Here is a 72,089-nt window from a genome sequence, read left to right as displayed (position 1 = left end):
ACCTCAGCATTGTTCAAGGAAGAGTTGATAATGACTGGATAAGTAGAGTTAGAGCCCAAGAATGCGTACCTTAGTCCTGCAGGGAGTTGTTTGAACTCAATCTTGGGCGCTTTCTCCTCACTCCAGTCGGATAGCTGCTTCACCTTCGCAGGAGTCTCAAGCTGTTCAATCTGCGATGCTAGCTGCATCACATGCTCGCTGGAGTCCAACATCTTTGAGTAAGATGCTGAAATTTCGTCCAAGTGTTCAGCTTCAGATGCAGACGTGGTCAGAGCTCTCTCAAGTGGGTCTGTAGGCAGCATCTCATGGAAAATCTCCTCAGCGAACTCTGTGAGAGTGTCGACATAGAAGGTCTGACCATCGATGGTGGGTTTCTTCATCAGCTTGTCCATGTCAAAGTTCATCACCAGATCTCCAACATTCAGAGCGATCCTTCCTTTCCTGACATCGATGATAGCACCTGCTGTAGCTAGAAAAGGTCTCCCAAAGATAAGAGGATCCTTAGGCTCCTCTCCATACTCCAGAACCACAAAGTCAGTCGGTATCATGCAGTCTCCAACCTTGATTGGAACATCCTCTAGCACCCCTTCAGGTATTCTTGTCGAACGATCAGCTAGGATGAGGGAGATCCTTGTTGGCTTGAAATCAGTCATGCCGAGATTGACAGCTACCGAATAAGGCATGGGGTTAACACTTAAACCCAGATCACACAGCGATCTCTTGAATCTCTCTGTGAAGATAGAGCAATCCAAGACAAAGCTTCCTGGATCAGACAGCTTCTCTGGAATTCGGTTCTGAATCACTGCACTGACTTGCTCAGAAATCATCATCACCCCTTGTTCATGGCTGAGATTATTGGTTACCATTCGCTTCACATAACGTCTGATAACAGGAGTGATTTTTACAGCATCAACCAAAGGTATCTCAATCACAAGCTTTTCCATCAAAGCTTTGCATCGTGCATCATCAAGCTCTTGCTTGGACTTCCTAGGGCTCCTTGGGTAAGGAACTTTAGGTTTGTAGGCCTTCTCCTCTGCAGATTTCGGATTCGGAGCATCAACAGCTTCGCTCTGCAATTGGTGACGCGTGACACTAGTGGTGGTGTCGCTCGTCACCGGCTCTGCAATCTCAGGAATTGCTTCAGAATCTTCTAAATCCACGACTTCAGGTGCAGGAGGCATCTTCTTGGGCTCAGAACTCAGATTTTTACCACTCCTCAACGTGATAGCACTGCAGTGATGCCTTGGATTGGTGTCAGTCTTCCCAGGAAGAAAACCTTCTTGCCTTTTTACAGAACCTGCAATTTGAGCAACCTGGGTATCGAGCTGCTTGACATGGGTGTTCAGAGCTTCGATTTTTCCATTCAGATCAAGGTAGAGAGCATCCATCTTCCCATTAAAGTCCACGGTGAGCTTCTGCTGACCTTCCAGAATTTATTCCAGCATAGACTTCATCTCATTGTCAAGATTTTGAGGTTGAGATGAAGGAGTGCTGTAATTTCTGGAGAAACTGTTGTTGGAAAAGGGCTTCTGGTACTGAGGCTTAGGCGTATAACCAGAGAAGTTCTGATTACTGTTGAAGGTACTCCTCTGATTGTTTCCACTGTAATTTCCACTGTAGCTTCTGTTACCTTGCTGATTACCAAACCTCTGACCCTGAAATCCTGATCCACTGATAAAGTTGACATCCTCTTCCTCAGCTGCATCCTCAGGTTCGAAACTCTCCCCCTCCTGTGCGAATCTGACAGACTTATTACCCACTAAAAGGCTGTGCACAGAGTCAAGTTTAGCTTTCACCTCAGCGATCTGCGATCTATCCATGTTCCCAGCTTGCTTCTTTCGCTCAAGATCTGCATTCTTGGTGCTATTGCTGGAGGCCAAATTTTCGATGAGTTCAACAGCTTCTTCTGGGTATCTGGTGTTGAAGTTGCCATTGCTTGCTGCATCAAGTGCCATCTGATACCTCCAGTCGATACCTCTGAAGAAGATACCCAGCAACTGCACATCGCTGAAGCCATGATGAGGGCAGTCTCGTTGGTACGATTTGAATCGTACCCAAGAAGCTTTGAACGCTTCAGTTGGTTCCTGAGAGAAAGTCAAAATTTTCGTCCTCAACTCCTCAGATCTAGCATCATCGAAGAAGTTGTGCAGGAAAGCATTCCTGGTCTCTTCCCAAGTAGTGAGCGATCCTGGATCCAACTGCTTCAACCAGTTAGCTGCTTCTCCAGCAAGGGAGTAAGGAAACAGCTTACAGAGGAGGAAGTCGTTGGACACTCCATTGTATTTGATGCTGGTGACCAAGTCCTCAAACCTCTCGATGTGATCCATAGGGTGCTCATGAGAGTGGCCATGGAAAGGATGCTGACCCACAAGAGTGTAGTACACAGGTTTCAGCTCAAAATCGTTTCTTTGAAACGCAGGGGCGCGAATCGCAGAACGATTTGCATAGAACTGCTCAGGCCTGTTGTAGTCTCCAAGTGTTCGTCCACGACCAGCTGCAGGTGCAGGTTCCCTCATATTCCGATCCTCTGGAGCGTTCCTCTGATTTAGAACGATCACAGCATTCCCACGCGGTGCAGGTGGTGGATTCTGGTCAACAACATCCACTGGTAAAGGCGCTGGTGGGATGATGTAACCATCTCCATCAAGCCTTTGGCCTCTCGCATTGCAAACATGACCCTCTCGGTCTCTCCAGATTCCATCATCATCACGAACAAGTCCGTTGGCGTTTTCCATCATTGCCGGATCCTTTGCTTTCCTGTTCGTTCGCTTTTACTCAGCTAGCTCCTCGTTGCTCAAATTCACTAGCGGGATGTCCTTGTTGCTTCTGGTTCCACGAGTATGCATAAACCTGAAACACCAAAAACAAAGAGAGAAAACGAAATAAGTAAATTAGGTTATAAAAAAAATGTGTCGCGCGACACCACAAGTGGTGTCGCTCGACACTAAGAAGAAAAACTTAGTCGAAACTCAAAAACTAGGTTTAATGGCGAAATCAAGTCCCCGGAAACGGCGCCAAAACTTGATCTGCTCAAAGTTTAATCCCTAAGCTACTCTGCAAGAGCACAGATGTGCAGCTGTAGTATCTAGGCGTCGAATCACAGAGACTAGAGATCACTCAATAAACCTTGTGTAGTTGTAGTCACGCTAAGTAGAAGTATGCGAAACAATTAGTAATGCGACAGAAGTAAATAGAACAGAATGAAAACAGTTGTAAATTCGATGTGATGAAGGATAGGTCTAGGGTGATTTTCAGAAGATCAATGAATGCGGATCAACTTAACAAGTCAGGGTTCAGATATTAAGCACGGTTCTTGAACTCGAAACACAGAACTATAATTAACCAACTTCCGTTGTGAGAATTATCTAAGTTAAAATCCTAGAATTCCAAATTCCTTTGCAAATCCTACAGATTTAAACCAGCCTTAATGCACAAGTTCGATATGTCCACAAAGCATCTAAACCAAATTCCTTTGCGAATAGTTACTTTGCTCAACTCAGGTTCTTTCCAGTTATTCAATTACACTTCCGTGTCAATTAAGCAACCTAAGGTCTAAGTTCTAGGTGATCAATCCAGAATTAGCTTTAAGAACAACCTAAGATGAAGAACTAACAGATATGAACCCTAGCTAGCAAGTTAATCAAACATTCAAAGAAAACCCTAATTAACCCTAAACCTAACAGGTGATCTACTCAGACATGATTATTGAAACAACAAACATGATGAATAGAAAGCAATGGATTAAATCGAAATAGATAAAGGGGTTCAAAATCTTCTCTCTAAACGAACAGAGTACAGACTTGTCTCCCCAAGCTCAGAAATCGCGAAAGCCGAAAAACTCAGAGTATCTCTCTCTCAAAAATCTAAGGTAATCGTAAAAAGGGAATAAAAATCCTATATATATATATCTCTAAGACACGTCTTGGGCTTCCTTGAAAACGTTTGGGCCCAACTCCTTCTTCAAATAGGAAACAAAAATCGCCAAAAATCGCCTTTTCCTTATTTCTCTGACAAGTGTCGAGCGTCATTCTCCATGGTGTCGAGCGACACTAAGGCACAAAATCCATTCTTGACGAATTTGATCCTGATTAAGCTCCAAAGTGCTCCAAAGTCTCCAGTTAAGCTCCAAACGTACCTATGACCTGAAAAGACTCCAAAAGACTCGAAAGACACTAAAAAGACTCTATAAATAAGACCTATACCATGGTTAAAAACCATAAAAACCATGATATATCAGCTCCAGAATCACAAAGCACGTTTTTAAACATTTCTCCTCTAATAGAACAAGAGATAAGGAACTGACCTACACCTTCGATTTTGTGAAGTGATCGAACAGGTTTACCTCTTCTGGCGTGATTGAACAAGTCTTCTATCTCAGGGATTGATTCCTTGCTCTCACAGAAGTAATGGCCTATCATGAAGTCCTTGCAAGCTCTGGCAAAGGTGATTCCTTCAGGCAAATTTCGGACTACATCATTGAATTCATTGAGCTTTTCCTTGCTGATTTTGTTGGTGTAGTGGCTGCAGTCTTCAGGTCTTTGAAGGTGTATTGAATAGATTGCAGCATCAGGTGATGTTCTGGGAAAAGTCAGGCGTCTGGCCCTCCCAAAATAGGTTTGGATATCCTCTTTTGTCTCCTTGCTGTACCTAAAGAAAACTTGCAAAAAACCAAGATGCCATATATCATCGAAACCTGTGTAAAGAGGGATCAATTTCACAAAATTGTTGAATTCAATGAGTCTTTCCCTGGAGATTGGTGCTCCTAGTTCCACCATTTTGTCTGGATTGCCTCCTTCTATGAACAGGTGATAGTCTTCGTCCTCGAGATCTTGCCCTTCATATTCATCTTCATATGCTAAGACTATGTTACAGGGAAGTACCTCATCTTCTTCTTGAGATATTTTGGAGCTGATGGCGTACACCGTTTGCTCAAGAAAAGGAGTTTTGACCGTCTCAGCAGATGTATCAAATGAACATTGACCTGTAAGATTAGAACAGGGCCAAAACGAATCTGACCAACTATTTGCCGCGGGTGGAGGCTGCACGACCGCGGGTGGAGAGTGGGTTGCTGCGGGTAGGAGGCTCACGACCGCGGCTGGAGGGTTGTTGGCCGCGGTCGCGTGAGTCGTAACCGCGGGAGAGGGACTTCGAGATGGTTCAGCTGTTTCATCTTCTCTTATGCCATCTAAACTGGTTTTTGGGTCCTCCAACTCTGTCTCCTCTTCTTCTAGGTCAAGATCTTTGATGGGAAGCGTCGAGCCGTTCGTTTCACATCCTTTCATAAGCTTTTCGACCTTCTCTTCAACTTCATCTAGGGCACACACTACTTTGTCCACGGTTGAGCCGATTTCTTCGGCTTTGTCTTGAACCTTGTGTACTCCATCCCAAATTTCTTCCACGTAAGAGTAGGTTTGGTTGTTATGGTCGTTAATAGTTTCTTCTGCTTCATCGAGCTTGACCTCTAAGGTGCGGATGTTCCCACTGGCTTTTCGAATGCAAACTTTGTTTTCTCCAACTCGTCCTTTGACTGCTTCTATCCTCTCCTTGATAGTCTCAGCATCCTTGTTGGCTTGAGTCTCGATGGTTTTAACTTGAGCAGAAAGATCTTCAAGCTTTTTGTTAAAGTGAGTTGACATGTTGTCAATTTTCTCGTGAAGGGCGGCTCTTGATGTGGCTTGAGCGGCGATTAAGTGCATGACCACCGTTTCTAGTCGACTCAATTGGTGACTGAGCTGGACGTTTTCATCTTGGTGAGGCAGACGACGAACAGGATGTCTAGGGTTTGCCATTAGAGGTATGTATGGCTCGTTCTGGAACGTTCTGTAGTCTTCGTTTCGAATTTCTTCGTAGATATCGCGTAAGTTCTGCTTCTCTCTGCGTCTGGTGGCTTGAGGAGTGTTGTAAAAACCTTCCTCATAGTGTGGATTTCGATTTATAGGATCCATATCTTCTGAAATGGAAACAAAATAACCGAAAAATGAAAATATGCAGAAAAAGGGTTCTAGAGTCGATTTCCCACCGTTTCTTAGGGTTTTGCGGAAAAGAAAAGTTGGTGTAATGATGATGCAGTGTGTCGTGAGGGTGTCAAGTTTTACCCTAAATGAAATCAATAGCCGCAAGTGCACAGCTGATTGATTGTAGTACTTAGGGATCGAATCCACAGGGAAGGAGGATCTTTCCTGCAAAAGCCTTCAAAAGAAATATAAAGTAAGGAAGTCTAGAACCAAACGAGTTTTGTGAGGGTTTTGGTGGTGTGTTTAAAACGTAAAAACAAATTTTAAAGAGAAACTACGGGAATTAAAATGACCTAATAACTAAACTTAACGAAAAAGGGTAAAAACGAGAAAAATGGCTAGACCTAATTGCTAAGTGAAAATCGATTGAAAGAGTAAAGAAACTAGATTAAAGCTTGAATGAAAATTGGTGTAAATCTATAAGAAAAGAGGCGTTGGGGTTCAGGAAAGTTTTCTCAGGGGTATGAACGATTCAAAAAATTGCTAGAGAGTAAATTTGATAAGATCTTAGCTTAAACTTTTAGAACTGGAGTCACAGACGTATGAATACGCCACTGTTGTGATCATAGACAACTATCTCTCTCAACCCTGACCAGTAGGTTTCCACTCTGGCCCTGGAATAGAAGAAGTGCATTATGTTTAAGACTCGTCAGCATTCACAAATCGCCCATAGGTAGGTTTCCACTCCTATGTTTGTTTTGTTCTCCAAACTAGATCTGACACCGGATGAACACTTTCGTGTCACCAAGCATCTGGATCAGATTGTAGTTCATGACGCTACTCTCATGCAGTAAAAACGAATTCAGAAGAAAAAATTCTAAGATTCGCCTCAATAGCCAATGGAATCCTCACCGAACATATATATCCCCATCGAAAATCCCTTAATCCCAACAATAAAACTACTCAGACATGATGAACGAAATCAAAAACATAGTATTAAAAAGTAGAATAGAAACCGAAACTGAAAAAGAAAGAACAAGGGTTCAAGAGACAAATCTCTCTCTCCCTAAAACCTAAAACTTAAAAAGTATTCTAAAACAATAAGAGCATATCAGGTGATACGAATTAGGGTTCCTAAAACATGTATTTATAGTGCTCAAGACATATCTAGGGTCTAGGGTTCCGGAATCAAGGCTGGGAAAATGATATGGGCTTCAGAAATGGGCCTTCGGAGTTGGAGTTAGCTGGCCGCGGTCGGGATGGTTGTGACCGTGGGGAATGGGTGGCTGGCCGCGGTCGCGGTGGTTGTGACCGCGGGGAATAGCCTGTTGGCCGCGGGTGGAAACGCTTGCCGGCTGGTTTACGGGACATCTTGCTCTTGCGTATATTTTGATTGAACCGTTGGATTGCCAAGCTGTAAAGTGTGCTGGAAAGCTGGTACTTCCATCTTCAAGATCTCCAAATTTGAGCTGGATCAGACGGTGAGAAGGCCTTCAATCGGGGGTGCACTTCTGACGGTTTGACTCTGAGCTGAAATCTGGTCTTCTGTCCATTTTGTTAAGTTTTTCCCTAAGTTTCTTGAAAAGAGTCTTGGAACTACAAATACTAGAAAACGTAATAAAAGTACTTAAAAACAATTAAAAACATGAAAAAGTATTTCAAAACGATCCATAAAAGTGGTCAAAATACGGTGTTATCAAATGATAACTTCAATCTATTGTTCATAATCTCTAAAATGTGTATTATATCCTTATAAAAACAAGAATTTGTTTTAAAAAACAAATTATTGGCCAACAATAAAATATATAATATATACTTATTAATTATTTTGATACTTGATTTGTTGCCAGTAATTTAGGTGTTATTAATTTTTAAAATTTAAATATTTGAACAAAAAAATTAATAATCAAATAATTAAGTTTACTCGCATACAGTGTTTTCAATATTATTTAAATACTCATTGTATTGTTTTCTAATTTTTCAGTCTAAAATAACTAAGCATTAAATGAACAGAAATTATGTGCATGTAATTTTTATTATTTGCATTTATTTTAAAATATTTTCAAATTTGATTATCTATGATAACTACCTAAAAAGAAGGTATACAAAATTGCTTAGAAAAATTATCTACTCACCAAAAATAAATTATATCTTATTAAGTTAGTTTCCACGTTTTATGTTGTAAGTTGATTGTTTCTCTCCAATTTTTGGTGGATATTTTTAATATAAAGTACTTGCAGAATACATGGAATACATATAGAACTACATGCAGAATACATGGAACACATATATAGAAATACATTCAAAATAGTAGATATTTATTCTATAAGGTTCTCAATCGATCTTTAAAGCGGATAGGTGGTTGGTCTATATAGTTACATCTATCTATACTATAGCACGTTTATCTATATAGTTACATCTATCTATACTATGTACAGGTGGATATATATATATATATACAACTATATAGATATATATATATATATATATATATGCATATCCGCATGTATATAGCAGGATGTAACTATACATAATTATATAGATGTGAGTAAAGTTAAGGTGGATCCCATGTGATTTAGTGTAGATAGATGTAACTATATAGACCCAGTATATGGATATTTACATATGTATCCGTATAGTTGTGTACATATAGACACAACTATATAGATATATATTATGCATATCCACATGTATATAACATAGATAGATGTAACTATATAGATACATATATATTTATATATGTATCCATATGATTGGGTATGTATATACATAATTATGTAGATGTGAGTGTAGTTAAGGTGGGTTCCGTGCAATTTAGTGTGTGAAAGCAGATGAGTGAAGTCAAGCAGATCCCCTGCGTTTTAATATATATTTTTTTTTTGAAATGAAATAAAGTAAATGATAATGAATGGTATAATTGGTAAAAAAGTATAACAAAATAAGATAAATACACCAAAACACCTAAGTACCTATAATGGTAATAGGAAAAGTGTATTTAATGGTAATATTCTCCTAATTTAATATGATGATGATTTTTTCACATTTGTTTTTGAAGTATTTACATTGTATAACAATTGAAGAACTGAGTTAGACAAAGAACATGATCAATTTTGGCATAGTTAGTTAAATTGTACTGAATTACCAAACTAATATGCCTTAGCCAAAAAGAATAAGGAAGAAGATAAAACCATTTAGGGGTATTATAGACGACTCCAAAAAAAATTGTAAATGTTAATTTCCTAAATTTAACATTTTCAGTCCTATTTAGCTGATTGTGTTTTTTTGTATAAATGCTAAATTTATTCAATTGGTATAAAGCTATTATTTATCATCTATTGGCTTCAAATCGAACAACCAGAGCCAAATGATAAAATTGATGTCAAGCTATTATTTCATCATTTAGTGTTCTTACAATATTATTAAACTATTATTTTATAAAGGAAAATTCTCTGAAATGACCCTAAAAACTAAAAGTTCACAAAAACAGCCCTCTTTTTTAGGGCAGACAAATATGGTAGACAAATCTTCATAAAAAAAAACGCTATTAACTCAGCCCTAGTTCTCAAAATATTTCCTTCTCCTAGAAAAATCTCAAATCTCTCTCAAAAACCTTCATCGATCATCGGAAATCTTCATATGAAACCTTCTTCGATCATCGAAATTTTGTTTGTTAATTGAAGAAATTGTCGTCAGAGTGAGCAAAATCTAGAAATCAAGGTAATTTGTTACCTCTCTTTGTCTTCTACAAACAATTCTCCGGAAATCTAAATAGAAATCACAAAATTTGGAGATTTCGAAACATTTCTCCGAAAATCTAAATGAAAATCACAAAATTTTGGAGTTTTGAAATCAAGATGGCCGGATTTGTAACTTGTCTGATGATTGTTTAGTTTCTCACCACAGATATTTCTCGAAATTATGCATTTTCTAGTCATATTTCTGGGTTATTTAGGTAAAGCTTCTTTTAGGCGTGATTTTTGCTATAGGTAACAACTTTAAGGTTTAGGTTTTGGAAAATAATTGGGAACTTTGAAAACTTTTGTGTTCAAGCTATAAGTTTTCGGCGAAATTCTGTTATTTTTTCATCATAAATCATTTTGGAACTATTTCTAAACTACAGGTTGTCAAAAATTTGAAACTGAGATCTGAATTTTCAATTCGGAAAGACCTCCCTAATATTTAGGAATGGTTCATAATAGTTTAGGAATGCTTTCCTAAATCTGATAGAGCTTCTGCAGTTTGTCATTTTGTGGTTTCAAGTTATACACCACCCACTGTTATTTTTAGGGTGAGAACCAATCAAGACAAATCTTCACCACTTGATTGCCAAAAATTGATGATTTATGTTGCTTGGTTAAGGAGGAAGACGTGATGAAGCTCAGAGAAACAAGGCTTGCTATCTAACAAAGCTTTAAACTCTTCCCAAGCATCTTTCCTAGGCCAAAAGTAGTATATATGGGCTAAGCGTGATTGTTCCAAATCCAGGAATCTTTTGGTCAAATGCAACTCCTTCTGCATCCACACAAACATTAGTACCACCATTGGCTTCTCCAGCGGCTTCACTAGCACAAGTAGTCTCTTCTGCAATTAAGACAATAACCTTCAGTCTGAACGCACATTTAAAAAGAAATCTGGGCCTTTCCTTTATATTAATACATTTCAACTTTCTTTCACAATTATTTTCAGATTCAAGCAACATAAGGGAGGTTTTACTAGCACACTGCACACACAGCTTCTTCTGCAACAGGCAAATGAGAGATCAAATGGAGAAACAAGATGGTGTTCCTAATTTGAGGTGGAAAAATGATCTTAAGACTGGTGTCCTAGAAGGTTATTCAGATGCAAGTTGGATCACCAACATAGACGATTATTCTTCTACAAGTGGTTGAGTGTTCTTGCTTGGGAGAGGTGTCATTTCATGGGCCTCTAAGAAGCAAACTTGTATTACAAATTCTTCTATGGAGTCAGAATTTGTAACATTAGCAGCCGCTGGTAGAGAGGCGGAATGGTTAAAAAACTTAGTCTACGAGATTCCGTTGTGGCCAAAACCGATATTACCTATTTCTATCCATTGTGTTAGTCAGGCTACTTTGGCTAAGGCTTATAGCCAAGTTTATAATGGTAAGTCGCGACACCTGGGCGCTAGACATAGCGCGGTATGTGGGATAATTACCATTGAATTTGTTCGGTCTCAACAAAATCTAGCGGATCACTTGACAAAAAGATTACCTAGGGACTAGGTGACCAAGTCAGCTAAAGGGATGGGATTAAATTCCATTTGAAATCTTTAATGTTGGGATACCCAATTCCCCTCTAATACAACGTTAGAGGCTGAATTCAATGTGGAAAGCCTACATTTAAAGATTGAAGCACTAGTTTATATCATCCTAAAGTAAGTGCTTGGACCTGCAAGAAAGGGTTAGGATGAAGGTTTTTTCTTAATAGATCTTTTGAATATTGAATGTGCAGGTGCAAGATTAAAAGTATATATCTATATGAGTGTGAAGTGTTGCCGCTTCAAGAAGTTAGGACTTTGCTTTGTATACGTTCATGAAGGATAGAGACACATGGCTAATAATAATGTCAAGTATAAACACTTAGAGTATTGTGGACATTCATGTGTGTATTATCTTCATGTGTTCAAAATGAGTTAAAAGGATTCAATCCATAGGACATCCTGATTCTCAGGCATTTGGAATATGTAATATCACTAAGATGAAAATTCAATCGTCACAATATTTTCATTTATGCATGAATTTGGTATATATGTTGTTTATATAGTGAATCTATGACTATATTTAAATGGGAGAGGAATGTTGGAGATTTAAGTGTTAATAGTTACTTAAGTGAACCATTGCAACTCTTGAGAATATTGTTATTATACCAAACATTTCAACTCTTGAGTTTATGGTTATTCTTTAAGCATTGCAATTGTTGGGATTACGGTTATTCTAAACCATTGCAACTATTCCTTGTATCCCAAAAAGCTTTATAAAAGATGGAAGAAATCTTTGGAAAGAGGAAGAGAAAGTTTTTGCAAATTACAACTAGAAAACAACATAATAACAAATCATAGAAAAACTATTTGTGTATCTCTTGTAGTTTAGTCTAGAACAAGAGAGAAACTTTGATGGTCTTATCCTACAAGGGATTTTTTGTAACCCAAGACTTTAATAATAGTCGAAATACTCTTTAAAGTGCTTCGTACACGATTTAATCATCATCCAAATTCACAATTTATCAAGTTCAGGGTTCAACCACAACACATTATTTCTCCTTTATAACTTGAGATAATTACACTAAAAGACACTTTTTCAAACTCATATTACACTATAAGGCACTTCTAGCTATTAGGTGACTTTTTTATTTTTCATTTCGAAATTGTCCCTCGTGCTCACGATATGAACTTGTAGATACCGAATTAAACCCAGATTTTAAAAATAGTAATTATTTTCTCCCTTTTGTTTTGTTTTGTATTTTTCTGTATTGTGAAATATTTAAAACAATTTTTTTTTGTTAGAATGATTTCTAATTTTATTTTGTCATTGTTTTAAGATCCATTATGCTATACTTTATTTATCAAACAAGAAACTTTTCAAATAATCTTTATAAAAAATTCAAAAAAAAAATCAGAATCTACTTAGATATCCATTCACAAAATATGATGTGGATGATGCATGATGGACATATAACATGGACACAATTACGTGGATAGGTTTTCATTCATTTATTCGACGTGGATATACATTTTATATTGTCCATAATTTGGACATGATCATGTGGACAGGTTATGGATAATATGATATGTATATCCATATCGAATCTATCAATGAAAACATATCCACACAATCATGTCCATATTGTGGACAATATAAAATATATATACACGTCGAATATATGAATGAAAACATATCCATGCAATCGTGTCCTTGTTATATGTCCATCATGCATCATCCACATCGTATTTTGTGAATGGATATCTAAGTAGAGTTATGTTGTTTTAAATTTTTTTATAAAGGTTATTTAAAAAATTCTTGTTTGATAAAGAAAGTATACCATAATGGGTCTTAAAACAATGACAAAATAAAATTATAATTCATTCTAAAAAAAAAATTGTTTTATATCTTTCACAATACAGAAAAATACAGCACAAAACAGAGGAGGAAAAATAATTATTGTTTTTAAAATCAGGGGTTTAATTCAGTATCCACTAGTTGCATCCACCGTTCTTGTGAACATAGGGGCAATTTCGGATTATTTTGGTGTAAACAGTGTTTAAAATAGAGAAAAAATCCTCTAATAACTGAAAGTACCTTTTTTATAAGAAAAAATTGTAAAAGAGCCTTTTAATGTAAATCACTCTTATTACTTCAGTCTATATTCATTATTATCAATATAATTAATATTTACTTATTTAAAGGAAATTTTTTTGTGTTACAAAAAACTAAGTAAATGATATTAAACTAATCATTACCAACAAGAATAAGATAGGCTGCGTCGCTGCGAAATAAAGTTCAAGCAAGCATCCACCCCATTTTTTTCTTATGGTAAACCGTAAAATCGTTCATCTATTTAGCAGCAACATGAACAATCTACCAAGCTAATTATTTTGTTATTCCATGCTACTTATAACAGCCAAAGCGATTAAACCTATAAAAGGACCACAAAGTCCAAAAACGGCAACACATAGAAACCACAGTGGTAGCGGCGGTGGTGGCGGTGATGGCAGCTGTGGCGGCAATGGTGGACGGCCATGACCATGAGGGCAGCTTCCAGCGTTGGCTCCACATCGATAACAAAACTTATGTCCACATCTAGCATGAAATGCAATGATGTATTTTCTTAATAAAATTATAATATATGTAAAAAAATTTCAAAAGGAGATAAATGTGATTAGAGATGATACCTGCAAATTACGCTGACACATCCTTTTGAAAGTTCAATCATGTGTTGGCATTTTCCGCATTGACGCCACAATTTCTGATTTGCTAGAGCTTTTAGCTAGCTTTCCAATCTTACCAAACACTTTCGTAGTTCTTGGAGAATTCAGACCCAGAAACGCATTGAACGATAAATTTGTCAGTTCTCCCTCTGGTGTTTCTTCATCTTCTAATAGTTCAAACTGGTTCTCGTCCAATACTTCTACTTCAAATCCGTTTAATACTGTTCTGACTTGTAAATCCCTCTTTGGACATTCCTTGTCATGACCTCTGAACCACTTAGCATCACACTTGAAACAAAGTCCCAAACTTCGTTTCATGTCTAACTCTGCATCTGAAAATTTCTGTCTCAGTCTTGTAAAACTTTTATCTCCTCCTTGCTGTCCTTTGTTATCTCCTGTTTCGATAGTCTGTTGTCTTTGTTTGTATGGGACCATCGCCTGTGATTTTGGTAAGTTGGTGTTGTATATGCTCCTTGTAGAACCCCATTTCTGTTGACTGTTCTCCTTCTTTGCAATCTCACTTACCACTTTGCAGAAATTACTGCTTTCCATCTTCAAAACTGCAGCGATGTGATTTGCCAGTCCTTTTGGTTCTTTCAGTTTGATGACCTCTTTCATTTCCGGTGAAAGACCATTGTAGAAAATGTCTTCCAAACCTTTGTCATCAACGCCTGTTACCTGAGCTGAAAGATCCTCAAACTCCGAAAAATAGTCACTTATACTGCCTGTTTGCTTGATCGAGTATAATCTTTTACCCGGTTCATCTTCCAACGATTCTGCAAATCTGATTAGCAATTTCTCTTTGAAGTCTCTCCAGTTGCGGAAACCTTGTCTCTTTCTTGCCCAAACAAACCATTTCTTAACTTTCCCCACCAATGTCAACGCAACCAAATCAAGCTTCGCATCATCCTCATATTTTCCAATTTCGAAAAAAATTTCCACATCGGCGATCCAAACATACGGTGCAGAGCCATCGAACATTGGCATCTCTATCTTTTTCAACATACTTTCCCGATTCGCTAAATCGGAGTAACCTGGTCGATAACCTAGTGGAATTTCACTCCGGTTTGTTCCAAGATTAGAGTTATGAACCTGATTTCTGTTCCGTGATGTCTCTGGTATTTCGATCGGTCTAGATCCACCATTTGAGCTTGGAGGTAAGCTCGCTTGTTGTTGAATCGCCGTTAAAATCGAACTGAGGTTTCCGTCGATTTCCGCCATTCGCGCTTTCTTTTTAGCGTTCGCTTCGCACAGTCATGTGTATCCGTATTAGTGTTCATCATCGAGAGAGAAGTTGTTTATAAAATTCAGATATTCTCATTAATGAATCAAGAGTTTGTTACATGACTTTATATACATACTCACTAAACTAACCGAATCTATACCGAAGTTAAATAGATATAAACCGGACAATTCCAGAGCCCTTACCGATCCTAATATTCACACGTATATGACTAAGTATGAGTTATATACAAACTACACTCTAATAGCCCCCTTCAAGATGGAGGTGTAAAGATATTAACAACTCCCATCTTGCGTATAAGATCATGAAATGTAGCAGGGTGTAAAGCTTTGGTAAGAGTATCAGCCAATTGGTTTCCGGTCTTCACATACATGGTTTTCAGAAACCCTTCATCAATGGCTTCGCGAGTCTTGTAACAATCCAGTTCCACATGCTTAGTACGCTCGTGAAACACAGAATTATTAGCAATATGAAGTGCAGCTGTGTTATCACCATAGAGATAAGCAGGTGGGGTAAACGGAACTTTCAAATCAACTAGCAGGCGAGACAACCAAATGAGCTCTTTGGTGGCCAAAGCCATGGCACGAAATTCAGCCTCTGCAGTGCTACAGGAGATAGTGTTCTGTTTCTTTGACTTCCAAGACACCAATGAATCACCTATGAACATGCAGTAGCCTGTGACAGAACGTCGAGTATCAATGCAGGATGCCCAATCAGAGTCGGAGAATCCCCTGAGATCAAAGTTTTGGTCTGCAGCATAAAAGAGCCCTTGACCAACTGTGCCTTTCAAATAACGGAGAACTTTGTGAGCCGCCGTGAGATGAAGATCGCGTGGATCATGAGAGAATTGACACAATGTATTGACCGCATAAGAAATGTCAGGTCGTGTAATCTGGAGATACATAAGCTTCCCCATCAGTTTCCTAAAGGAAATAGGGTCATCGAGAGGTATACCTTTGTCTTTAGACAATTTGATGCTAGGATCCATCGGAATGGTGGATGGTTTACAGGCTAAGAGTCCAGTCTTTTCCAACAGCTCCAAAGTGTATTTCCTTTGACATATGGAAATGCCCTGTTTCGATCTTGCAATTTCCAGACCCAGAAAATACTTTGCCGTGCCAAGATCTCTGAGCTTAAAATGAGAAGCCAACTCTTCCTTAAAAGCATGCACCAAATCGTCATTATTCCCAACAATAAGAATATCATCTACGTATACCAATACTCCGAGGAAGACACCATTCTTGCTCTTGATGAAAAGAGTATGATCACCAACAGACTTTTCAAATCCCATGCCACAAAGAGTAGATGAAAGCTTCAAAAACCATTGTCTAGAAGCCTGTTTGAGACCATATATTGATTTATGAAGTCGACAAACAGCTTTAGGAGGTAATTGCTCATCCTGTAAATCGGCATATCCTGGAGGAATTTTCATATATATCTCCTCATCTAAGTCACCGTTGAGGAATGCATTAGAGATGTCGAGTTGATTGACTGACCAGTTCATCTTTGCAGCAAGAATGAATAGCATCCGAACAGTAGTATGTTTAGCAACAGGAGAGAAGGTTTCTTCATAGTCTAGACCTTCTTGTTGCGTATAACCTTTAGCGACTAACCTCGCTTTATACCTCTCAACACTTCCATCCGCATGATGTTTGATTGTAAAGACCCATTTACAACCTATAGCAACTTTGTTCAGTGGTAAAGTGCAAACACTCCATGTATGAGTCCTTTTCATAGCCCCAATCTCAGCTTTCATCGCATCACAATAGACCTGTATATCCTTGGCTTCTGAATACTTTTGTGGTACAATGTGGTTGGTGATAGTATTAATAAAGGCTCGAAAAGGCTCAGATAGATATGAGTAAGAGATATAATTGGATATGGGATATAGAATAGTACTAGTAAGGTTATAGCAGTGAAAGTCCTGCAAGTGTTTAGGGATTTTCTTTTGTCTGCGAGACTTAGACTCGGAAGGAGTAAAAGCCTCAGAAGATAACACATCATTAGTTGTATGTGTATCAGAAGATGATTGCGCTAGAGGCAAATGTTCATCATGGGAAGCAGGAAACTGTAAATGAGGAAAGAATGCTTTTGTATCATCCTTGATGTTGGAAGATACAAAAGGGTAAATATCATCATGGAAAATGACATGCCTCGAAATGGAAACAGCGTATGTCTCTATATCTAATAGCTTGTAGCCCTTATAACCAGTTGGATATCCTAGAAACACACAGGCTCTAGCTCTAGGTTCAAACTTATGTCTACCTTTTGGGGATGTTGAACTGTAACACAAACAACCGAAGTTCTTAAGAAACTTATAATCAGGAGATTTGCCAGTTAACTTTTCATAAGGAGACTTGTTTTCAAGTACAGGGCTCGGTAATCTATTGATTAAAAACACCGCAGTTAAGACACAATCCCCCCAAAACTCTAAGGGAACATTCGATTGGAATAATAAGGCTCTTGCTACATTCAATATATGCTGATGCTTTCTCTCAACTACAGAGTTTTGTTCAGGAGTTTCAGGACATGAATGATATGCAACTATGCCTTTTGAATTAAACAAATCAGTGAACTTCAATTCATGAGCATTATCAGATCGAACAGACCTAACTTGAGTTCCATATTGAGTTTCTACCATTGCAATGAAACTAGGAAAGATATGCAATACATCCGATTTAGATTTCATTAGGTAAATCCAGGTTGCTCTGCTATAGTCATCAACTATTGTCAAAAAATATTTGAAACCATCAACAGTAGCAACAGAAAAAGGACCCCATGTGTCTATGTGAACAAGTTCAAATGATGCTTTACAAATGTTATGTCTAGAAGGAAATGGCAAACGTTTTTGCTTGGACAAATGACAAATATGGCAAACATGATCCTTTTTATTCATTCGTTTTGAAACATTCAAATGTAAAACATCAGAAAGCAAATCGATTTTGTTTTGAGACGGATGACCCAATCTCGAATGCCAAGTATGAACATCAACCAAGACACTAGAACAAACAGGTGGAGATGAACAGATGGTCGAAGTACCTTTTAAAGAAACAACATGACTAGACTCATTGATATCCAGAATGTATAAATTTCCAACTTGACTACCGTGACCAATCGTCAATGCCTGTGTAAGTTCCTGAATAAACCATTCATCAGATGTGAAACTGACTTTAGTACGCAAGGTTTTAGTCAAAACACTGACACTGATGAGATTGAATTTAAACTCAGGTATGTAAAGCACATTATGCAGAGAGATAGCATCAGTTAATTGAATGAATCCTATGCCTTCTATCTTGACAGTATAGCCATTAGGAAGAGTAACAAAGGTTCTATCTAGCGGTCTATATCCTGTGTAAAGGCTCCTATTGTGAGTAACATGATGAGTAGCCCCGGAATCTATGACCCAAGCTCTAAGAGACACAGCTGGTTCCGTAGAGATAGATGAAACAAGCATGTCATAATAATAGTTAGAGTATAGATCCAGAAATGTACCTGATATCTGGGAGACAACAGGCACAGAGTTTGAAGTCGAAGCACAATTCTTTTCAGGTATAGATTCCGCAGATGAATTCTGAAGCTTAGAACTTAGATAAGAAATCATGGTTTGGATCTGATCCTTTGACATGTCTTCATAAGAAGACTCAGATCGATCACATTTCTGCTCTGTTTGGTTCACGTATGGTGTGGCTGCAAGGTTCGTGGCACCAACTGTCTGAGACTTCTTCCACTTTGGTCCAGAGCCCGGAGGGTACCCATGCAATTTGTAACACTTATCAGCCGTGTGTCCCATCTTGTGACAATGAGAGCATTTTGGCTTTTGAAAGCCCCCTTGAGCTAGAAGGATCTGAGACTGATCACTGATTGGAGTAGCTTGAGTCTGAAAAGCAGCCGGATTAGAAAAGGAAGGTTGAGTTGATCCTCCAACAAATCTTTGGCTCTCGTCTTGATCAAGCATGTTATATATGTCAGTCAATCCAGGTCGAGGTTTCATATTCAAGATCTGACCACGGATATTAGCAAAGTTTTCATTTAGTCCCATAAGAAACTGTATGATCTTGCTTGTTTCAGCGTCCTCCAGGAGTTCCTTGACATGGTCACAATTACATCTCTTAACGATGGTAGTTTTGGTGTTTGCTAACTGCTCCCACAGAGTCTTCTTCTTCGTGTAGTATGCAGATAGATCTAGATTTCCTTGTTTAAGAGATGTAATAGCCTGTTCCAATTGATACTTCCTGGGAAGATTACTGACTTTGAATCTCGAGAAAAGATCAGTCCACATCTCAGTCGCATCATCATAATAGAGAATGCTATCGTAAATTTCCTGATTCACTACATTCAGTATCCATGCCTTAACCATACTATTGCATCTACTCCAGATCTTAAACAGATCATCATCAACGTTAGGTCGCGGTAGAGATCCATCAACAAAGCTAAGTTTATTCTTCGCATCAAGACTCATACGCATAGCTATTGACCAATTGTTGTAATTAGATCCATCGAGAGTGTGAGTAACGATAGAAAGACCTGGATGATCGGCGGAGTGTAGGAAGAAAGGACTATGAACACTGTCATATGATTCCTGCTTGGAACCAGATCTGGTGCGTCGATTTGCGAAATCCATAGGTGGAGTCATCGTGATGTCTTCGTTCGGGAGAAAAGCATCAACGGTTGATTCGTCTTGGACCTCAGCTCGACCACGAGTTTTCTTGCCTTGTTTCGCCATCGCAAACGATTTAAGCTTCAATGTGTCGAAGAATCGAAGAAATTTGAGCTCCCGAAGGTGATTCAAGTGCTTCAAACGTCAATCGCAACACAGATTCCGACTCGTATCGAAGTTTAAACGGTGAAAACAACAAAAAAATGAAAAATCTGAGCGAAAACGAAGATGAATCACAGAGATTTGAGCGAAAAGAGCTCTGATACCATATTAGTGTTCATCATCGAGAGAGAAGTTGTTTATAAAACTCAGATATTCTCATTAATGAATCAAGAGTTTGTTACATGACTTTATATACATACTCGCTAAACTAACCGAATCTATACCGAAGTTAAATAGATATAAACCGGACAATTCCAGAGCCCTTACCGATCCTAATATTCACACGTATATGACTAAGTATGAGTTATATACAAACTACACTCTAATAATCCGCCTTGAAGAAATTCCAGATCTGACTTCATCGCCGATGCTCCTCCATATTCGTCTTCGCTTAACATCTCCGATTCGAAATTTTGTGGATTTGTTGGTTCGATCTCGTCACGACGCACCATTTGTTAAGAACCGAATACTAGATCTCTCTGTAAATTTCCTTGTATTGAATGAATGAATGAGAATTACAATTGAAGAAAGTGCATCCTTATCTCTTCTTTACATTCTCATGGCGAAAGTAATAGAAAAGATAAACAAGCTCATGACGCTTGATTAACACACATTCAACATAATCTTCCTAATCACGACTAATCCTATTTATACCAAGAGATTAGTCTAACTTCCACCCACATGTGAACCGCCTGAGCCTAACAACCTTTCTCACGTGCGACTGGCCTGAGTTTCTGTCGAAGTGACATTTGATGAATTCCTGATCCTTTGCCTTGTATAGACTTTCAATGGAGGTGCTCTCCTATCAGAAACGCCGTCGGAGAAAACAGTCTCCTCGAATTCGTCTTCGACAGATACACCGAGGAAAAGTCGAGAAAGAAATGCTTCAACCAAAAAAAATAACCGATCATTTCTCTCCAATATTTCTCGACCAATCGCACATTCCCACCTGTCATTAGAGACGTCTCCACTCGTCCCCAATTAAGAAACGTCTTCAGCATTTTTGGGTTTGGATCCAATTATTTTACTGCAAAATAATGGTTTAGAGACGGACCCGTTTCTGGGATAGAGATGGTCTAAGATGCTGGCTCGAGAATCTCAGTCTCAGTCAAGCGTAAGCATTAGAAAGTGCATCAACGCCAACATTACATATTTGATTCAGCTAGCATTTGAACCTTACTTCAATGTATATTCAGTATGAATTTATTAACAATGTAATAATTGTATGTATTTAAACGAAAATTGTTCTGTGTTACAACTATTAAATCTCTATCAAACAAGCTTCAAGATCAACGAGAAAAGATCGAGAGAGAGAGAGCTCAGATGCAAAGAATAAAATTTGTTATTCATTCAAGTGTTAGTCTATACAATTAGTTACACTTAGTTTATATACACTGTGTGTAACTCAATAATAAACCAGCTTACAATTAAACCAATCTAACTGGGTACTCTATCCAATATACCCCCCTCAAGTCTTTAGCTTCTGATCATCTGGAAGAAGATAAAGACTTGACACATTCATATGATCCAATAAAGAATGAAACAGACCAGGATGAAGCGGCATGGTTAGAATGTCAGCAAGTTGATTCCAGTAGACACATGAATAGTCTTGAGATTACCAGACTTTAGTTGATCTCTCACAGTGTGGCAATCAATCTCTATATGCTAGGTACGTTCATGGAAGACTAGATTAGAAGCAATGTGAATAGCTGACTTATTATCACAAAACAACTTGGCTGGACAAGTGACTGTGACATGAAGATCTCGTAGAAGCTGCTGCAACCAAATCAACTCACAAGTTGCTAAAGCTAAGCTCCTATATTCGGCTTTGGTACTACTCCTACTCACAACAGATTGTTTCTTCGACTTCCAAGAGATGAGAGAAGTACCCAAGTAAACACAAAACCCTGTAACCAAACATCTAGAATCCTTGCAAGTAGTCCAATCTGCATCAGCAAAAGCATTCAAACACAATTCAGTATCAGCAGAATACATCAATCCTTGGCTTGGATTGTTCTTTATATATCTGAGTACCTTATGTGCAGCTTGCAGATGTATATCCGTTGGAGCTGATAGAAACTGACTTAGCTGATGCACGGAAAAAGTAATATCCGGTCGGGTAATTGTAAGATAGAGCAAGCAGCCAACCAAAGCTCTATATGTCATAGGCTTATCTAGTGGTGTGCCGAGATCCTTAGTAAGATGAAGTGTTGGATCCATCGGGACAGAACTAGGTTTACAGCCTAATAAACCAGTATCTGCTAATAAGTCTAGAGCATACTTCCTCTGACAAATTGATATACCAGCAGATGATCGAGCTATCTCAAGTCCTAGAAAGAATCTCGCTGGACCAAGGTCTTTGATCTGAAAAGCTGACTTGAGAAGCAGTTTTAAACTCTCAACGGCTGCATCATTGTTGCTTGCTATCATTATATCGTCCACATATACTAACACAGCAACAAAGGATGAAGAAGTTTGTCTCACAAACAGAGTGTTATCAGCCGTAGATTGAATGTAATTAGCACCCATCAAGACAGAAGAAAACCGTTTATATCATTGTCTAGACGCTTGTTTCAATCCATATAGGGATTTACGAAGGCGAAAAACAGGATTTGGAGGTAAAACAGTACCTTCTGTATAGGTGTATAGCCCGGTGGAAGTCTCATATATATCTCCTCTTCAAGATCTCCATGAAGAAAGGCGTTGGAAACATCCATTTGTGTGAGACTCCATCCATTCGCAGAAGCAAGTCCAAGCAGAAGCTTCACACTAGTCAGCTTAGCAACAGGAGAAAATGTATCGATATAATCCACTCCTTCTTGCTGTGTAAAGCCCTGAGCAACTAATCTTGCGTTATAACGCTCAACCGAACTATCTGAGTTATACTTGATGGTAAAAACCCATTTACATCCAACCACGTTTTTATCCAACGGTAAAGACTCCACATCCCAATTATGTTGTGATTCAACGGCTTGAAGCTCCACATTCACAGCTTTATTCCATTTCTCAGAGGTTATGGCTTGTTTAAATGTCTTCGGTTCAGTCTCAACATCATAAGCAAAGATATATGATTGAAATGGGGTGGTGAGTTGGTCATAAGACACAACCGATGATATAGGATATGGTGTAGTATGGGTGGAAGAGGTGGATGGTAGTATGTAAGATGAAAAAGGAACAAGATTACAGTGATATTCAGAAAGATAGCCTGGAGCCCTAGTAGTTTGTTTAAGCCTAGCATTGGGTACAGAACTAGTATCTAAATCCTGTGTTCCTGAGGTAGATGATGTTGTGGTACTAAGATGTGCAGGTATATGAGATGCAGGAACTGATGAAACAGATGTACTAGATGCAGGTGGATGCAATGAAACAGATGCAGGTGGATCAGATAATGGCATGGTTTCTACAAAATACAAAGAAGCAGGAAGAGGCAAAATCGTATTGGGAAACATGTCAACAGCCTCAGATACGTATTCTCTGGTTTTAAAAGGAAATGTTGTTTCATGAAAAACTACATATCTAGAAACAGACACAGAACGAGACTCAAGATCCAACACCTTATAACATTTGTATCCAGAAGAATAACCAAGAAAAACACATGGTTTTGCTCTAGGAGAGAATTTGTTACGATCTTTAACCAGTGTTGAAGCATAGCACAAAGAACCAAAAGACTTTAACAAGGTGTAATCAGGAGTTTTACCTAAAAGAAGTTCAAATGGTGACTTGTTATTAAGCAAAGGACAAGGTAGTCTACTTATCAAGAAAACTGCAGTTTGCACACAATCACTCCAATATGGCAAAGGTATGTTCGATTGAAATAATAAGGATCTAGCCACGTTTAGTAAATGTTGATGCTTACGCTCTACAACAGAGTTCTGTTGAGGCGTATAAGCACAAGAAAAATAGTGGAAGATTCCCTGTTCTTTGAGCAAAGATGTAAAAGCTAATTCAGGTCATTATCTGATCGGATTGCCTTAAGTTTGCTATTGTATTGAGTCAAAATCATAGTAAGAAAAGCAGGAAAAATAGTTGAAACATCTCCTTTATTTCTCAACATGTATAACCAAGTGACTCGAGTACAATCATCGACTAAGGTCAAGAAATATTTATACCCTTCTACAGACTCAATGCTAAAAGGACCCCATATATCTAAATGAACTAAGTCAAATGGCTTAGAAGCCAAATTATTATGAGAAACAAAAGCCCATCTTTTCTGTTAAGCTAATGGACAAATAGAACAATGAGAAAAATCAGCTGAAACACTTTTAAAACCGGGTAACAAATCTTTGAGTTTGTGTAAAGTTGCTGATGAGGGATGCCCAAGGCGATGATGCCACAGATTCCCATCAGCTAAAACCGAGCCACAAAATAAAGCAGGAGGTGATGTTGAGAGGGTCGCATTCTCAAGAATGTAGAAGTTGTGGTAAAGTTTACCCCTCCCAATCATCAAGCCCCGAGAAAATTCCTGAATCAAACAGCAAGTGGAATATAAATGAGCAGAACAGAAAAATGTGGTGACAAGAACACTAACACTAATCAGGTTAAAATGAAAATCAGGAACATGCAACACGTTATGCAAAATCAATGATTCCGAAATGTATATTGTACCAGTATGAGTGATGGGAACTTTAGTACCATTAGGAAGTGTAACAGTGACACTAGATACAGGTACGAGTTCTCTAAACAAATCTAGATCAGAACAAACATGACAAGAGGTTTCACTATCTATGATCCAAGCATCACGAGGAAAAAGTTGTTGTAATGAGGATAGACAATGATTTTGAAAGGTAAGGCGTTTATCATCATATCTAAGACTAGTAGATGGAAAAGAGACATTACCAGAAGTTGTGATTTGAGCCATGACACCCCGGTCACTAATAGTAGCTGTATTTGGAGTAGTAGCAACAGGCTCCTGAACTTGTACTTGAGATTTAAATTTTGAAATCAATCCTTGGATTTGTTGTGGAGTGAAATCCTGAAGATTCAGATTCGCACCACCACTCGTTAGATGAGGTATACCCTGAGGAGCTTCATACGGATAGTATCTGCTAGTATCTGAATAGACATTGGCAACCGCATTTGCATTCTGAAAGATTGTGAAGGCATTTGCATTTGTGGCATCCGTGGCTGAGTTTGTGTCTGTTGCATCCGAGGTTGAAATGGAGGTCGAAACCCATTTCCATTACTCTTATAGCCAGGTGGAAATCCATGTAGCTTAAAACACTTGTTTACCATATGTCCCACTTTCCCGCAGTGTGTATAAACAGGCTTCTGAACCGGAAGTGCCATATTATAAGCCGCAATATAAGCATTCTCCTCAGCTGTATAACCTTGAATCAATTGCCCATCTTGCTGTACAGGTGTATTGGCATTGAAAGCCACAATGTCTAGTTTAGTAGCAGGTTGAAGAGATTTCTGTCTCTCATCTTGACAAACAATGTTGAAAGCTTCTTCAATAGTCGGAATTGGCTTCAACATAAGAATATGACGTCTAGTCTGTTCATAAGACTCATTATGTCCCATCAAAAATTTAGTCACACGACTTCTATGCTGCAATTTTTCCCACAAAGCAGCTGCATCACACTCACATTTTCCACAAGTACAGACCGGCAATTCCACAAAATTCTTATGTTCTTCCCATAAGGTAATCAATTCCGTATAGTAAGCTGATACATCCATCGATCCTTGTTTAATCTTACTCAATCTCTGTTCTATATCATATACCCTAGGAGCATCATCTTGTTTGAACCTAGACATCAAATTATTCCATATTCCTTCAGCCGTAGATATGAACAAGAGACTCTGGCCTATTTTCTTTGAAACCGAGTTCATCAACCATTACAACGAGACCAAGCACCATACAATCTATCAGAAGTTGAAGGTCGAGAAATAGTACCATCAATGAAACCAATCTTGTTTCTGACATTCAAAGCCATACGCACAGTTCTCCTCCAAGAATGAAAATCCGAAGCAGTCGTGAGACGATCCGAGACAAGAACAAGACCAGCATGGTCATTCGTATGAAGATAATACGGATTTTCGTAGTGATCTGACGTAGTCGAATTTGACGAAGACGAATTTGTCGAAGATTGAACAGGATTCACCAAAGTTGGATTGAGATTCGGATTTTTATTTTCCATGATTCAGTATGAAATTGGAAACAGAAACAAAAGAAGATGTGTCGATGAAAGCTAATGTCAATCAAAGAAAAGAACAAAAGCAGAACGGAGAAGCAACAACTCCGATAACAAGCTCCGCAACAATGGCAAAAAACAACTCAAGAATATGAAACGAAACTGGAATCGCACAGCTCATTCTCAGTAGATCTCGAAGAACACGGAAGATTTTGGAATCTCTTATACCATATTAAATCTCTATCAAACAAGCTTCAAGATCAATGAGAAAAAATCGAGAGAGAGAGCTCAGATGCAAAGAAGAAAGTTTGTTATTCATTCAAGTGTTAGTCTATACAATTAGTTACACTTAGTTTATATACACAGTGTGTAACTCAATAATAAACCAACTTACAAATAAACCAATCTAACCGGGTATTTTATCCAATAACAACAATAAGTAAATAATATAAACTAATCATAACCAACTATAGAACCAACCACCAAGAGATAGGATGTGAAAATACAAAACCAAGGATCCACCCTTTCTTTTCTTTTGTTATGGTAAAATCGCTTATCTATCAGCAACATGAAACAATCTAAAAAACTGATTATTTTGTAAATTGACAATCAAAAACCATTAATATCTGAGATCAAAGCAAGATTACAACACCAAACTCTGCTACTAACTCTGTAATTTCCTCGCTTACAAAGCCTTTGAATTCAAAACATGTACACGTAGCCAGAGGGTTTTAGGTCGTGTCTTACTTCTCTATATATCTTTAGCGTTTTCAGCCTTTAAAACTCCATAAGACAATTTATCGAACAGGTTGTGTGCACTGGTTCAGTTCTGAGTTCTTGAATGAAAAAAAAAATTACGTAACTTTAAGTTGGAGAACATAAAAAAACAAAACTTTAATCTTGCCCTCGTTCGTCTTCAAAATTCTGTCCATGTTTCTGTCTTTTGCCTTTTGGAATAAGTGAAAAGACATTATTCTCCTCGGTGTATATTATATAAAGCAGAGATGTTCTGATTAGGAGATGCACACTCCGTAATTGGCGATTACTAGCTTCAAAAACCAAAGGTACTTTTAATAACTTTTTGAATTGGTTTTCGCATAACATGCTTTGCGAATAGCCGCTAAGAGTTTCTCTGTTTTAACGTTGAAATTTTTATTGAATTGGAAAATTGTAACAAACGGAAGTTGTTCGATGAAATGTCTGAGAGATTTGTTGTCTTGTATAATTCTCTACAGGACCGGCCCAAAGTGATTTGACGCCTAAAGCGTACTGTAAAAATGATGTCTTTAATCAAAAATTTTTTTTTTCTTAAAATCGATTTTCTCTACCTTAAAATCAATTTTTTGAAGCCCATAATTGATTTTTTAAAGCCAAAATTATTTTTTTAAACTTTAGATCGATTTTTTTTAAGCTCAGAATCGATTTTTCGAAGCCCATAATCAATTTTTTAAAGCCAAAAAGATTTTTAAAAACCAAAATCGATTTTTTTAAGCCCAAAATTGATTTTTATAAGCCAAAACCGATTTTTTGAAGCCCATAATCAATTATTATAAGCTAGAATCGATTTTTAAAAAAAAATATTTGATGGGATAATGACTCTTATTTATAGGCAATTTTTCCTTCCCATTTTTTCTGTTTGGTCGATGTGGAACAACCTTCTTTACACACATTTATAAAAAAAAATTGGGTTTTTTTTGCTGCCCCAAAAATAATATTTATTGGGCTGCCCTGAAGTCATTGCTTCACGGACCTTAGTTTTGGTCTGTGTTGAGCATGCACAAATCTAACTTTTTGGTCACCTTGAGGTATAAAATTAAGTTTTTTTGTTACTAGCGATTTATGATGTCACTCTTATGTGTTCTTGATCTAAACAGAAGTCGAGGAAAAAAAACAGTAACAAATCGCGCGAGAATATCTCAAATTACTTGAAAATATGGTGCATTGTTCATGCATTAGATTCATCTAACTTGAGGCTTTGAAAGTTAAAAAGAGTGACATAAGACTAGTTTCTCATAAAACTAAGCAAAAGTAGAAACCTTTTATGTTTTGTTCCGGAAATTTTTATGAAAGGAGGATCCTTTATTCTGTGTGCAGAGTCTGCAGACCCATCTTCATGGCGCCAAGGTGGAAATGGAAAGGCGCTTTTGGAACCAATTTCAAAAACAGTCTCAGAGCTCCAATCTTCTTTGACCCGAGCCAAGGCTTCAGGTGTCCTCACAAGTTGCAATGTCCTACTAACCGTTGAGGCAGAGCAAGCTAAGCTTTTGGACCGTGGTTGTTTCGGTAGACCCGTAGTTTGTGCCGAGAATGACAAGAGATGGATCCAGTTAACTTTCGAAGAAGCTTTCTTTCTGTTCTACAATCTAAAATGCATCAAGATTTCCTTTCAAGGTTGTTGCTTGGAGAACAAGGTAGAGTTATGGCGATTCATAAGATTGTTTAAGCCAAACTTTGCTACATCTTACAAGGCTTATTCCCATTTAAGATCAAAGAATTGGATTGTGAGATCAGGGTTACAATATGAAGTTGATTTCGTGGTGTATAGACATCATCCGTCTCTTGTCCACTCTGAATACGCAGTTGTGGTTCGGTCTATTGAAGTGAATGACCGGTTAAGAGTGTGGTCGGATATCCATTGTTGTGTCCGGCTAACCGGAAGCGTCGCGAAAACATTGTTGGTTCTTTAGGTTAATGGAGAAGTGAACAGAGAGGATATGAATCTGCCTGTGTGTTTAGAGGATTACACAGTGGAAGAGCATACAGTACGTAGATGGAGTCCAGAACTTAGCCGTGAAGATGAAAACAGAACATGATTTACATTTCCAGTGAGATTTCTCAGTCCATTTTTACCAATATTTCGATTTAAACTTTTTTTTTGATAGAATTTCGATTTAAACTTGTGTTGTAATGCTTATTTAAAGAGAGATAAAATCATATTTTTAACTATCAAAGTATAAATCACTATCATTTTAAACCATCAAACCAATGAAACTAACAATTGTAATGATCAAACTAGTTTCCGAGTTTGCGTCGTCAAAAAATTAAAAATGCTAGCGGTTGTGTACGTCGAGAATTAAAAATGCGATTTTCCCTCTAAAGAACAAGTAATAAATGAACTTAGGGGGTTGACAAAAAAAAAAAGAACTTAGGGGTCTGATTTCCAACATAAGAAATATACACAGAAAAAAAAATTGTGTTACATACCAAAACAAACACAAAAGTAATAACAAAATCCAAACTTTCTTGTCATAAGCAAGTAAAAACATAGTTCAAAGCATTCATCTTTTTGTTTTTCAACAAGATTTATAATTAACATGTAATGATGATGAACTGTACCAATTACCAAACTCTTTGATCAAAGGTGGAAATGACTAGGGTGTGATTTTGTCATCCTAGCTTCACCGGCCGGTTCATCGTTATCAATCCTCTTGACATTCCGATAAGCCGCATAAGCGATCACGTAGAAGATAACAAGAATGATAAGCACAACGATGTTGATCACAGATACTTTTCTCCAGCTCTTCTTTAGGCTCCCAAGAACACCGGCTTTACAAGAGCTGCACTGGTAACATAGCATGCTCTGGTCATTGTTCCACAACATACAGTCCGGGTTATTTGGTCCTATCATGCCTCCTCCTTGCATCCAAAACGTCTCGTTACCATATGAAAACCCACAGTCTGTTGGCGGCTTGCAACAGCCGGACTGCAATTTTAACAACAATTATAGATTATGATCTTTAGTATTAATCAAATAACTCATCATAAACAATAAGCAGGTGAAGCAGAGACACTAGTAACTCTGCATCATGACCATCATTGAAGCATTTTATAGATATCTAAACTTAACAAAGCTCAAGCTATATGCATATATAAGTTATATATATTCGAGTAGCATTCAAATAGCATAAAGTTTAAGAGTTTACATAACAAAAGAGAAAAAAGTAATAGAGAAATTAATTTATCTTCATTTCCATATGCTATCTTTTTTATGTTCTTATCTCACAATTTAAAATAGAAAATTATCACACAATATGAATTTCAATCATATGTAAAAGAGTTAAACCAAAAACAATTCTAAAATTAATTTTAAAAATGAATAAATATTATTAAAAATAAATAAATATTTAACAAACAGATAACGGATATCCGGTTTCAAAATTTTCTATTATCCAGATCCGTATCTAAAATAAACGAATACTTAATTTCACTATCCGGATCCGAATCCGAACTACACGGATATTCAGTCTTTACGGATCGGATAGAACCGGATACCGGATCGAATACCGGATACCGGATCGGATACCGGATACCGGATACCGGATACCGGATAATAATTCCAGCCCTATATATAACTACCACCAATATATCATTTATGATCATGAATCAAAGCTTATATAGCTCGATAGGTTACTACATCTAATAATATTACTATACACCAAAAAGTAAGAATCTTTTATGAGGAAATAAAAAAGAAAGAACAGAGCAGTTTAGATTCATGATATATTATGACAAAACAAAGACTTGAACAACTACCCTTTCGAAGTTTCCATGCATCTTGATCATTGTTTTGGTTACTCACGTGTAAAGCTTGGGTTTGAGCATATATATAAATATCGAAAGTTAATAGTAAAATTCTAAAAAGACAACAAACGAATAATTTTCTTTATTTTCAAAAAGTTAGGTTTAACGTATATGAACAAAAACTGCAATGGCCAGCAAAATTGCAGAGGATCTCCAGGCCAATAAGAATAAATAAACCTGGACAATCATTCAAAAGAATCATAATTTTTTTACCTTCTCAAAATTAAAAATTTGTTCCATTTATATAGCTTCCACACAACAATCAATCAGGTTGAATATATTAAACAACAATTTTCAACCTTTTGAATAAATTCAAAAAATGAAAACTTTTCAGCTTATTATTTTATTAATTTTTGCTGGAGTAAGCTGGAGGCAAAACCTGAATCAGATCTAGACTCCATACTTTATTAGTCAACCAAGTTAATTATAAAAACAGTAAACCAAAGTTCCTTCAGTTTGAACAAAGTTTATATTTATATAAAAAAAAGTGTATATTAGTATCTTTCAATAATTGAGTCTCCCTCGTCATATGGGTCATTAAGACATGGACGACCGAAATTTATTATTTCAAGAAATAAATTTAAAGCTTTGTTCCCCAAAAGAAAAACTAAAAATCTAGAAACTTTTCAAAAAATTTCTGAATCTGAATATCCAAGAATCCACCATCAAATTTTAGTTTTTGAATCAGGATTTTGATTCCAAATCAACATCGAAGATAAGAAAATAAAATTTTATTTCAAAAATGAAAAAGAAAAAAAAACAGAGAGAAAGTTTACCTCTACAGGGCTAAGCCTTCTCATGAAGAACATATCACTATTTTCAGGGACGCCATTAAAACTCCTTCCGATCTTCCTACAAGCACCAGAATCCCTTATACAAGAACTGATTTTTCCCCAATACCCATCATCAGAAACCCGGTCCTTCAACCAACCGGAATAATCTTGAAGATAATAATCCAGATAACCCCGGTTAACCACGGTTCGACCGGATCCTTTATCGGTGACGGCGTAAGCGAAGATGATGAATCCGATTAGTGCGGCGATGATGAGGAGCATGACGACGAGGTAAAGCCACATGAGGAACTTGTTCCGGTAACAAGCTCCGGCGAATCCGGCGAGGGAAACGACCATGATTGAGATTCCGATGACGATGAGTGGCCATTGGAGGAAGCGTAAACAGTCGGTTGAGTTAGCTCTGCTGCTTAACCATATCCCTCCGCCGAGGATTGGGATCGATAGGAGGAAAGTGAGAAAGTTTACGAAACCTATTACATGGTTGCACGATCTCATAACTTTTTTGGTTTTTGATTTCTCAGAGTTTTGAATTTTTGTTTGCTCTGTTTTTTTTTTTTTTTTGTAAATGCTCTAAAGAAGAGAGTGATGTTGACGAAGATGATGGGGTTTTACATAGGTGTGCACATGCTGTGCCACGTGTCGTTTTACATATGGGAATATTCCTCTCCGTTAGTACAGTAGAGACTTATCTTTCTTGCAATTGCCAATTGGGTAGTGTGTTATTGTCATCTTGATTTATACATATACGAAAATTAAAGAAAATTGTTTCTTTATTTTTGTCGTGACTCTTGAGACAGATATTTGAATCTATAATTAATGATCGAACTTGCGTTTTTGCATAGTTATAATTAGGTTTTGAAAGTTATGGGATTATGGGAGATAGGATTAAGTTTTGACCATTTGAGATCCACATATTCATATTAGTGAAATAGTGAACGTTGTCGGTAGGTTAGTGAGATACTGAAATTTTTAAAAGACTTTTTTGTTTTGTACTCCGGAAATAAATCCACATAATTGATATTTTTCAACAATTTACTTATGGTGATGAAGTCATATTATTCATCACTTGGGTTGGTATACTGATATATTCTACGTATGTATCTCTTAAACGTAATTGTCTTTAACGTGCTACTAATTATAATATATTTTATGTTTTTTTTTAAAGAATAACACATATTTTTAACTACACCTTAAGCGATGTTTTGTTTTTTATACAAATATTTCAATTTTTATTCTACGGTATATTTTTACTAGTTCAATTGTTTTTAGTTGTGATGTTTTCATGCATAAAATGAAATTGAAGAAAATATGTAGTTGTTTTAATGTGTGCTCATTCAACCAAAAAGTACTTAAGAGTGAGTGAAATAGATAAAGTATATTTTACACTTAACAATTTTGATCTAGTTTTTGGCAGGGGCGATAACTATTATTATTTAATCCAAATTTGTTAAGCTAGAGCTAGTATATCGGCAAGTAAATAAACCTAACTTTTTATATCTTTTTAGTTTATCACCGATTTTTTTGTTGTTATCTCATGGTCTACAGCTTCTAATTAAGTTCAAGTTAAGACTAAATTTACCATTTAACAAAAAAGGAATAAATATATCGGTTCAAAAAAAATATTTGTTGGGCAATAAGATACATACTTGGTAAATCGAAGGGCGACCAATTAGATTGGTTACATTTACAACTCTAAGCTATTTTATCCCCAATTTCCAGTTTATAAAGTTACAGATGATATGGTATTGTGCTTGATATCGCCTCAGACGAAATGCTACGAAAACTTTATACTATAATAATATGTCGGCTAATTAGATAGTATTAAAACTGAGTGGCGATTCATAACTGCCTGGCTCGAGAAAATAATTACGATAACTATAATGCTACGTGTATAGGCCGGGAACTACAATACAAAGAATCGTTTCCCTTCTTCAGATTCAATTCAATCAGCATGGGAGCACATAAAAGCGCGTTGTCATGGCATAACGTCCATCGTGGCGGAAGCAGAACAGTTTTTTTCTGGGGTTAAAAATCTCTGTTGTCCAAATAGTTTTGTTATCGGCGCAAAAAAAGAATTCTGAGTGGAAACATTATTTAATGCCTTAATAATTTGCATTATTCTAACAAAAATTTGACTGGGGGCATCTGCCCCCATCTTGTACTAAGTAGCTCCGCCATACGTCCATCTCCTGATTAGAAGTCCGTTTAATAAATCGTTATACCTGATTAAATATATATTAGTAACTAATAAAATATACAATTTGTTTTTTGCTCCAAAAAAATAAAATAAATATATATGTATATATATATATATAATTGGTATAAAGTCTTATTGATCCAGAAGGCGAAGAGAAGTCGAAAGTATGATTCTTTTATGTTAAGGCAATGAAAGAGATTGGGAAATACACCACTTGAAATTTAATTTCAAAAGGTTACAAAAATTAAAATCTACCATATGAAAAAAAAAAATCTATCTACTAAAGACTCTAAAAAATCGAATTTTCAATCAATGATCCTGGAAATTCATGAAAAAACGTATTGTTTTTTTGTTTTCATTTGTATATCTCAGGTTCTACTTTCAAAGTTTGGTTCTGTAGAGAAACAAATTTAAAAGAATCGAGTTTTATAGGACCAAACAAGGCTATTGTTGAGTAGCCATCTGTTCCGTCCGATTCAGTGGGGTCGGTAAGAATACAATGTATATTGGGTTAAGGCCCAATGAGCCTAACAATAAATGCTAATTGCAGTTGTCTGTGTTTCGATATCTAATTGCTTCTCAGCTGGTTCATAGTCATAGTCTCTATGGGATTTTTAAGTAATTAACATACGTTAATAATCATCTGTAGATGATCTCCTAACTCCTTATTGTTTTGTACCTGTTAGGGGTTGAAGAAGATGGCAAAGAAAGAAGCAAGTGTATTTCAAAGTTAGTGATAAATAGTAAAACACATGGAACACATCACTTGATACGTCATCTATATAAGTTTTCAAAGATTTTCATGAAGGGAGATAGACTTGCATATGATCAGAAGGTAGTTTGTGAGATGACGAGTGAAATAATCATCTGCCATGATTATTATTTCGGTATGTAGAGTATGAGAAAGTTAGAGCGAGAGACAAGTATCTAAATTTAAATTGCCAGCAAATATGCAGGACAGATACCACAGCTGATGATGTGTTCAATAGATATGAGATAGAAAAAGAAAAGCTAAAAAAAGTACTTGTAAAGCATAATGGTCGAGTATGTTTTACTTCAGACTTATGGTGAGATCGTCCCACATCTACGAGGTTATGATTCGGGTTCGAAGTTGGAACATGATAGTTATCTTTTTATTCAGTTTGGCTTCAGTTTTGTTTTATGATCTTCAACAACTAAAATAAACCGAAAATTTGTTTGTTCAATTTTCAATATTCATCCAGCACTATTCATTCCATTGATGAAAACGCAACGTCACTAAAGACATCATACAACAAAATTCCAAACATATCAAATCAAAACCGTTTTTTTGGGATTTAAAACAAAATAACATTTTAATAAAGATAGAGTTTGGTAGTTGTTTCCATCAAGGCAAAGAGATGAGTTTGGCAGTTTGTTCAATTCTGACGAGGATTTTGTCACGCCAGAATCTTCCAATTGGATTCGGTTCGTACCTCATGCTGATTTTATACTTTTGTATATAAAAATATATAATATACTGAACATATGTATTTCTATATATATATCAATTATATCATATAATATAGTAACATAAATATATATATATATATATATCCATATGTTTCATCGTGATTTTAGGACAGATGAAAACAATGTTATAAGGCCTACAAGCCTCGTACTGCGATATATTCCAAATCTACTTAAAAGGTGTTAAATTCTCATCAAAAGAACCTTCGGGAAATACACAAACCTAAAGCTATTTATACGGTAAATCAAACATTTTGTTTCGGTTCGAGAGAATATTACTTTAATCAAAGATCTATATTTGTGGAAGCACTTTGGTCCATTTGTTGGGGTAACGATAAAAAGGTTTTATACGAAGAATCCGAAGGTTTGAATCGTACGTAGACTAAAAATCTAAAGTCTTAAGGCGCCAATTTTGAGTTATTGAGAACTTCTCATGCACAAACCAACAACCACAAACGCATAATTGTTTTTGTACACTATACGTTATGTAATTTAGTCTTGTATTGTAAGTTGTAACAGTTATTTCATTTGGTGTATGTTACGCATATAAAATTAACAACACAGAAACTGTAATATTAGCATCTAGTTAAAATTAAAAGCGAGAGGAAAAATAGGCTTTTACATGTAGAAACACTTATTCGAAGTTTTTAAAACATTTGTCTATTTTGAATTTGTTTGAGAAGTAGCATTTATTTTATTATTTATGACGACTTCACCTTTGCAAAATACGACATGTACAAAGCTATCAGAAAATGATCTTCTTTTCGATGCAGGACGATAAAATCAAAAGAAATCAATGTAGCAAATTCGTAAAAAACACTTAAACTAAGTACTATCTGTCTCTGATGCAGTTTAATAAATAAAAAACTCATTTTATGTTATTATCAGTGTCTTTATATATAAACATATAAGCATACTTTATTGGTCAAATATATACTTTCAGTCCATTTTCATTAAACAAAAACAGTACAGAGAAACTAACCATTAGCGATTAGATATATATATATATGTATAAGCATACTTAAGTTGTTATTTGTTAAGCATGCATGTGTTTATGTGGGTAAAGTAAAGTAGCAAACTACCAACCGACAAAGATATTTTTAGTAATTAAAAACACGCTTAATGTATATTTATATGCAAATAGGTCACGTTAGGTATGATATTGGTTATTCCTATAATCATTTCTTCGCAATAAATTAAATAATTCGTTTAGTTTATTTGATGCACATTTTCAACGCAATTCTGTCTGTATTTAAGTTCGAGTATACCTTTATTACAGTACTTCAATTAATTGGAGCACAAATTAAATTCAATACTACTAATTATTCCGGGTTTGCTCGGAAAATTGTGTTTAAATAGTAAATACATTATTCTACGAAAAAAATTGTTTGCTGATGAGTGATGACATCATTTCGAGTCTGCAAATTTATCTCTCTTTTTTTTTTTGTCAAACGGAAATGTTATCGTTTCATGGTTCCATGAATATATTCCACGCAAGATTGTGGATTGATATTCTCCTATCCTTGTTATCTATCGTTACATTATCTTTTAGATCATATACATACATCTATATATATAGTCAGAAATAGATCTATTGCTGAACTATATTGTTATATCATATAGGATACGATTATCACTCCACTCCCTTCATCACTTAACATATTTTTCTAAGTGATTTAATAAGCAACGTTCGTCTTAAATAATATTTTAAATAGTAAACATCAGTTTTGAAATTTGGAAACTCAAGAAAATTGTTCATTTGAGCCATAATGAAATACCAAAATAAAAACTCAAGAAATTAGATCAGAAACAAAGAAACACACACTTCATATTCCAAGTAATTGAAAATCTTCGAAGAAAGCACAAGATATCTAATTTTCTTTCCCCCTAATAAGTATCCCTTTCTCTACCCAAGAAAACCAGAATCCAAACCCGAAGCTAATGAAAATGATTTATCCTATTTTTTAGTAAATAGATTACAGTAAAGCACCAGTATTGATGTAGTTGACAGTACTATTCCAAACCTCTCTCCCTGAATCAATCTGATCAACGTGACCACTTCCTCCTCCTCCCATGTTCATCTGCTGCCATGGGAATCCCCAAAAGACCCTGTTTGGATCACTTGACGTTGTCGACATTTGCTCCAGACCGCTTCCACCATTCCCAAACGCATAACCGGCGTTCTCCATCTGCGGTATCCCAAAGACACCCTCTATACCCATTGGAGACTGAGAGCTTCCGAACTCAGAATGAAACCCTAGAGGTTGCTTGTTCAGCAAGGCAAATGCTAACCCAAGCTCTATCTGTTCATTGTTAATGTTATTACTGTATCCACCGAAACTCGCTGCCGGAAATGCTTTCCCCTCGTGGGTCATCATCATCGGTGGTTCAGGGGTTGTTCTAAGGCTTTTAGTAGTGGAGGAGGAGCGTTTGTGTTTCCGGTAAGCACCACCGATTGGGATGTTTCTTAGGATACCGCCTTTGGTCCAATATCTCCGACAAGATTTGCAGAAGTAGCGAGGCTGAGAGAGGCTGTAGTTGTTGTAGTAACAGAACTTTGTGTTGGTTGAGTCGCAGCGAGGGCATCTCAGTGATTGCTCCGGTGGAGCTGGCCTAATCGCCGGAGAGGGTTTCTTCTGGTTCTGGTAATCTTGTGATGAACATGAAGATACTCCAACCACACTCTATAATAGATCAAATGTAAGATGAATTTAAAAAAAAACCCAATTCTTTAACAAAATAATCATTAGTTAAAATGTGATCTTGATTAATTTAGTACCTGGTGCATCGAAGAATAATCCATTTCACAAGCTTTCTATGAAATTTAGAGAAGATTGAGATTGTAATAAAGCGAGGAGAGAGTAAAGGAAAATATAGAGAGTGGAGATAAAGGAGAAGCCAAGCATCTATCTCTCTATATATAGAAAAAAATGTGGGAGGAGAGAGTTTGGTGGCTTCCTCAATATATCATTATATTAATTATTTTTTAACGTTATTATGTTATGATGAAGAAAAATAACGTGATCTAACTCGGACCATGAGATGTGAACAAAGACCATCAATACGTTTTTCAAAAATAGAAAACCCGCACTTACTTAATTCTGACAATTTTAAATATAAAAAGGTAGATTAGAAATAAGTATATAAAATAATGGGAGCGTTTTCTCCAAAAGTCATTTTTAATTGTTCATATAAACTGAGTGTGTATTATTATTAAAGAATAAAAAGGAGTGTGTACTAGTTTCTCAGAATTTTTGATCATCAACATACGCTTTGACATTATTATGTGATGTAACCTATTATTATATTTTTGATCATCAACATACGCTTTGACATTATTATGTGATGTAACCTATTATTATGTTTTTGATCATCAACACATATACTTTGGAACTCATTCGCGTCTTCTCCAAAGGTAATTTTTTACTTGTTCATTTTAATTAGGGAGTGTGTATTATTATTAAAGAACAAAAAGAGTATATACTAACTAGTTTCTTAGAATTTTGACCATATCGACACATACATTGCGACCAAATGGTAAAGAGAGTTAAAGGTTTTTATTGGCTGATGCGTTTTCAACAATGTAGAACTATCTAGTTACTCACATTTGGCAAGTTAAAATGGTGTTTTGATTTAGACCAATTGAAAAAACTGATGAGTAGACTATTTGATGGATATATTCATCCTGAAATTAATCGGGTGGTATAAATCTAGATTCTTTCCTAGTTATAAATTAATAATACAATAAATAAACTAAGACATATACACTTTGCCATTATTATTTATGAATGTAACCTGTTATTAAGGTGACTGATTATTTTATAAGAATGTGTTTGAAATGATGAGAAGTGTGAGCGAGGGCCGTACAACGCTGGATCAGAAATTCAGAATTGGAGTTGTTTGTACATTCTCAGGCACCCCATCTTCCATGTGTCCTCAACCTCTTTTGTGTCACATTCTTGATTCTTCCTTTGAGTTGTCATCACCAGTCAGGACCCACCCTAATCTTCTAAGTATATTAGGACCCACCCTAATCTTCTAAATTAGTCAAAAGTTTCCATTCTTGCATGGGTCCCACACTCATGGCTGGTCCTAAGTGGTAAGTATATTTGTTAACTTTTTTTTTTGTTTGTTTTGTCGCTATTAAGTTTGATATTACTCTCCAAAATGTTCCGTGGAAGAGAGGTATACTCCATAATTAGTTGCGATTAATCATTTCTTGGACCACGTTTTTTCTATGACGAGTCCTGGTTCACAAATATCTATGTGTCTGTAGCACATGGTCCATAACTTTTCACTGTTACATTTAAAAAAAATCTGCATGTACTAATTAATTTAGGTTTTGTAAATTGATAATTGTGATTCTTGGATTATGGTGTTCTAGTAGTTCGATGTATCCGGTTTTAATTGATCATTACGGTTCAAATTATTATTGTACCTTCATATCCAACCTTTAGCTAGAGCATGTTCAATGCAGATGCTTAGGAAAAGTGCTTAGATAATTTTTTGAAAAAATTAAATCATAAAAATAGAATAATTTGAGCATTGATGCTTAAATAAGAGTTGTAAACAGCGATGCTTAACAGATACTAGCAGACATATGTTGTAAAATGAAGATGATTTTAAATTTAATAATTAAATAATATTTAAGCACCCTTTTTAGAGTTGTTATCATTGAACATGATCTTAGTTCCTCTTGTATTATTATTAATTATAAAACAAAATGTTAATTAACTACTAGGCTAAAAACATTCCTCGAGGTACCCATCACTTGGTTACTTATCGAATAAATTTCAAACTCTAAACAAATCTATTTCAATCCTCTAACTTATAATAATATATAATCAAAGAAAACTCATCCTTAACCTTTTTTATTTTAAATTTTCATTGAAAATTAGCACATCTCTCTAACGGAACAAATGACCATGCAAAAGCAGAGATTTGGCCGGACAATGTGTAGCCCATGATATCCCTAGCAGCTAAAGTTGGTAGAGACACAAAACATCGATTTTCGTAAAAAGGGGCTTACATGAAGACCAAGATTTGATCAAAAAACATGTATGGGTATGGATCACACACATCCCCACACACACATACAGATAGATTTTACACAGCTAACTACCTATTTTATATGCATGTACGTATATATGGTTTCGTATTAACTGTATGATCTTAGTATAATAGTATATTTGACCTTTGGCTTTTGTGATATTCTCAATAAAGGAGTTAGAGACTGAGTAAATCGATTTAGCATCTCACCAATTTGATTTGGTAGTTGGGTGAGACCTGGGTCTTGGGTGTACTATTTGCTTATGATTAAGGCAAAACAAAATGTTAACAGTCTTTCATTTTCTACCACTAAAATTAGTGATTCAAAAACAATGATTGGTATCCGAGTAAGGAATGGTGGATCATTGTATTCAACTATTCAAGTTGGACCCTTGTTGTGGCTCCCAATTTCTAGTCCAACCAATCATGACAATTTCATAGATCTCTTTTGAGTTATTGTGATAGATTGTGAATGTTATAATGTACTATAGCTGTTTCATTTTTCATAAAATCATGGTTTTAATATATATAAATATATGTATATATCTGTCATAAATTTTGTTATATGTCAAGTAGGAGTCGAATTTTTTTTTGTTTAATTAAGGATCTGTTGATGAACAATTATTGAACAAATGAGAAAGAAACCCTATAATTTACAAATTATGAAAAGTGATTGGTCCGCGAGTAAGATGAGATCATCCGCATGGTGGATACAAAGACAACGACACGTGGCGAATGAAGAAGAATCTTTGAAGAAATCGAGGAGAGAGACAAATAAACAAAAGTGGGAATCCCACAGGCTGAGAGAGATTTGAGCATGTGGTCTTAGTCAGGTTCAAAATTCAGACCAACCCACTTCCGATTTTCCTTTTTCTCTCAATTATATATATGAATAATTTTTTTTGTTATAATTTTTTTAAAAGTTTTGTCGTGTGACCTAGAAAATTCGTAGTTGTGGATTTCTCATTGATGGTACTCGTAGTAACGAAATAAAAGCTATATCTGCTTAGTGAAGAATGTTCGAAGTTGGTACAAAGATTTAACAGGAAAACAATCAGTAGAAGATCAGTGGAGGAGTCAGATTTTTTTTTTTACTAGAACAAATAGGGATATTTTTATTGTATTGATATTAAGTTTTAAAAAATTACACCAATTTTTTTTTTAATTTTATAGGGGGTGAATGACCCCACCTTAATTGATGTGGCTCCGCCAACAAAAACAATACTAAAACTGAATTTTAGAAAGGCATTTTATACAATTCGTTTGGGAATTCATCGTTCATATAATGAAAGTCATAAATTTCCCAGAGCTATTTATTGGAATGGTCTATTTCTTCATTGTGAGTGAACCACTGCGGAAACCAACTCTATCAAGAGGTATAGCTTTCTCTGGGTATAATCTTGCAATAAAAAGCTCAATCTTGTCAAGATTCATATTCAAACCAAACTAGATACTCAGCAAATTCAATAAACCATCTAAAATTTATAGTTTATAACAAAGAGGCAAAAAAAAAAAAAAAAAAAACAAAACTCAAAAATACTAAAATGTTAAATCCTGCATTTTTTTTTTTTTTGGTAATCCTAAGTCTGCAACTTGCGGTTTACGTTTATTAAATGCATTTGGTAATATACATTTACAAATGTTATATGTAATCTATGTCATCTAAATTTAAGAAATGTTATTTCTAAAATTAATTGTAAATCTTTCTCAAAGAAAAAAAATTAATTATAAACGATATATTAATACTTTAAAACCTCAAATTTTACATAATAGTTATGGATTGGATATTTCGAATGTATCCTAACATCCAAATATCCAGTTAACTTTGGATTATCCATCTCTTCTTCACTTTCAGTTTGAGAATTTTCTAACATATTAAAAAAAAAAAAGAGGATGTGAGGCGCAATTTCCAAAGCAACCTGCAGTTATTCTAACCTCCATCTTCAAGCAAAGCATCAACACCTTGATTCCCATGCAATGGTATTTTCTTATATAATTTTCTGTTGCTTTTATTCATTTCACCTTTTTGTGTGGATTTTCTATTCGTTTCACTTTTCTCACATTGTTTTTTATTACCCTTATTTCCTGGTCGTAGAATACATGGATCCTTATATGATCCGTTGTAACTTACAAGTGTGGGCTTCGAAGTTTGATCGTAGAGATCATGATCATATCCTCATTTCATAATATATATAGTCACTATGTATTTTCATCAATAGACCCAATTATGGTTCCTTTGAGGATTGTAATTTCCTAGTGCTATATAAATTAACGTTTTAAGTGCAGTATTGTGGAAAATTTTATCATCCCTTCACTACAAGAATGCAAGCCGAATTCCTACAGCAAATATCGTCGTTTAAGCGTAGGAAATGGCCCTTTTCTACCCAAAACCGACAAATCTTGTTTATAGGAAATCGGCCGTCGGAAATTATAATTAGTAGGAAAATTGTAGAAAATTTTCTACGAAAAATACCGTAGGAAATTACCTACGCACAATTACGTAGAAATTTTGTAGGTAAATCTTTACGAAATTTCTAAATCTTTACGAAATTTCTACCAGTTTGCTACGAATATTTTTCCTACGATAATTTACCTACCTTTATACTACGGATATTTCCTTCCATTTTCTGACAAAACTAACATACTAAAAATCTACGGCTATCTTCCTGCCATTTTCCTATGAGAATTTCCTACCATTTTTAATAAAAACCTACGAATTTACAAACAGATTACCTACAAAACCATTATGATGAAATTATGTGAAATCATAAATGAGATGAAATTGGAGAAATTAAAAGCATAATAAAAGTTCAAATCACATATAACCACAATGTTTAAGAAGATAACATTCCATGTTTTTTTTACTAGAGCACATTTATCATACACCAAAAACCATCCTTCAAACTTTTTTAGAACACAAAAAAAAAAACACATAGGCATTATAACACAAACACCAACCACCACATCTTCAGCCTTGTCTTCCTGCAAACTCCTACTCCTGCGTCTCATCATCTTCAGCATTGTCTTCCTCTGACTTGTCTTCATCGGCATCCTCATCATGTGTCTCGGCGTCCTCAGCATCTGCCTCGGCCTCTTCAGCATCTGCGTCCTCCTCCTCGCCCATTTGATCCTCTACTGGAGCTGATGGAGGAACCAGATCAGGAAACTTGCTAAGAAGAAGCTTGTTGCATTCCATTAGATACTTAATGTGTGCATCTTTCTCAGCTTCAGATTTCTTCATAGTCTTTATCACCTCTTCTAATGATTCTTGTGTCTGATTCTGAGTAGCCTTTGTGGAAGATAAGCCTTTGCCATCAACCATCGTACCAATCCCAAACCGCCGACCTCTGAAATTGGGAATTTGCTGGAAATGAAAAAAGGATTGTGAGGAAATGGTGTTAGATAAATTCTAAAACAAACAATGTAATAACAGAGACATCACCGAGACAAATGTAAACAACAAGTCATCAAAATCTGTTTCCTTACATTACACGAAACAGACATGGAAAGAATTAATCAAAGGAGACATGAAATGTTGTGTTAAAGAGGCATGATATGAACAAGTAGACTTTTTCAAGTAACCAAATTAGCTATGACAATGTCCAAATGAAAAAAAAAATTACGACTTCAATCAGTTCTACCAACATGACACATGAGCCGAGACATGAAATGATACAAAATAATTCACGAGTACTAAAATGAGACTATAATGACAACATTTTAACTAAGTAATGAGGCATATAATGATAACATATACCTCAAGTACGACTGCATTTATCTCGGCTTGTGTAAGGATTTGTGAGCCTTCTCCTTGAGTTTGTCTCTGCGTAGCAATCTCCTCCAGCCTTGCCTTAGACTCATTCACGATCTGTCTAGCTTTGTTATCAGGTATGGTCTTTGTCTTCTTACAGGTGTGGACATCCTCAATAAATGTCAGCATGTCCGGCTCTACTCCATTTCCTTCTACCGTCTGAAAATTAAAAAAAAAACAATGAAAAGAGTGAAACATAGAAATGCAATAAACCGATAATGAAAAAAATGAAAGTAGAGTGATTTACCAGCTCATCCCATCGCCTTTCCAATGTTTTAGCTCCATTGTTGTGTATGGCCTGGCCTAGTCCATTTCTTGGAGTTCTTGGCAGAGGTTTTTTTCACTTGTGATGAGGCCCACATCTTCAGGTAACCTCCAAAGAGAGACATCCGAGACTTCATCCAATCTGGTGCATTGTTGGGACCTTTCTTCTTCAGAGTCTTCTTCCACTCATGCAAGTTGGACCGAAATGATGCATCGGCCTGAAGGTCATACGCTGATCTCACTGTTTCGGTGATGGATGGATCCCAGTTAAACTCTTGCTGCAAAATGTAAACAAAGTTGTAGATAACTCACTGCACAATTGATCAACCAGACTGAACCAGCTAATACAATTAATAATGAATGTAGAGAACTCACCGCAAATGCTCTGAACCATTGGTTTTTCACAGCAATTGGAAGGCTACGGTAAGTGGGATATGATCGTGGGAGATAAGACTTCATCATCTTCAAAATCTGTTTAGTTATCTTCCCTGTGTTTTCATGTCTAAACCTATAACATATTACAGAGTAGTTAGTAAGGAAAACTTAAAGTATAAGCAAACACTTAAAGCAAACATGATGACAATGGAATTGTAAGCTTACCAAGTGGCTCCTCCGATACGATCAGGATGCAAGTGAAGCAAATTCTGATATATATTTTGTATTTTACTAATAACGGACTAATAACGGAAAATTAAAGATGCAAGAACTCCAAAATATATATACTTTTTTGTATTTTTGTTGAAACCTAAATAGTATGTTCATACAATGTCAGCCAAACGAATCAATCTGTTTCTAATCGGGTCTAACTCTAACAGAATAACCAAAGACTAGTTTTTTATGAAAGGATTATTGTAACAACGTACTCTCAAGCCTTGATATTACCAAAAGGACCCAATCTATCAAAACTACAACTTTTGTCAAAAAAATCTTATAATATAATATATTTTTATCCTTCGTTACATGTTGCAAAAAGAACGTAATTGCAAAACTGTTTCTATTGTTTTCCACTAAACGAAATTTGTTTTATTCACCAAAAGATCTGGTAGAAACATATATATCTGAATAAGTCTATTATGAAATGATGACAGATTTAGTTTGAGAGTTCAAGACTTAGTTTGAGGATAACAAACTTGTTGGATTAAGCTTGAAGTTATCTTGACTTGCAAGATAGTAGGAATAAGAAATATTATTAAGAGTTATCTAAGAAAAAGGAAATTTGTATTTCTATAGGAATTAGGAGTTATCTAATCCCTTCTCTATATAAGGAGATATCAACTTATGAGATTGAGAGCTTTAGTTTTTGAGTTAGTTTTCTAAAGCAATAAGAGAGTTATTCTTAAACCTTGAGTTCTTAAGTTCTTAATCATTATTACAAACTAGATTTGGTATCAGAGCTTTTACAATACATCGATATGGGAGATTTAGTGCCAGCAACCGAAAAACCTAAAGAAGGAGGGAGTCCTTCCTCTTCAATCCAATGTCCTATGTTCAATTCAACTAACTACACCGTTTGGATTGTGTGGATGCGAGTTTGTCTCAAAGTCCACAAAGTCTGGGAAACAATAGAGACAGGATCAACAGATGAAGAGAAGAACATCATTGCAATGGCGTTATTATTCCAATCCATACCCGAATCACTGGTTCTTACTGTCGGCGAGTTAAGCACAGCAAAGCAAGTATGGGAAGCAATACGGACAAGGTATGTGGGTGCTGAAAGATTCAAAGAGGCTCGTCTACAGACTCTGATGGCTGAATTTGACCGATTACAGATGAAAGACACAGAAACAATAGACGAATTCTCTGGAAAATTATCTGAAATCTCGTCAAAATCAGCTGCACTCGGAGTAAACGTTGAAGAATCAAAGTTAGTGAAGAAGTTTCTTAAAAGTTTGCCTCGGAAAAAATACATCCACATCGTCGCCTCCCTTGAACAAGTGTTGGACCTGAATGTCACTAGTTTCGAAGACATCGTGGGGCGACTAAAGGCGTATGAAGAAAGGATATCTGAAGAAGAGGAAACACAAGAAGATGCAAACAAAATGATGTACGCAAATACATAGGATCAAGCAGGGAAACCTAACCGCGAGTACAACAACAACTGGAGAGGAAGATGTCGCAGAGGTAGAAGAGGCAGAGGTCGTGGTCGATCAAATCAATGGAGAGATACATCGCAGATAATGTGTTATCGTTGCGACAAGATCGGCCACTACGCCTCAGATTGTCCCGACCGGTTACTCAAACTACAAGAAGGCACAAGAGAGCAACAATAGTGAAACACAAAGTGCAGATGAATTATTGATGCACGAGGTTGTTTACCTCAACGAGAAAAACTGCACACCAAGCGAATATGAGACAAACTCAGGAGAAGATGATTTGTGGTACCTTGACAATGGAGTCAGCAATCACACAACAGGTGACCAAAGATACTTCTCAGATATTGATGAGACAATGACAGGAAAGGTGCACTTCGATGATGATTCTCGGATCGATATAAAGGGAAAAAGATCCATCTCATTCACTGATATGAATGGAGAGCCAAGGAAAATGACAGATGTCTACTTTATTCCAGATTTGAAAAGTAATATCATAAGTCTCGGACAAGCCACATAATCAGGGTGCAACATAAGAATGAGAGGAGACTGCTTGACAATGCATGATGCGAGTGGAAAACTGATTGCCAAATCAAGTCGGTCGAAGAACAGACTATACAAGGTTCGTATGGGAATCAGAGATCAACAGTGCCTGCACTTGTCGACTATGAGTGAGTCAAAGAGATGGCACTCGAGACTAGGACACATAAACTACGAAACAATCAAAAATATGGTGAATCAAGAGCTGGATTAAGGAATTTCTAAGGTGAATTTCGAAAAGGAGTTATGTGGTTCTTGTCTCTTAGGAAAACACGCAAGAAAGGTGTTCCCACAAGCAACGTCATATCGAGCAAGTAAGGCCCTCGAACTGGTACATGGTGATCTCTGCGGTCCCATAACACAAACTACCTTAGCCAGGAATAGGTACATATTTGTGCTTATTGACGACTTCACCAGATACATGTGGACGATTCTTCTCAAGGAAAAGGGTGATGCGTTTTCAAAGTTCAAAAGGTTCAAATCCCTTGTCGAGACAGAAGCAGGAGAAAACATTCAAACGTTTAGAATGGACAGGGGAGGAGAATTTACATCAAGCGAGTTTAACTCTTTCTGTGATGCCTCGGGGATAAAACGACATCTCACTGCACCTTACACGCCCCAACAGAATGGGGTCGTAGAGAGACAAAACATGACTTTGATGGGGATGGCCAGAAGTATCATGAAAGACATGCGATTACCAAATTATCTTTGGGGATAAGCTATAAGACATAGCACATATCTGTTGAATCGAGTGGCGACACGAGCACTGAAGGACTAGACACCATACGAGCTTTACCGGAATAGAAAACCGAATATATGTCATCTTAAGGTATTCGGGTGCATTGCATACGCAAAAGTGGAGAAACCAATGTTAAAGAAGCTCGATGACAGGTCTCACATGCTTGTGCATCTCGGAACAGAGCCTGAGTCAAAGGCGTATCGATTACTCGATCCCCAAGCTCGCAAGATAGTAGTGAGCCGAGATGTAATCTTCGACGAGACAAAGGGATGGAATTGGAGCTCGATAAATCCAAAAGAAAGACAGGATGCATGGGAGCTTCAAAATCTCGTTTGGAGAATTTAGCAATCGCGGTATTCAAATATCAATTGAAGAAGAAGCAGAAACAGAGCATCAAAACGAGTATGAGAACGATGCAGAGGAAGAAACAGAGTCTGATGAAAATCACACAGAAGGTGATATTGATACATCAATTACCTCATATGAGCAAGGTACAGAGGTTTAAGATGATGAGATATCTACAGCAGTACCAGGTCTTCGAAGATCAACAAGACCATCTGTAAAACCAAAATACTTGGTAGAAAACTATGTCTTGCTTGCAGAAAAGGAAGGAGAAGAGTTGCTCATGTGCTTAAACGATGAACCTGCGAATTTCAGAGAGGCCAAAGAAAAGAATGGAGACTTGCGTGTGAGGATGAGCTCCATTCGATCGAGAAGAACCAAACTTGGACCCTTGTTGATCTACCGGTTGGAGTAAAGCCCATAGGTTTGAAGTGGGTATTTAAGCTTAAGCGTAATTCTGATGGAAGTGTTAATAAACACAAGGCTCGATTGGTTGCAAAGGGTTACATACAACAGTATGGTGTTGAATTTGAGGAAGTTTTTGCACCAGTAGCGCGGCTAGAAACAATACGACTCCTCATCAATCTGGCAGCTTCAAACAGATGGGAGATACATCATTTAGATGTTAAAACAGCCTTTCTTCATGGAGAATTAAAGGAGACTGTGTATGTAGCTCAACCAGAGGGTTATGAGAAAAGAGGAGAAGAAGACAAGGTCTACAAGTTGCATAAGGCTTTGTATGGATTAAGACAGACACCAAGTACATGGAACAATAAGTTAAACCAGATACTGGTGGAATTAAGGTTTACAAAGTGTTCAAAGGAGCCTTCTGTGTACCGAAAAGAACTTGGTAAAGACCTCTTGGTGGTAACTGTATATGTGGATGATCTCTTCATTACAGGATCAAGCAGAGACGTCATTAACAAGTTTAAAGCCGAGATGTCTTCAAAGTTTGATATGAGCGACCTTGGAAAATTGACGTATTATCTTGGAATTGAGGTTTGCCAATATGATGAAGGAATAACTTTATGTCAAAACAGGTATGCTTTAAAGATACACTACAAGAAAACAGAGATTTAGCAACCTCATATACAGTTGCTAATTAGTCGCTAACACTAAATTTACGTCCAAGTTCCGACTAATAGCATCAGTCGCTAATATTGAGTCGCTAAATTAATTAGTCGCTTATCAGTCGCCAAATACCGACTGAATAACGACTAAATGTTGACGAAGTTAATCAGTCGCAAAGCAGTCGTTACCTTAGCGACTGATTGACGACTGTTTTTGCGACGTATTTGCGACTGAATGGCGACCATATGGTTCGATAATTGAATGATATTTGGTGCAATTTAACGACTGTTTTGAGACGTATTTATGACTGTATTCCGACTGATTTACGACTGCATTGCGACGGCTTCAATAAATGAAAACAAAATCTAGTTTTACGATTAGATTCCTCCAAATCTCATAATTTGAATCCATTCTACATTTTAAATAACAATTTTACAGCAAAAAAATATTCAAATGTAAAATGCAAAAAGTCATTATATTACATAATACCATTATTTTTTAAAAAGACATAAAACCATTGTTCCAAAAGTTACTAAACAAAGATCAAATGGTTACATACTTAACCATTGAGATAAGTTCAAAAGAGTCTTAAGAGCCGAGATACTTAAAAAAAGAGACGTAGAAAAACCTTAAGAGTGAGTTGGATCACTTGGAAGAGTTTGATTTGCAGCCAAAAAATCCATGAACTTTGGATCAGTTTCAGTCAAATACTTTTCCACCATAGATAACTTGTCCAGCTTGGCTTGTTGCTCTGCTTCACGCTTGGAGTTCTCAGCCGCTTGTTCTTCTATTTTGCGATGAGCTTCTTGTAGCTGCTTTTCCAATCCCTTGTATGTTGAAGAGCTTCCTGGGCATTTCCTCTTTCCATTGACATGTGTCTCTGAAAGACTTCCAATTCTATAAGGAATTCCTCGCTCATTTATGAAAGTCGACTGCAAAAACAAAATAAGGATCAAAGCATCAATGCATATATTTTAACATCAAAGCATCAAACAAAGTAACAACTTGAAATCTATAGAAGCAAAGCATAATATAAAAGAACACATCAAAAATAAAAAACGAAGACTTTACCTGAAGAAAAATCTCATTCTCCTCTTCTATGGTTAGCCCCAACGATGGTGAAGTACCATCTGAAGTCTCTGAGTCTATCCCGAGGCCAGCCAACTTGGAATCCAGGTTCTTCCTATAAGCCTCAGCCACATTCTTGGACTTTCGGTCTACAAACGTTCCATCTCGTTTTGTATGAACCTTGATAAAAACTTCACCAAGACTCACCGGTCTTCCCAACTCTTCTTCCTGAAATGATAACAATATAAAGAAAGAGTTAGTTCCCATCTGACTAAAGATGATATATAACTTATGAGAAAGTTAGAAATTGATATACTTACCATTTCTTGTTGGATTTGGAGGCATGACTTCTGCCCTGAGAAGTGAACATGAGGACCAAGTCCATTACGCTTAGACATCCGAGCAGCTGATGTGGTGGAACTCTTCTCTTTGGCTTCTTCAGTGTCCCAATACTCTGTCATTTGTTTCCAAAGAGTATCTCCAATCCAGTTTGGTTGTTCTCGAGAAGCCCTAACCTTGCTGACCATGTCTTTCATCCGGAGGAGACATACTCTCTCAAACCTTTCTTGAACCACACCGGTTAATAAAGGATCCCAGGTGTGGGTTTTCTACCAAAAAAATAGAGAAGATGATGTTAGTGAGCAATAAAAAACAAATGGCTCATATGTATCAACACAAAAAAGGAGAATATGGATAGAGAACCTTACCGCGAATTCAACAAAGAATCTTTCCTGTCTCTCCCGAGGCACACATGTCCAGCTATAAAATGGGCCATCGAACTTGTTACATAAATTTTTTGTTATCTTCCGAGTAAGGGAAGACTTGTCACGCCCAAACCTGCAAGCACACAATAAAGCAAAGAAACAGTTACAATCCTAAACCCAATACTAAGATAAGCAAATAAACAGTCCATAAATCTAAGCTAAGTACCATAACAATTCTAACAATTCTAAGCCAAGTACCATAACAACTCTAAAAAATCATAACAATTCTAAGCCAAGTACCCTAACAACTCTAAACAATCATACAAATTCTAGCCAAAAAAACCCTAAACTATGCAGTTAGATTACTTGAAATCATACCATGTTGTGTTTGGCTTCTTTATGGGAGAGAGGACTGTGGTGTATGCTTTCCTGCCAGGCTGAGTGAGCAAGGCATTGAGAATTCGTTGCTGGTCTTCCGCGAGATTCACTGGGAATAGAGCTTCTTCTTCTTCTTCCGGAAATACACTTTGAGCGTCAGAAGCTTGCTCGTGTTGTTGTTGAGAGACAGGTTGTTGTTGACCGCGTGGAGATGGTTGCTGTTGACCGCGTGGAGATGGTTGCTCATGAGATCGAGACTCTGGTCCTCGATGTGGATTCTGCGAGTTCGGGAACAACTGCGCCGGTGGTGGATAATCCCTCACGGATACTGATGGTTGCTGCGTGGGGACAACCGGCGGCGATGGCGAGGGCGTGAAGTCGTAACGACCTGGCAGAGGCGACGACGATCTGGCTTGCGACGGTGCCACACCTCCTCTGCCTCGTCCTCTCTTCCTTCCACCACGACCACCCATCCTCTAATCGTTGAAGAACGAAAGTGTTTGTCGGGGATTTGGGGATTTTTGGTGAGATATCTGGGTTGGGAGAAGAAAGGGAATTAGGGTTTCGTCAAAGGGATTTTGGGAATTTTGTCTATGTGCTTAGGGTTCTCGAGTGTAAGGGTTGTTATTTGGGCTAATGGGTTTGTTTACATTTTTTTTTATTTTGGGCCGAAATGTAGTGGTAAAAAGTAGTCGCCAATTCCCGACTACCGTAAATTAGTCGTTAAATTAATCATTATATACTGGCCAAGTTACGACTGTTTTACGTAGTCGCTAATTAGCGACTAATTGCCGACTGTATTTTATGAGACGTAAATTGGAGGCAAATCAGTCGCCAATTAGTCGTAACTGTTAGCAACTGCCAAATCAGTCGCTAAATGTCGTCGCCAATTAACTGTTTTCTTGTAGTGATATTAGAAGAAGCAGGGATGAAAAACTGCGACTTGACGCATACACCGATGGAACTTTGGTTAAGTTGTCTAAGACAGAAAGCGAGAAAGAAGTCGATGCAACAAAGTATCGAAAGAATGTGGGCTGCCTAAGATATTTGCTGCACACAAGGCCGGATATGTCGTACTGCGTAGGTGTCCTAAGTCGTTACATGCAGAGTCCAAGGGAGTCACATGGAGCTGCAATGAAACATTGCTTGCGGTATCTACAAGGTACTACATCGCTTGGCCTTGTCTTTAAGAATCCAAGTATGAAGATACCAAAGTTACTTGGCTACAGCGATAATAGTCATAATGTGGACCCAGATGATGGAAAGAGCACCTCTGGACACATATTTTATCTTGGAGACAGCCCTATAACATGGTGTTCTCAGAAACAAGAAACAGTAGCGTTGTCATCATGCGAAGCCGAGTTCATGGCAGGAACAGAAGCTGCACGACAAGTTATATGGTTAGAGGACTTGTTGTGCGAGGTCACTGGTACGCCAAGTGAAAGGGTCATCATTCATATAGATAACCAGTCGGCAATTGCCCAAACCAAGAACCCAGTTTTCCATGGACGAAGTAAGCACATACAAAGGCGTTATCATTTCATAAGAGAATGTGTTGAAAGTGGACATATTGGGGTTGAGCATATCCCCAGAACAGAACAGAAAGCAGACATTCTGACTAAAGCACTTGGAAGGATTAAGTTCAAAGAAATGAGGGATCTTATTGGTGTTCAAAAAGTGACAAAAAAAGACTTCAAGTTTAAAGGGGAGATTGTTGGATTAAGCTTGAAGTTATCTTGACTTGCAAGATATTAGGAATAGGAAATATTCTTAGGAGTTATCTAAGAAAAAGGAAATTTGTATTTCTATAGGAATTAAGAGTTATATAATCCCTTCTCTATATAAGGAGATATCAACTTGTGATATAACTTAATAGAGATTGAGAGCTTTAGTTTTTGAGTTAGTTTTCTAAAGTAATAAGAGAGTTATTCTTAAACCTTGAGTTCTTAAGTTCTTAATCATTATTACAAACTAGAAAACTTACAAATTAGGGTAAATGAAAATATAATTAAGAACAAATTAAATAAACGTAAACCGCATGTTCATTTCTAGAAAATAGTTTTTTCAAATATTATGGGCCAAATGACGGATGATTCACATAACAAAACTTGCTCCATCGACTACGTTTGAGAGTCGAGACTTTGTGGAAGCAAATGTTATAGCAAACCAAACATTTGTTACGTTTAATGAATTATGTGAATATAGCTTTTGGGGTTACTATGTTGTGTGTGGGTTGTCTGTGTAGAAACGCAATTTCTACAACATGGACAACTGATCATTTGTAAAGAAAATAACATAAAAAATTGATAAACATGATATAAAGATGATACCAAAACAAGAATTAAGAAGGAGATCTGCAGAGTCGAGACAAATCTTTTCCGGCTTGTATCCGCATATATGTGCGGATTTTGTTTCACATAATATTTTTAAAAATATGTTTATGTTGATATATACATATGAGTGTGTTACTATGTGGGATACTTTTGAGTTATAATATTTAAAACAGACACTTTTGAGTTTTTATTAAAAAAAAACAATTTTTTACTATTTGGGCACTGAAAATGACCAAAAAAACACTTTCATTAACACACAATTACTTATCTATATTCTTTCTTCATTTAATATTATATTAATATCACACATCCCAATAATTATTTGTTGTTATTTATCTATTATTAAAAAATAATCGAATAATTATTGTGACACTATTTTTTCTTAATAATTTGATACCCATTTTAGAACAATTCTTGGATTCACCCCTAGGGGTGAACCTCTATATTCACCTCCTTATTTTTTCATCCAATCAAATGAAGACATCTAATTCATTTAATTAAAATAAAAATTAATTAAAAAACAACTGGGATCCACAATTCAAAATTTGCCAATTACAAAAATAATTTCTTCCTTCTTCTTTTTTTTCCTCTCCTTCACGATACTGCCTAGATTTTTATTAGTCTTTTTTCTTCTTTCTTTTTTTTTTCTCGATGCATCCTATATTTTTAATTAAAAAATAAAAAACTAAATTTAATCACTAATATATAAATTATATATATTAAAAAAGAATAAACAATAAATACTAAACTCTAAATCTTAAATCCAAATATTTAAAAATTAAAAAAATTTAAAATAAAAACTAAACCCTAAACCCTAAACCCTAAACCCTAAACCCTAAATTCAAATATTAATTTTAAAAAAAAAAATTAAAATAATATATATTTGGAATTAGGGTTTAAAAAATAATGTTTATTTTTTATTATTGAAATTAATGTTTGGGTTTAGGGATTAGGGTTTAGGATTTATTTTTATTTTTAATTTCTTTTAAAATTTAATATTTGGGTTTAGGGTTTAGGGTTTAGTTTTTATTTTAATTTTTAAAAAGAAAATTTAAATATCTGGTTAGGGTTTAGTTTTTATTTTTATATTTTTAATTTATATATTATGGTTTAGAGTATTAAAATTATAGTTTAATATTTAAAAATTAAAAAGGTGATTTTTTATTATTAATTTGTTTTTTATTTTCTTTATATTTTTTATTTTTTAATTCACTTTAAATCTTAAGTGGCATATTTTGATTTGTTATAATAGAAGGGGGTGAATAAAGAGGTTCACTCCTAGGGGTGAACCCAAGAATTGTTCTCTAATTTATATTTTTTTAACTTAAATTCTTTTGTCGTTTAGTGATAAACACATACGTATCCATATAATAGTGTCCACGTGGATACAAATATATGGATATATATATGCAAATATATTTATGTATACATATATATATCCATATAGTAGCGTACACGTGAAGACAAATATATATATATGTATATATGTATATATATTAATATCTACATACATAGAGTATAGATGAATGTAACTATATACATGTGTATCTATATAGTTACATATATATAGGTGAATCTCCGTGCGATTTAGTGTGTAGAAGCTGATGAATTAAGGTAGGTTCAATGCGATTTAGTGTGTGAAAGATGATGAGTGAATTTAAGTGGGTCTCGTACGTTTTAATATTTTTCTGTAGTTAAATAAAAGATAAAAAAAAGAAGGAAAAAAATCAAAAAATGGGAGCAAAGTAAGATAAGTGCCCCATTTACAAAAATGTCTTTTTCAGACATTACACTTTGAAAAAATGCCTCAAATAATAATATTATATATATAGTTAATTATAAGAATATGGTAATTTGCTTGATTGTTTGGTATTAGTTTTTCTTTTAAAGCAAAATCTTTATCAAACAAATAACTTTTTTTTTAGGATTGGAAGTAGGGTAGGTAGAAAATATTCTATTATTCTAGAAATCATAAATATGATATGCGTAAAAAAACGTAGGTAAAAGCCACAATTGTTTTGGGTTAAATTGCTTGAAAACATATAATTACTTCCGATTTTTAATGTTCTCATATTTATGACATGCACAATTGCTATGATTCTGTAAGAACTACCTTATACTTCATGTTTTACAATGAAATGCAGTTATAATAATATCATAGTTGACTCATAAAAACCACAAAATCTTTGAATGAAGAGAACACTACATCTTTACATTCTTTCATAGAACAAGCTTCGAAAAAATGTTCATGATGAGGATAAGTCGGAAAAAAAAATATTAAGTTAAAAGGTCTTAGACGAATACCAAAAGGTTAGAAATGTTGTTTATTTATTTTAATTAAAAATGTGGAAAGCTTTAATTTTAATGTAACTTAATAATTATAAACATAAATATATATATGAGATAAACATTAAAAAGAAAAGTTATGTTAAAATTAATGGTATTAATTAGTTTTTGACTTTTATTTTAAAATTTATGAGTTAATAATTATATGAAAGGACATGTGTCAGCTTTTTAAATATTGATATGGCAAACTATGAAGAGAGTTCATCTATTTTCATATATATATATATATATATATATACGCTCGTAAAAACGATAATACCAAAACATGAATTAAGAAAGAGATTTGCAGAGTTTAGACAAATACTTTTCCTTAGTTATGTAAACGTCCCGTAGTGTGACGGTTGCATGGCGTTCCCAATCGCATGACACAACTACAAGTGGACTGTCTTGCATTACTCAAGCACATAATCTGATGAACTCTATTTCTGTGTTGTATTCTCAGACTCTATAAAAAAGAAAAAAAGAAGAAGAAGAGAGAGAGATTGATGTATTTTTTTTATGTGTGTTTCTAAGTATAGAATGAGAAGACAAAGATATGGTTTTATAGCCTCAAAATAAAACTGAAAATCATGTCATAATAGAGCCATTATCATCATGCATCAAATGCTAATAGATAATCAATTTCACTTATTTGACCATGAGAATAAATAGAAAAAAATATTTTTGTTTGACCAATTCAAACACAACAATATACTTTAAAAGTAGATTTGTTTTCTATTCACCAAAAAAAAAAGTAGATTTGTTTTCTTGTATTTAAAATTAACACAAAAGATCAACATTATCTTTTGGCCTAAAAAATAAGCTAATAGATATAAAGTCTAATTAACAATCATTATAAGAAAACACGTCATTTACAACGACGGTATTCGTTGTGAATTCGTTGTAAATGAGAGTTTGTATCGATTTTACGTCAAAATTCAAATTGTTGTAAACCGATCGACGTAAATCGAATTTCGTCGTAAATTCGTTGTAAATTAGATAAATTGTCGTTAATTTACAACGATTTTTTTTATTTTTTTTTTTTAATAATTTTTTATTATTTACAACGATATTTGTTATTTTATTTATTATTTATTTTTTTATTTACAACGAAAGAACAACGATAGCTCCGGCCGCGGCTGCTCTGTCTCTGATAACACCGTATTTTGACCACTTTTATGGATCGTTTTGAAATACTTTTTCTATGTTTTTAATTGCTTTTAAGTACTTTTATTACGTTTTTCTAGTATTTGTAGTTTCAAGACTCTTTTCAGGAACCTTATGGAAAAGCTAAACAAAATGGATAGAAAACCAGATTTCAGCTCAGAGTCAGACCGTCAGAATTTCACCTCTGATTGAAGGCTTTCTCACCGTCCGATCCAGCTCAAATTTGGAGACCTTAAAGATGGAAGTATCAGCGTTCCAGTGCACTTTACAGCTTGGCAATCCAACGGTTCAATCAAAAGATACGCGAAGAGCAAGATGTCCCGTAAACCAGCTGGCCAGCACTTTCACCCGCGGCCAACAAGCATTTTCCCGCGGTCAGGAGCATCCCGACCGCGGCAAACCACTCATCCACCGTGGTCACACTTGTTCCGACCGCGGCTTTCAACCTCCGAGCCCAAAAAGCACATTTCTGAAGCCCACATTTGGAGAAACCCTAAGTGACGTCCAGAGAGGTCTTGAACACTATAAATACATGTCTTAGGAGCCCTAGAAATCGTGTAACCTATCACCACCGAAATATTTACTTCATATTCTTATTGTTTTTGCTTTAGCTTTTAGGGAGAGAGAGATTTGTTCTCTTGAACCCTTGTTCTTTCTTTTTCAATTTCGGTTTCTATTCTACTTCTTAATATTATGTCTTTAATTTCGTTCATTATGTCTGAGTAGTTTTATTGTTGGGATTAAGGGATTTTCGATGGGGATTTATATGTTCGGTGAGGATTCCATTGGCTATTGAGCTGAATCTTAGAACTTTTTCTTCTGAATTCGTTTTTACTGCATGAGGGTAGCATCATGAACTACAATCTGATCCAGATGCTTGGTGACGCGAAAGTGTTCATCCGGTATCAGATCTAGTTTAGAAGAGCAAAACAAACATAGGAGTGGAAACCTACCTATGGGCGATTTGTGAATTAGGACGAGTCTTAAACATAATGCATCTCTTCTCTTCCAGGGCCAGAGTGGAAACCTACTGGTCAGGGTTGAGAGAGATAGTTGTCTCCAGTTCGAAAAGTTTAAGCTAAGATCTTATCAAAATTTCCTCTCTAGCAATGTTTTGAATCGTTCGTACCCCTGAGAAAACTTCCCTGAACCCCAACGCCTTTTCTCCATTGATTTCCTGCGATTTTTCTTAAAGCTTTAGTTCAATATTGTCTTTCCTTTTTAGTTCATTTTCATTTAAGCATTAGAATATCCGTTTTTATCATTTTTAGTTATTTTCGTTAAGTTTAATTATTACGCCATTTAATTTCCGCACTCTCTTTTAATATTTCGCTTTTAGATTTTAAACACACTACCAAACCCCCACTAAACCGTTTTTGTTCTAGACTTCCTTACTTTAACTTATTTTCAAAGGCTTTTTGCAGGAAAAGATCCTCCTTCCCTGTGGATTCGATCCCTAAGTACTACAATCGATCAGCTGTGCACTTGCGGCTATTGATTTCAATTAGGGTAAAACTTGACACCCACTCAACACCACCATCAAGTTTTTGGCGCCGTTGCCGGGGAAGGCACGCGTTTTCTTTTCTGCAAAACCTCGAGAAAGGTTAGTAAATCGACTCTAGAACCCCCTTTTCTGTAACTTTCAATTTTTCGGTTATTTTGTTTCCATTTCAGAAGATATGGATCCTATAAATCGAAATAAACAAAATGAGGAAGGTTTCTATAACACTCCTCAAGCCACAAGACGCAGAGAGAAGCATCTAAGCGATCTCTACGAAGAAACTCAAAACGAAGACAACCGAACGTCCCAGAAGGAACCCTGCGCACCTCAAATGGCCAACCCTGAACAGCCTGCTCGTCGGCTGCCTCACAAGAATGAAAACGTCAAACCTATTCACCGATTGGAGCTACTAGAATTGGCAGTCTCGCACTTACTCGACGTTCAAGCAAGATCCAAAATTGACGAGAGAATTGACGACTTGTCAATACTCTTTAAGAGAAAGCTTTAAGATCTTTCAGCTCAAGTCAAGACCGTCGAAAGCCAGCTAAACGAAGGTGCCGAAACCGTCCAGGAGAGGATGAAAGCAATCGAAGAACGAGTTGGAGCACACGAAGTTCGCATTCGCAAAGCCGGTTGGAGCATCCGCACCTTAGAGATCAAAGTTGGTGAAGCAGAAGAGACTATTAACTACCACAACAACCAAACCTATTCCTATGTGGAAGATATTTGGGATGGAGTACACAAGGTTCAAGAGAAAGCAGAGACAATAGACTCAACTGTGGACGAAGTAGTCTATACCCTCACCGAAATCGAAAAGAAGGTCGAAAAGCTTATTCAAGGATGTGAAACGAATGGTTCGACGCTTCTCATCGAAGATCTTAGCCTAAAGGAGGAGAAGACGGAGTTAGAAGGTGCAGGAATCGGTTCAGATGGCAGAGGAGCAGACGAAACTGAAGAAACGACTCAGAGCCCCATTCCCGCGGTCGGAACTCGCGTGACCGCGGCCAACAAGCTTCCAGCCGCAGTCGTGAGCATCCTGACCGCGGCAAAGCCCTCTTCACCCGCGGTCGTGGAGCTTCTACCCGCGGCCAGCACTCCTTCAGATGCCCTTCAGCCCTTTTCAACTCCTCCAGGTCAATGCTCATTTGATACATCTGCTGGGATGGTCAAAACCCCTTTTCAGGAGCAGACGGTGTATGCTATCAACTCCAAAACATCTCAAGAAGAAAACGAGGTACTCCCTTGCAACATAGTCTTAGCATATGAGGATGAATATGAAGGGCACTACCTCGAAGATGAAGACTATCGCCTGTTCATAGAAGGAGGGAATCCAGAAAAAATGATGGAATTGAGAGCACCAATCTCCAGAGAAAGGCTCATTGAATTCAACAAGTTTGTGAAATCAATCCCTCTTTACACAGGTTTCGATGATATATGGCATCTTGGTTGTTTGCAAGTTTTCTTTAGGTACAGCAAGGAGACAAAGGATGATATTCGAACCTACTTTGGGAGGGCCAGACGTCTGACTTTTCCCAAAACATCACCTGATGCTGCTGTTTATTCGATTCACCTCAAAAACCCGGAAGAGTGCAGCCACTACACCAACAGAATCAGCAAGGAGAAGCTCGATGAATTCAATGATGTGGTTCGAAATCTACCTGAAGGAATCACGTTTGCCAGAGCTTGCAAGGACTTTATGATAGGCCACTACTTCTGTGAGAGCAAGGAATCAATCCCTGAAATAGAAGACTTGTTCAATCATGCAAGAAAAGGTAAACCTGTTCGAACACTTCACAAAATAGAAGGTGCAGGTCAGTTTCTTATCTCTTGTTCTATTAGAGGAGAAATGTTTAAAAACGTGCTATGTGATTCTGGAGCTTGTCTTAACATGATGTCCAAGGCAATTGCTTTGAGACTTGGTATCAAACACCTGCGCAGGACTAGAGCAAAGATTAGCTTAGCTGATGATTTAAATGCAACACCTCAAGGAATAGCTCATGAAATTCCTTTGAGAATAGGAGATTGCATAGTGCATGTCGACTTCTACATTGTCGAAACGAGAGATGCAACATATCCAGTGATTCTGGGATGGTCTTTTCTAGCAACTTCCGGAGCTATAATGGACTGGCCAAACCGGAGGATTTCATTTGCTAATATCGACAAAGATGTCTTCACAGAAGCTGTCCCATACAACAGCAAAGCAGGAAAACGTTATGCAACTGAAGAGTTTGAAGAAGAATTTTGGAGTGACGAAGAACCTGCTAAGCAAAGCAAGGAGATGTCGAAAAAGACTTGTCTCAGGACAAGGTCTTCTTCATTGGAATAAGTCACGTCCAACACCAAAATTCGAGCTAAACGACTTAAAACAAAAGCGCTTAATGGGAGGCAACCCATTTAGGTATTGTTTTCTTTAGAATTTTTCTTTCTTTTTCTTTTGATCTTTTTCTTTTTCTTAGTTTCTGGTGTTTCTTATAAAACAAAAAAAAAGCCAAAAAAAATCAAAAAACCAGAAAAAACCAAAAAGAAGGATGGTACCTGACTGCTCGGCCCAGCAGGAACCAAAGAGAAGCAGGAAGAGGCCGCGATATAAGCCCCCGCGGTCGCAAGTGTTCTGACCGCGGGAAACCTACTGTCGGCCGCGGTCGCGTAATCCTGACCGCGGCCAAGTGCTTGATTGCCGCGGTCGTGCAGCCCTTGACCGCGGCACTTGTTCGTTGAGATCCAAACCCGACCCAAACCACCCCTTTCACCCCATTCCACCTCACCAATCACCCTCCACCTCATTCATCACCTTCCACCACCTTCATCACCACCTAATCACCTTCCCAAACCCCTTCGAATGAATCCGGTTCATCTCCACCAGCATCCCGGATCCAGGTAAGTTCTCTTTGTCCTTACCAGTTCGATTATCTATGCATTTTTCTCATCCAATCTCGACTTGTTTCACACTGAGGACAGTGTGATTTAAGTCTGGGGGAGGATTTCATCCCTTTCTAACCACCTTTCTTTCATGAGTCTTGCATTATCTACACTTTTTGCATTTTCTTTAAAGTTTTTCAAAATCGATTTTCAAAACAAAATACGTTTAAAAGGGAATGGTGAACATGAATCAATGATAGTTGACTGTGTGCTTTAGACTGTTCCTAGTGACATGCTCATTCATGATTTAGGACTAGACTAGGCGGTAGCTAAGCACATTTGAAACGAAGTACCCCAGAGGAATTTGAATGATTTCGATTTAGATGAAGGGATACACTAGCTCTGTTTTATTTGGACTTAATTTGGACTTAATTTTCTCATTGAAGCATTAGACCAGGGAAACGAATCATACATTCAGGACTCCTTTATCCTTTTACCACTCTCTGTTGATCTTGAATGGCTAGTTCATTTTTAGCTAGTTCCCCACCTTAACCAATCCTCTTTCAAACCACATGCACTCTTGTTTTCTATTGTCTTATATGCAGATAAGTGCAAAAACGTTGGAGAGAAAGAGGAACGACGCAGTTTTCAGTCACAAAGGACAGAGACCTGCGATTTGCCGGAAAAGTACCCAGAAGGATTCAACACAAGAGAAAGCTCAGCTTGCCTTAGAAAAATCTCAAATTTTGGTACAATCTCGTCCTCTAGTCTCTCTCTTTAAAAGGCATTTCCTTTCGTTAAAAAAAAAAAAAAAATTCCGAAAATAAGAAAAGAAAGGAGATAAAAGCCTTAGAGAGTCTAGAGAGGTCGAATTTTAAGTCCCAAGGCAACTGGAGTTCGATTTTATGGAGTTTTGGAGATTGTTTTCTGATTCCCGGAAAGAATCTAAGTCTAGGGGAACAGCTGTTTACAACAAAGGAGGAAGGATTATGCAACAACATTTGGCAAGAAGAAGTGATTGAAAACTGTGGTCATCAACAGGTCCTTATCTCTCTTGCGGTTTTGCATATTATCTTGCATCCTCCAGATCTTCAGGTAACCCGAAACACTTTAACTCCACCACTTAAATAGCCCTTTAATGCCAAACGCCGTCTACCCTGGATGATGTCTTTAATGAGAACTCACTATTGAACTTAATGAATGTAGAGAGCTAGTTGACTGAAATCAAGATTTAAATTGTTTAAGTTTTGTATGACGGAAAAAGTGGACTAGTATCTCTTGTGCATTAGTGAGAATTTTCTAGACTAAGTTGTGGATTGATGCACTATCTTTGGTCCTAGTTTAGGAGTTCATGTCTATGAGATTTGTGCATTCCCTATTTTTGTTTTCACTTAACCAGTTTAGGCTTTTGCTTTGTTTGAGGACAAACAAAGGTTTAAGTCTGGGGGAGTTGATAACACCGTATTTTGACCACTTTTATGGATCGTTTTGAAATATCTTTTCTATGTTTTTAATTGCTTTTAAGTACTTTTATTACGTTTTTCTAGTATTTGTAGTTTCAAGACTCTTTTCAGGAAACTTAGGGAAAAGCTTAACAAAATGGATAGAAAACCAGATTTCAGCTCAGAGTCAGACCGTCAGAATTTCACCTCTGATTGAAGGCTTTCTCACCGTCCGATCCAGCTCAAATTTGGAGACCTTAAAGATGGAAGTATCAGCGTTCCAGTGCACTTTACAGCTTGGCAATCCAACGGTTCAATCAAAAGATACGCGAAGAGCAAGATGTCCCGTAAACCAGCTGGCCAGCACTTTCACCCGCGGCCAACAAGCATTTTCCCGCGGTCAGGAGCATCCCGACCGCGGCAAACCACTCATCCACCGTGGTCACACTTGTTCCGACCGCGGCTTTCAACCTCCGAGCCCAAAAAGCACATTTCTGAAGCCCACATTTGGAGAAACCCTAAGTGACGTCCAGAGAGGTCTTGAACACTATAAATACATGTCTTAGGAGCCCTAGAAATCGTGTAACCTATCACCACCGAAATATTTACTTCATATTCTTATTGTTTTTGCTTTAGCTTTTAGGGAGAGAGAGATTTGTTCTCTTGAACCCTTGTTCTTTCTTTTTCAATTTCGGTTTCTATTCTACTTCTTAATATTATGTCTTTAATTTCGTTCATTATGTCTGAGTAGTTTTATTGTTGGGATTAAGGGATTTTCGATGGGGATTTATATGTTCGGTGAGGATTCCATTGGCTATTGAGCTGAATCTTAAAACTTTTTCTTCTGAATTCGTTTTTACTGCATGAGGGTAGCATCATGAACTACAATCTGATCCAGATGCTTGGTGACGCGAAAGTGTTCATCCGGTATCAGATCTAGTTTAGAAGAGCAAAACAAACATAGGAGTGGAAACCTACCTATGGGCGATTTGTGAATTAGGACGAGTCTTAAACATAATGCATCTCTTCTCTTCCAAGGCCAGAGTGGAAACCTACTGGTCAGGGTTGAGAGATAGTTGTCTATGATCACGACAGTGGCGTATTCATGCGTCCGTGACTCCAGTTCAAAAAGTTTAAGCTAAGATCTTATCAAAATTTCCTCTCTAGCAATGTTTTGAATCGTTCGTACCCCTGAGAAAACTTCCCTGAACCCCAACGCCTTTTCTCCATTGATTTCCTGCGATTTTTCTTAAAGCTTTAGTTCAATATTGTCTTTCCTTTTTAGTTCATTTTCATTTAAGCATTAGAATATCCGTTTTTATCATTTTTAGTTATTTTCGTTAAGTTTAGTTATTACGCCATTTAATTTCCGCACTCTCTTTTAATATTTCGCTTTTAGATTTTAAACACACTACCAAACCCCCACTAAACCGTTTTTGTTCTAGACTTCCTTACTTTAACTTATTTTCAAAGGCTTTTTGCAGGAAAAGATCCTCCTTCCCTGTGGATTCGATCCCTAAGTACTACAATCGATCAGATGTGCACTTGCGGCTATTGATTTCAATTAGGATAAAACTTGACACCCACTCAACACCACCATCAGGCTCCGGCGGCTCTGGGAGCAGTGGCTCAGGTGGCTGTGGCTCTGGCGGCGATGATTCTGGCGGTGGTTGTGGCAACAGCAGTGGCGGCAACGACAATGGCGGCAACGGCGGTGGCGGCAACGGTGGTGTATTGCTCCTGTGGTGAAGGTGGATTAATAAACTTGTTATTTAATAGTTATGAGTTTGTTATATATATACTAGAAGAGATTTTGCCAAGTTTCCGATGTGGAACTTTTGTAATTTTTAGTTAACAACGAATTTACATCGATTTTAAGATGAATCGTTATAATTTCGCTGTTAATTTTAAAAAATAGATTTACGATGAATTTACAACGAATCATCGTTAATTCCTCGTTAATTTGAATAAACTATATATGATCATACTACTATAGATTATATATACTCTTTATGTGAAAATATAGTAAGCCAAACATGAAATTTATATAAATGAAACATTAAGTAATAAAATTTTAGAACTTAGATTTATAGTAGTTATGATAAAAGTTTTTGTTTTTACCTTTGCAATAACTTTTTTAAAGTGTTTTTTTTTTAATTTATTACGAATTTACAACGATTGTTTTTATTAAAAATAATAATCGTTGTTAATTCGTTGTAAATTTACAACAAATTTATGACGATTCTTTTTTAGTTAAAAAATTAATAATCGTTGTTAATTCGTTGTAAATTTACAGCGAACAAATATTTGTCGTAAATTCGTCGTAAATTTACAACGAATTTACAATAAATTGTTTAACGACAAATTTAACAACGAATTCATCGTTAATTCGTTATTAAGTTGCAACGAAAATAAATCATGCAAAAAAATCGTTGGTAATTTTCAGTTTTCTTGATAATAGTTGTAAAATCAATACAAACTCTCATTTACAACGAATTCACAATGAATTCCGTCATTGTAAATGATGTGTATTCTTGTAGTGCAAATTTAAGCTTAAAATCAATTCTACTATGCTCCATTTTTCATTCATAACTATTCAGCCAATATCTTTATGGCTTATGTGTCCAAAAACTCATTTCTTATTCACATTCATTCAGTTTTTTTTTTACAAAAAAAGAACGCAGTTCAAGTGGCTTATAAAAATTGATCCAATTAATAGTCTGTTTTCTTCTGAGTATTATAAAACTATCAAGAATGTATTGTCTGATCTGGAACCAAGATTTGAGACCCTTCATTATACAGGATTTATACAAAGTTCTTTTTGAATCTGTGTTTTGTGTTCTGGACGAGTGACTACTTATGACCAATACATTATAGTCTTACCTTCTGAGTACAAATTGAGTACTGACCACTCATGTTTTACTCACAAATTCCAAAATCTGAATTTTGACCAAGAGCCAATAGCTCAGGTGGTAAAGATCTCAGGCAAAGCCTAGAGGTCGGTTCGAATAACTTTTGGGACGGAACCATATAACATGCTTTGGTACCGGGTCTGAGAGGATGTATAGGTTTAGGTGAACCTCTTAGTTATTCAAAAAAAAAAAAAAAAAAAAAACAAGATCTGAATTGTCTTCTTGCGTTCTGTGTTTGGACATAAACGAGAGAGTTTTAGTTTTTGATGGATTACGAAACTTATGTCTCCATTAATAATAAATCAACTAGGTACCTGCCTGCGGCGCGCGGACATAGTTATTATACAAATTTTGTTATAATTTTATTATATCAAATTCTTTATTTAACATATTTTGTAAATTTTTTTACCAGATTTAGAAAGTTTTTCTAATATATACGTGACATTCTCTATTTTCAATAGTTGGAACTAAAATATTATATATCCATAAATTACGAAAATTTATTGAGTTATTTATTATTCTAAATTGATTCATATAACTCATGTATTAACGTTATTTAACAATCGTCTACACTTATAAATAGATATATATATATTATAACATAATATATGAAATACTATATTAAATGTCTGTACTGTATAACTTTAGTGGATATATATAATGTAATATAAGAAGTACTATATTAAACGATAACCAAATACAAATTATTTATTATTCTAAATTGATTCATATAGCCCACGTATTAACGTTATTTAACAATCATCTACATTTATAAATAGATATATATATAACGTAATATAAGAAGTACTATATTAAATGTCTCTACTGTATACTTTAGTGGATATATATAACGTAATATAAGAAGTATTATACTAAATGATAACCAAATGCAAAGGAAAATATAATAAAAGAAATATCAAATAAAATAAAAAGATTCAACATAACATAAGATATAAAGCTTTATCATGAGAAAAAAGAAATGTAGCTTATACAATGATATTAAGTCTTGTTGCATGGAATTTAAAAAGATAAAAATTAAAACTCTATCATAATCAAACGATCTTGTTCAGGGGTCTTTTTTTGTGCTTGTTCCAACTTGCGTCTCCGTCATGTTAAACTTGTTTTGAATCCTGAAAGCTTAAGAGACACATATGTATTTAAAGGTTATTGTATATATAAAATATTCTCAATATCATTGTCGGATTACTTATTTTCTCTTGAAAATCAGGACATCATCAGTAGTAGGAGCAAAGAGGAGACGGGAAAAACCAATTGCATCATGAGCATGGATAGTTATTTCATCTATATACATAAAACGATCAGTAAGAACTATACATGCAAAATAAAACATTTATGAAATTAATGAAGATAATAATGGCATATGCTTCATGACCCATACTTTTTTTATTCTTTACGCTCCAATTGGTTAAAACACAAACTGCAAGAGGACCAGTGAATCCTTTGCTTCTTTCTTTGATGTCAGCAGCAAATTCTCTGTGTGAGATACATTTCAATTTCAAATCTCTTCGATTTAACAATAAAAGTTATAAAATTTATTAACAAGTCATAGTGATCATGAAAGAAAATATTGCTTACTCGAGATCTCTAATGGTGAAAGTTATTTTCTGAACAGTATCTCCATCAGGATTGTCTGCGGCGCGCGGGCATAATACTCTAGAATTACATACAAAATTAAATTTAATTATTCATTTTTTAATTTCATTACTATTTAGATTTGTAATTGATTCTTTTGAAATTAAAATTTTTTAAAAGTCTCTACAAACATTTGCTATAAATTGCTGATGTTAAGTTTAATTGACATAACTTTATTATATATAACATTAAACATCTTCATATTCTTATACTTTATAATCTTCATCTTCTGCTTTCTTATCTTTAATGTCTTTGTCCTTGTATTCTCAACTTTTTCTTTATAATTTCCATCTTCGTTTTTTTTCTTTTGAAAAAAAAAACTTCCAAGACTAATATCACGATGTTCTCATTTGACTGTATAAGAAGTTGATCCACATATAACTCTACTCAGAATAAAATGAATAAATAATTGTTTTAAAAGGATGCACTAACTTATAAAAAAGTACAATGCATCAATCTGTTTAAAATACATATTTATGTTACCAAATACATCATCAGTGATATATATTTAAATCGGTTAAGGGGCTTGTAGGCATCATTATAGTAACTGGTTCTGGTTTGGTCATATCCAGTGTGGCGGAACAACATGAACAACAATTGGAACTCAACTAAACATGAACAACAGCTGGAACTCAAAGTCTGCAAAGCTTTTAAAGCTCATGTTTGCTACAAAAGATAAAAAGGAAAACACATAGTATTGAGAAGCACAAACCTGTGCAACTAAAATATTGGAAGACGTTCTATGATGAGTGGACTTGATGATCGCCACTTATGGGACTATCACAAAAAGATATTTCGGTGTGAGATAGATGTCTAAGGGAAGAGGAAGCAACCTAGTAATCGTCTTACATAGATATTTGGGAACATTACCTTTTGGCGAATCTCTGCCATAAAGATCTTTATGCTTGCGAGATAGATCAATTAGGAAACTTTCATCCCTTTGAACGAATCAAGAGAAGAAAAGTGTGAAATCATCCTCGTCGGCAATAAATTCCTAATCGAAAAAATAAGTCCATCTCTCTCTTACTAAAAGGACAAAAAGTTAAATAGTTGAAGAATTCAATCACCCCTATGACAAATAAAGAAGGAAAATTGAATTAAAAAAACAGAACATAACATACCAAGAGCAAACTTTGATGTTTGTGCCACCATCGTGCCTCTTTGATGAGTTTATGTTGTATACCAATGACCCAAAACATCTAAATTAAACTCATGGGAAAACAAATAAAACGAATCAAAGAAAGCTCATCAGAGCTCATGGTCGTGATCAGATTCCAAGAATTGACCAATTCAAGACCTGAATTATTAGATCAAAGATACAAAATACACATAATAAAACCATAAGAAAAGAAATAAGAAAAATTGAACAAACCTCTTCGGAGCTCATGGTCGTGGTCGGATTTCAAGGATTGATCAACTGAGACCTAGAATATTATGTAAAGAATACAAAATACACATAATTTACATACATGAAAAAAGCATGACAAAACAAAGAGATCAATGCTATTTAAACCATCTCTTTTGTTCTTCTCTTTTATATAATAGGAAGAAGAAAATATTTATATGTTCAACTAAAACCTCTAAAGAAAAATAAAGATACCATGAAAATTAAGTTTTCCAGATTAAAAAAAAAACAGAATATCAAAACAAAGAGGTAAGCAATACCTGAAATATCGTTTAAGTTTTTTTTTTAATCCATGGTCGCCTTTACCAAATTTCGAGATTGTATTTTAAGTGACCTAAAAGAAAATTAGATCAAAGCTTAAGATTCAAATCAAAAACTCAAAAAAGACGAACAAACACCAAAGAAGATGAACCAATCCAAATATGTGCATATAATACATACACACTATTTACCTTAAACTCTTGAATGCCATGAAATTAAAAAATAACTTGCAAAAGAAACTTCACCATTAAAACAACCACATATATGTTCGTAACGTAAACGAAGCTGCGTCTCATAGATGCTTGTTCTTTGAAGCTAAAGAAAAAACAGATATGTATATGACCTAAAAAACAATTAGAACAAAAAATGAGAGGAAAGTTAAATAGCCAAACTATCAATTAAGAGTTTTAAAGTTATACCTCAACTTCTTCTGCCCGCCACTAAGAATCCTTAAGAAAAACACCTAAAGAAAAGAATTTGAATAAACCCTAGAATAAAAACTAAAAAACTACTATACATAATGAATATGAAAGGGATCTGAAAGTCCTCACCAAATTATATTTTGCTTCTAATCGTTTGCTTTGTTTCATCCACGTACCCAAAAATCAAAAATCAAAAGATCAGTTCATACAAAAGATCAGTTCATACAAAATACAAAAAAAAAAACAAAAAATAACAACCAAAAAAATCAAAATTGATCTTATTGAAATAAGAAATAACAACAAAGATAAATATCTATCGTACTGAAATAAGAAAATAAAACATTCATAAAATAAACTAAACCTAAACGATGAAAAGAAACTCGGTTAAAAAAGAGAACATGTAACCAATATGAGAGGAGACACAAACTATATATATATATATGCGACTTGCTTTTTAGGGTTTAGAGGTTTTCCATTTTTGTTTATTACGATCAATATCGATATAACCAAATATTCTTTTTTGATTAACCGAATATTTTTTCTTGATTTGTATAAATAGATTCGGCATGATCCTTTCCATTTAGTGAATATTTTATTATTTATAATGAGAAACTTCTAGAAAATTTGTGGTAAATATCTGTTTTCGATAAAAACGAATAAAAATGTAATATTTCTGTTTTTAATGATTAAAAATGTTTTTTCAAACCCAGATTAATTAAATAGAGAATTCGAAAAAAAAAAAAGTTAGAGAATCGAACCTGCTACATGAAAGATAAGAAACCGAGTACTTAACCAATAAATCTACCATTATTTTTGGTAAACTTATCGGTTTCTATATATATATTTTATTATGGACCAAAAAATAGTGATTGAGCCATTTCCTTCCAAACATAGGCTTTAATCTACAATTTATTGGGTTTTAATTATAAAATATTTCTTTTTTTGTTATAAATTTATTAAAATATTAATTAAATAAAATAGACCAATCAGAAGATGTTATTTTCATTAATGGCATAAACGTAATTTATCATTCTCAACAAAAACATGGATTTGAGCCGTTTTTCTATAGATCCAATCAGAAATATATATATAATTAAATAAAATCAACCAATCAAATTATATTAATCAAAACGACATCAAAAATAGTGCATTGAACCACAACCCAATTCACTTCGCATTTACTATAATATATAGATGTGTAGTCAACACATATACCGTTAGTGAACTATATACATGTGTATATTGGTGTGATACTGTCATATCATCATTATTATCACATTTATGTACGTCTAAATTAAGCAATTTGGAAAAAAAAAATTTCATTCAAAATCACATTACGGTTGGGATTTATTAGGATTGACGAAAATTGATATTTTTTTTTGGTCTTTTGGTCAACGATTGAAGAGGGTTTTACACGTTTGATGCGTATTCCGTTTTAGAGCGATTAAAACAACAAACTGTTACGTTTCAGTTCCCGTAGACGACACGATGTTTGTACCCAATTGCGAATCACGACGTATACAAGGCAAAGGCGCGGAGACTTGACTCCTACAATGGCGAAACGAAACACCAGTTTCGATGATGGGTTCACGGCAATATTCAACAGGGAGATAGGCTTCTCTCCTCCCAGGTCAATCTCTCGTCGAATCTACGCTTCACAGGTTCTCATATTTTACCTCACCGCTCGATATTTCTCCATGTTTTTGTCACTCTCTCTTGCTTGTTCCGTTTTCGTATGAGACTTTTGTTTACTTGGGGAGAGTGAAATTTAGCTTTTTTTCGTGTTCGGAATTGGTATAAAAATTGTGGGTTTTGGATGGCTTTGTCATAATTATCAGAAAGTCTTCCCATTTCGTGGATTTGTACTTTGGAATCCATGGATCTTAGTGTTTGCTAAGACAAAGTCAATGATGGTAAAGTCGAACACGTTTGATTCGAGCTTCAAATGTATTATTTTTAAAAAATTCTAGTTCCCAGAGAACGATCATGAATCCAGACAATCTAGCTATCAGTGTTTTGTTGGATGCTGAGAGAATCCGAACCAATCTAAAGCGCAATGTTTTTGTAGGACTGTGTAAAATTGAAGGCTCAAATTAAGTTCTTAAGATTGAAGTGTATTGCTTTTTTTTTTTTTGCTACTTCAGGGGCAAGTGAAGAAGCTCGATCTTTATGGGAAGTTAATTGGGCATGAAGGATGCGTTAATGCGCTGGATTTCAATTCTACCGGAGATATTCTTGTTTCGGGTTCTGATGATCGACAAATCATACTCTGGAACTCGTTGAATAGAAGCAAGACATTGTCGTATCCTTCAGGCCACTGTGAAAATGTGTTCCAGACGAAGTTCATACCGTTCACAGATGATCGAACAATCATAACATCTGGTGCTGATGGACAAGTATGGTTTGTTAATATTTAACAATTTATAGCAATGATCATATGAGATGTTTACTTTTCTTCTCAAAGAAGAGTTTAGGGGCACAAAAGCTTTAAGATTCTCTCCCTGTACATAGTTTAAATCATTTGAGTCCATTGCATTTTGCAGGTAAGGCTTGGTCAGATCCTAGAAAATGGTAAAGTGGAGACAAAAAGACTAGGGAGACACC

The 72,089-nt window shown here is 35.9% G+C and overlaps 6 protein-coding genes and 1 long non-coding RNA gene across 7 annotated transcripts in view; 4 read left to right on the top strand and 3 right to left on the bottom strand.

Moving 5' to 3' along the window:
• The first annotated feature begins 9,467 nt into the window (after positions 1-9,467).
• Positions 9,468-11,021, top strand: LOC112084589. The gene is made up of 3 exons (XR_002898270.1): positions 9,468-9,671; positions 10,314-10,525; positions 10,641-11,021. It is a non-coding gene; the product is annotated as an uncharacterized LOC112084589 (long non-coding RNA).
• A 17,181-nt stretch (positions 11,022-28,202) lies between these two features.
• Positions 28,203-28,902, top strand: LOC18014090 (tRNA-splicing endonuclease subunit Sen2-1). Its single transcript, XM_024153924.1, is given in 2 exon segments — positions 28,203-28,228; positions 28,230-28,902. Coding segments are annotated over 2 exon segments (699 nt in total).
• A 320-nt stretch (positions 28,903-29,222) lies between these two features.
• Positions 29,223-32,035, bottom strand: LOC18014104 (tetraspanin-3). Its single transcript, XM_024153831.1, has 2 exons — positions 31,447-32,035; positions 29,223-29,792 (listed from the first exon to the last, which is right to left on the bottom strand). The coding sequence occupies exons 1-2, from the start codon at positions 31,957-31,959 to the stop codon at positions 29,445-29,447; spliced, it is 861 nt and encodes a 286-aa protein (XP_024009599.1). The 5' UTR covers positions 31,960-32,035; the 3' UTR covers positions 29,223-29,444.
• A 4,979-nt stretch (positions 32,036-37,014) lies between these two features.
• LOC18014103 (dof zinc finger protein DOF3.2) lies at positions 37,015-38,041 on the bottom strand. Its single transcript, XM_006418958.2, has 2 exons — positions 37,929-38,041; positions 37,015-37,833 (listed from the first exon to the last, which is right to left on the bottom strand). Exons 1-2 carry the CDS (start codon positions 37,950-37,952, stop codon positions 37,126-37,128), a joined length of 732 nt encoding a protein of 243 aa, XP_006419021.1. The 5' UTR covers positions 37,953-38,041; the 3' UTR covers positions 37,015-37,125.
• A 5,149-nt stretch (positions 38,042-43,190) lies between these two features.
• LOC112084489 lies at positions 43,191-44,735 on the bottom strand. The gene is made up of 4 exons (XM_024153635.1): positions 44,649-44,735; positions 44,354-44,551; positions 43,956-44,168; positions 43,191-43,562 (listed from the first exon to the last, which is right to left on the bottom strand). The coding sequence occupies exons 1-4, from the start codon at positions 44,733-44,735 to the stop codon at positions 43,191-43,193; spliced, it is 870 nt and encodes a 289-aa protein (XP_024009403.1).
• Positions 44,736-45,685: 950 nt separating this feature from the next.
• On the top strand, positions 45,686-47,621 carry LOC112084488. Its single transcript, XM_024153634.1, has 3 exons — positions 45,686-46,317; positions 46,472-46,851; positions 47,170-47,621. The coding sequence occupies exons 1-3, from the start codon at positions 45,686-45,688 to the stop codon at positions 47,619-47,621; spliced, it is 1,464 nt and encodes a 487-aa protein (XP_024009402.1).
• A 23,417-nt stretch (positions 47,622-71,038) lies between these two features.
• The window catches only part of LOC18014203 (DDB1- and CUL4-associated factor 8), a 2,382-nt gene continuing 1,331 nt past the window's right edge, over positions 71,039-72,089 (top strand). The window contains exons 1-3 of the mRNA XM_006418957.2: positions 71,039-71,146; positions 71,630-71,881; positions 72,029-72,089. The exon at positions 72,029-72,089 is cut by the window's right edge and continues 83 nt beyond it. Of these exons, the coding sequence (XP_006419020.1) occupies positions 71,039-71,146; positions 71,630-71,881; positions 72,029-72,089 (421 nt within the window). The remainder of the gene's footprint in view (positions 71,147-71,629; positions 71,882-72,028) is intronic.

The sequence above is a fragment of the Eutrema salsugineum genome, unplaced genomic scaffold (genome assembly GCF_000478725.1).
Source record: "Eutrema salsugineum unplaced genomic scaffold, Eutsalg1_0 scaffold_4, whole genome shotgun sequence".
Classification (NCBI taxonomy): Eukaryota; Viridiplantae; Streptophyta; class Magnoliopsida; order Brassicales; family Brassicaceae; genus Eutrema; species Eutrema salsugineum.
The sequence above is the reverse complement of the archived record's forward strand: the minus strand, read 5'-3'. Positions and strand labels throughout refer to the sequence as shown.

Coding starts and splice junctions, on each gene's coding strand:
- LOC18014104 (XM_024153831.1), bottom strand. CDS start 31,959: ATGAGATCGTGCAACCATGTAATAGGTTTCGTAAACTTTCTCACTTTC. Junction 29,793..31,446: donor GAAGGCTTAGCCCTGTAGAG/GTAAACTTTCTC, acceptor TTAAAATTGCAG/TCCGGCTGTTGCAAGCCGCC.
- LOC18014103 (XM_006418958.2), bottom strand. CDS start 37,952: ATGGATTATTCTTCGATGCACCAG. Junction 37,834..37,928: donor ATTATTCTTCGATGCACCAG/GTACTAAATTAA, acceptor GATCTATTATAG/AGTGTGGTTGGAGTATCTTC.
- LOC112084489 (XM_024153635.1), bottom strand. CDS start 44,735: ATGATGAAGTCTTATCTCCCACGATCATATCCCACTTACCGTAGCCTT. Junction 44,552..44,648: donor AATGGTTCAGAGCATTTGCG/GTGAGTTCTCTA, acceptor TACATTTTGCAG/CAAGAGTTTAACTGGGATCC. Junction 43,563..43,955: donor TAAATGCAGTCGTACTTGAG/GTATATGTTATC, acceptor TTTCATTTCCAG/CAAATTCCCAATTTCAGAGG.
- LOC112084488 (XM_024153634.1), top strand. CDS start 45,686: ATGGGAGATTTAGTGCCAGCAACCGAAAAACCTAAAGAAGGAGGGAGT. Junction 46,318..46,471: donor GAAGATGCAAACAAAATGAT/GTACGCAAATAC, acceptor CGTTGCGACAAG/ATCGGCCACTACGCCTCAGA. Junction 46,852..47,169: donor CTTTATTCCAGATTTGAAAA/GTAATATCATAA, acceptor CTTGTCTCTTAG/GAAAACACGCAAGAAAGGTG.